General features: G+C 34.8%; 6 protein-coding genes across 7 annotated transcripts; 1 reads left to right on the top strand and 5 right to left on the bottom strand.

Moving 5' to 3' along the window:
- Positions 1-14,025: 14,025 nt before the first annotated feature.
- On the bottom strand, positions 14,026-15,592 carry LOC109017840 (3-oxo-Delta(4,5)-steroid 5-beta-reductase-like). Its single transcript, XM_019000022.2, has 2 exons — positions 15,425-15,592; positions 14,026-15,287 (listed from the first exon to the last, which is right to left on the bottom strand). Exons 1-2 carry the CDS (start codon positions 15,461-15,463, stop codon positions 14,154-14,156), a joined length of 1,173 nt encoding a protein of 390 aa, XP_018855567.1. The 5' UTR covers positions 15,464-15,592; the 3' UTR covers positions 14,026-14,153.
- Positions 15,593-22,186: 6,594 nt separating this feature from the next.
- On the bottom strand, positions 22,187-25,291 carry LOC109014723. The gene is made up of 3 exons (XM_018997218.2): positions 24,447-25,291; positions 23,483-23,830; positions 22,187-23,368 (listed from the first exon to the last, which is right to left on the bottom strand). Exons 1-3 carry the CDS (start codon positions 24,882-24,884, stop codon positions 22,748-22,750), a joined length of 1,407 nt encoding a protein of 468 aa, XP_018852763.1. The 5' UTR covers positions 24,885-25,291; the 3' UTR covers positions 22,187-22,747.
- A 14,102-nt stretch (positions 25,292-39,393) lies between these two features.
- Positions 39,394-40,258, top strand: LOC109019577 (peamaclein-like). The gene is made up of 2 exons (XM_019001896.2): positions 39,394-39,583; positions 39,755-40,258. Exons 1-2 carry the CDS (start codon positions 39,499-39,501, stop codon positions 39,937-39,939), a joined length of 270 nt encoding a protein of 89 aa, XP_018857441.1. The 5' UTR covers positions 39,394-39,498; the 3' UTR covers positions 39,940-40,258.
- Positions 40,259-42,234: 1,976 nt separating this feature from the next.
- LOC109019579 (aspartic proteinase-like protein 2) lies at positions 42,235-50,405 on the bottom strand. 2 transcript variants are annotated; one of them, XM_019001898.1, is made up of 12 exons: positions 50,048-50,405; positions 49,818-49,938; positions 48,860-49,287; positions 48,607-48,763; positions 47,470-47,552; positions 47,241-47,337; positions 47,018-47,090; positions 46,574-46,807; positions 46,068-46,195; positions 45,434-45,535; positions 45,243-45,340; positions 42,235-42,834 (listed from the first exon to the last, which is right to left on the bottom strand). In XM_019001898.1, the coding sequence occupies exons 1-12, from the start codon at positions 50,290-50,292 to the stop codon at positions 42,618-42,620; spliced, it is 1,983 nt and encodes a 660-aa protein (XP_018857443.1). In that variant the 5' UTR covers positions 50,293-50,405; the 3' UTR covers positions 42,235-42,617. The 2 variants fall into 2 exon arrangements, with proteins under 2 accessions (XP_018857443.1, XP_018857444.1); XM_019001899.1 differs by having other exon boundaries at positions 46,068-46,192.
- Positions 50,406-51,640: 1,235 nt separating this feature from the next.
- LOC109019580 (thylakoid lumenal 29 kDa protein, chloroplastic) lies at positions 51,641-56,558 on the bottom strand. Its single transcript, XM_019001900.2, has 11 exons — positions 56,324-56,558; positions 56,032-56,142; positions 55,373-55,457; positions 55,265-55,299; positions 55,062-55,127; positions 54,901-54,941; positions 54,304-54,434; positions 54,033-54,139; positions 52,890-53,027; positions 52,260-52,394; positions 51,641-52,082 (listed from the first exon to the last, which is right to left on the bottom strand). The coding sequence occupies exons 1-11, from the start codon at positions 56,432-56,434 to the stop codon at positions 51,972-51,974; spliced, it is 1,071 nt and encodes a 356-aa protein (XP_018857445.1). The 5' UTR covers positions 56,435-56,558; the 3' UTR covers positions 51,641-51,971.
- Positions 56,559-58,365: 1,807 nt separating this feature from the next.
- LOC109019581 (O-fucosyltransferase 7-like) lies at positions 58,366-64,226 on the bottom strand. Its single transcript, XM_019001901.2, has 12 exons — positions 63,729-64,226; positions 63,196-63,294; positions 62,624-62,723; positions 62,470-62,537; positions 61,836-61,924; positions 61,525-61,705; positions 61,263-61,391; positions 61,031-61,164; positions 60,689-60,902; positions 59,357-59,541; positions 59,148-59,243; positions 58,366-58,926 (listed from the first exon to the last, which is right to left on the bottom strand). The coding sequence occupies exons 1-12, from the start codon at positions 63,885-63,887 to the stop codon at positions 58,773-58,775; spliced, it is 1,608 nt and encodes a 535-aa protein (XP_018857446.2). The 5' UTR covers positions 63,888-64,226; the 3' UTR covers positions 58,366-58,772.
- Between the last annotated feature and the right edge of the window lie 599 nt (positions 64,227-64,825).

The raw sequence follows: 64,825 nt of genomic DNA, 5'->3' as shown, positions 1-64,825 counted from the left end.
CAGAGACCATCGATCCAATGGCTGATGGAACACGGTCCAAGCACCAGCAAGAACTTCTGCAGCAACAGGTAGACACCCACGAAGAGCAGCTCCAGGACATTCGGGACCAACTTGCTCAAATGGCCGATATGATGAGGACTGTTGTGGCCAACCAGACTCATCACCGAGAGCAGTATCATGAACGTGACCTGGAACTTCATGAAGGACGGAGGAACTCTCACAGGGGCGTCCGCATGGAATTTCCAAATTTTGAAGGTGGGAATCCTGCAGCATGGGTATTTAAAGCACATCATTATTTTGAATATCACCAAACACCACCAGCACAACGACTATTGATGGCATCCTATCACATGAATGGTGAGGCACTCATTTGGTATCAAGATGCACTTGAGAGTGCTCTTTTTAATAACTGGGAAACTTTCACTAGGGCACTACAGATACGCTTTGGTCCCACAGCGTATGACGACCCCATGGAAGCGTTAACACGCTTAAAACAAACCACCACAGTAGCAGCTTATAAGGCTCAATTTGAGTCTTTGTCGAATAGGCTAAGAGGCCTTCCTGAACATCACAAATTAAGCTGTTTTCTAAGCGGCTTAAAGGATGAAATCCGCCTCCCTATTCGGATGCTTAGTCCGATTAACTTGAATGCAGCCTTTGGACTAGCAAAAATCCAGGAGGAATACTTATTGAGCACTAGAAGACCATGGAGACCATCGGGTGATTCACATCAGTTTGTTCAAAAGGAAGGGGGTCATTTTCATGGACAGCATAGTGGTAATTCTAAAGCCTTAGTTCCTTATGCACCAACAAAGAAAGTCTCATCGATGCAAATGGATGAGAAACGCCGAAAAGGCTTATGTTACCATTGTGACGAGAAATGGAACCCTACTCATGTTTGTAAGCAACCTAAACTCTATTTACTTCAAGGAGAAGAAGAGACTACGGATGACAAGATAGAAGAAGAATTTTATGATTCTAAAGACAGCAATGATAAGGGAGATCCTACTTCAGATGGGGCCCCTGCAATTTCACTCTATGCAATAGCGGGAACCCCAAATGCGAACACCATGCGTTTGGCTGGGCGGATTAAGGGCATTTCAGTGGTGATATTGGTTGATTCCGGGAGTACTCATAACTTCCTAGAACCCTCCATTGCCAAACAAGCTAAACTTCAAGTGGAAGGTTCGACCCAACTTTCAGTTCGCATAGCTAATGGGGAAACTATGAACAGCACGGGTCGATGCAGCAACTTGGACTTGTCAGTGCAAGGTAACACGTTCTCATCATCATTTTTTCTATTATCATTGGGTGGTTGTGATGTTGTAATGGGAGTACAATGGCTTAAAACTTTGGGCCTGATTATGTGGGATTTCTCAAAATTGTCCATGAAATTTTTTTATGATGGCAAGAACGTTTGCCTATGGGGTATTCCACTTAGCACCTTGTCATTTGAAGGTAGTTCTAAATGGTTGAAAACTGAAGTGACTAAGGGCAGGGGGTTATTCTTGCAATTACTTTCTGAAGCTAGTGAGAATTCTCAAGATACACTAAGAGGAGACTTACAGGCAGTGTTGGACAGATTTGCTACAGTATTTGCCGAGCCTAAAGGTCTTCCACCTTCACGGCTCCAAGATCATAAAATAATTTTAAAAGAAGGTACCCCACCAATTTCTACTCGACCCTACCGTTACCCCCATTACCAAAAGTCAGAAATTGAAAATATAGTGAAGGATCTTTTGAATTCAGGAGTCATACGGCCGAGTTCCAGCCCCTTTTCTTCACCTGTTTTGTTAGTCCGCAAGGCGGATGGGAGTTGGAGATTGTGTATTGACTATAGGGCTTTAAACCAGCACACGGTAAAGGATAAATTTCCAATACCTGTCATAGATGAACTGCTGGATGAGTTGTTTGGTGCTGTGGTGTTTTCAAAATTAGATTTACGATCCGGTTATCACCAGATTCGTGTAGTACCAGAAGATGTTGAAAAAACAGCGTTTCGCACGCACGAAGGACATTACGAGTTCTTAGTAATGCCTTTCGGACTAACCAATGCCCCCGCCACTTTTCAAGGCTTGATGAACGAGGTTTTTCGCCCATTTTTGAGGCGGTTTGTCCTGGTATTTTTTGACGATATACTCATTTACAGCAGGACGTGGGAAGATCATTTAATCCACTTGCAGCAAGTTCTTGACTTATTACAGAACAACCAGCTATTTGCCAAGCAATCAAAATGTAGTTTTGGGGTTAAGGAAGTTAATTATTTGGGCCATGTTATTTCCGCGGAAGGAGTGCAAACCGATGGGTCAAAGATTGGTTCGATGCTGAAATGGCTTATGCCAAAGAATCTGAAATCCTTAAGAGGGTTTCTTGGACTAACGGGCTACTACCGGAAGTTCATAAAAAACTATGGCATCATTGCAGCACCTCTTACTGCTCTATTAAAAAAGAACTCTTTCAGCTGGACCAATGAGGCAACCCAAGCTTTTAACCACCTAAAAGAGGCAGTTTCATATCCCCCTGTTTTAACACTTCCTGATTTTTCTAAGCCTTTTACAATTGAATGTGATGCTTGTGGAGTGGGTATGGGTGCTGTTTTAATGCAGGAACGAAGACCGGTGGCTTATATGAGTAAGGCATTAAAAGGGAAAGCGCTGTTGCTGTCCACATATGAAAAAGAACTATTAGCCTTAGTCACGGCAGTGCAACGATGGATGCCTTACTTGTTGGGTCAATCTTTCATTATTAAGACTGACCAACAAGCTTTGAAGTTTCTACTTGAGCAGAAAATAGGCACGGCAGCCCAGCAAAAATGGCTTACAAAGCTCATGGGCTATGATTTCTCCATCGAATACAAAAAAGGCAAGGAGAATAAAGTCGCGGATGCCCTTTCAAGAAGGGATGAAGATATGGAACAAGAGGAGGGGTGTTTAGCCATGGTATCATTTCCCACACCGGATTGGCTAACGGAACTAAAGCGGAGTTATTCTTCCTCAGCCGCGATGGTGGCCTTGCTGGACAAGTTGCAGAACAAGTTAGAGGTGCCTAAGGGATACTCTATTCAACAAGGTATTATTTTAAAGCGAGGTCGTATTGTGGTGGTACATGACTCGGATTTCAAACATAAAGTCCTCCACTATATTCATGAAAATCCTCATGCGGGCCATACGGGGTACCTCAAGACATACCAAAGGGCAAAAAGGGATTTTTTCTGGCAAGGAATGAAGAGAGACATAAAGCAGATGATTCGAGAATGCGATATTTGCCAAGTCAACAAGACCGAAACCGTGCCTGTTCCCGGGCTATTGCAACCTCTTCCCATACCGAGCCAAGCTTGGTCAGACATTGCCCTAGACTTTATTGAAGGGTTACCCCTATCTAATGGTTTCAGTGTTATCTTGGTGGTAGTGGATCGCTACACCAAATATGGACATTTTTTTGCCCTAGCACATCCCTATACTGCACAACAGGTGGCTCAAATCTTCCTAGATGGGGTATTTAAACTCCATGGTCTCCCTAAAACGATTGTTTCAGATCGGGACACAATATTCTTAAGTTCCTTTTGGCGGACTTTATTTACACTACAAGGGACCACACTGAGTTTTAGCTCAGCTTACCATCCTCAGTCGGATGGTCAGACAGAAGCACTCAACAAGTGTCTTGAGACTTATTTAAGGTGCTATACTGGCACTAAACAAAAGAACTGGAGTCAGTGGTTATCTATGGCCGAATGGAGTTACAACAGTTCATATCACACAGCAACCAAGCTCTCACCTTTCGAAGCATTATACGGGTATTGTCCTCCCCGACTCTTATCGTACATTCCAGGAACCTCCTCCACCGATGCTGTTGATCAACTCCTGAAGTCTAGAGAAAACATTAAGGAACTGTTAAAAGAAAATTTAGAGTGGGCTCAAAATCGCATGAAGTTGTTTGCTGACCGTAAAAGAACCGAAAGAAACTTCGAAGTGGGTGATTGGGTTTACCTGCGCTTGCAACCTTATCGCCAGAAATCAGTGGCCCTCCGAAGGAATCTGAAGCTTTCGCCGAGATTTTTCGGGCCTTTCCAAGTATTGCAAAAAATCGGAACTGTAGCCTATCGTCTGGATCTACCGCCATCTTCAAGAATCCATCCGGTATTCCATGTCTCTTGCTTGAAAAAAAAGCTAGGGTTTCAGATACAACCCTTACCAACTCTTCCTCCGACTGATAAACATGGGGATCTTCAACCGGAGCCAGAACTCATACTCAATCGACGCCTTAAACGGCAAGGGAACAGGGCGCTGACCGAGGTACTGGTGAAATGGTCGGGGGCTTCATCCGAGGATAGCACGTGGGAACCGTTGTGGAAGCTTCAAGGACTTTATCCCCACCTTGTGGGCAAGGTTCTTTAAGTGGGGGAGAATGTTATAGTCCAGCTCGGGAAGGATTAGAAAGCGCAGCCAGAGGAGACGAAGGTGGACGAAGCAACATAGGTTGTCGGGCAGAACTAAGGTGTCGAAGTGAAGTCTTGAAGGATGAAGTTAAGGCTGATGCGGTGCCGTTTAATGACCAGCCATACGGTGCCGTTCTAATAAGGATAAAGCTGGGCATTTACTTTACGTTTCTTTAATTTCTGTTGTAATAAAATGTGGTCCACGTCTCTTTTAATTTACAAGTTCTAGAAGTAGTTTGTTAAGGGTCAAGTATGTCTTTACACCAAATTCTGTTAGGATGATGGCTGTAAAGGGATGCAAGGACAGAGTAGTGGGTATTCGGACAAACTTGGAGCAGTATTGTAGTGTTTCTTTGGAGGAATTGGGACCTCGAATTCTCAAGGCGTGACCATTTTCTATCATCTTCATCTTCCTTATTTCATTTCCTCATTTTTACAAACACTTCATACGCAATTCTGCCATACAACCCCAACGATTACAACTCATTATTTCCCCATCCTCATTTACATCATACAAATCCTCAACAGCACCCTAACAGCCAATCACCAGCCACACACTCTGGAAGCTTTTCGGTTGCTCATCTTCCTCGAATTTCTTCTGCAAAACGAATCAGCGACAACTTCGAGAGAATGTATGGAAGATTTGAGTTGATTTCATCTTATTAATAAAAATTTTATAAATTTTTACCACAAATATAATAAACAAAGCCCAACCCATGTACCCAAAATATCCTAAGGTCCGGTTTGGATTAAAAATTTTTCCGCCTCATCTCAATTCATCTGATCGTTATAATTTTTATATAAATTATAATAAATAATTTAATTTTTTTAAAATTTAAAATAATAATAATATTAAAAAATAATATTTTAATAATATTTTATTTAATTTTTAATTTTTAATTTTTAACTTTCATACCAACTTATCGCATCTCAACTCATGTTAAAACCAAAATAATAGTTCAGAGGCTACTCAAAGACAAGGCGATTGAGGCGCCTGCCTAAATGTTTATTCAAAAGAGCCCGGCTATACATGAGCTTGCACTCTCCACACACCTAACGTGGTGTCTTTTGATTTTTTTTTTAACTCAACACATTAAGTGTGTTACGGCTATAGTCAACAGTAGGTTGATGCAAATAATTTTTCTATTTAAAAAAGAAATTGAAAACAACCCTTATTTTGTTAAAAATCATTGAGAACGGATATTTATATTCTTTTTTAAAAAATAAAATTTACATAAAAGAGATATTAAAAACAATTTAGTATTATAATTAACACATCTCATATATTCTTTTAATTGTTTGCAATCAATTCTAAATAAATCAAAGCAACATGTCCAAAAACGGTACCTCTCATAAAATAGTAGTGTAGTTATTTTAGATACTTAAATGAGAATGGAGTAAGAAATTTGGGAACTTAAAAATTCCAAGCTTTAGATAATGATGATTTGGAAAAGATGTATTCTAATTTTGAAACTTTAACAAAAAAAAAATTGCATACTATAAAATCATAATGTCTGTTTTATTTATATTATACTTAGTTGAAGAATTTATTAAAATATTATATTAAAGTTTTTAAAAAATAATATCATTTTGACTTGTTTGCCTTAGGCCACATGAGTATGCATTGAGCCACCCATGAACCAAACTAAAAAAGATTAAAAAGAACATCATAGAAAGAAAGAGATCATATGACAAGTCAATAGTTTAATGGTAATCTATGACCCGATTTTTTAAATAGAAAATCAGGATTGGAACCCTACCTCCGTATTCAAAAAATAAAAAATCTAACCTTGGCAGCGCCAATATCTCCAGCCCACCACCAACTCATTTTCTTGATGAAGTTCGATACGAGGGAAGAGGAGAGATGATATCCAATACCTAAAGAAAAAACAAATTAAATGGGAGAGAGGAGAGGATTTGGTTACTACTTTGAACTATAGTATATATTAACAACAAATAATTATTGGCCGATGATATGACACGAGCCATGACATAAGATATAAGAAGTAATTATTGGCCGATTATCTAAAAATTATTTTTGTTATATTTATTGATATAAGATATATTTTAAAACTACTTAATTATTCACTTGAGCAATCCTCGTTCTAAAACAAATGTCCACGATGCCATTGCTTTAATTTTTTTTTTTTTTTTTGTTGGGGATATTAAAATAATTTTGTTTTGAGGCTATTTAAATCATTGACTTTAGTGCACGTTTTAATGTTTAGTGTAGCTTAGGTTGTCCTTCCGTGTTTACAATTTGAGATTGAACATTCAATATATTGGGCACTAGGTGGGTATAGTGCCATTAAAACAAAAATTGATAGAGATAGGGCTAAAAAAAATATTTAAAAATTTAATTCTAACACCGATTCCGTATCGTTGGTGCGGAGTTGGAGCTCCAAAAAAATGGTGTCCGAGTCAGAGTTGAAGGCAGTGACCTTTTTTGACTGACTCTAACCACCGACCACTGCCTTCGACTTTTTACCTCAACTTCACATCGACCTCTTGCTCCGACAATACTTCCGACTCTGAGATGTACATACATATTATAAAAATACTTATATTATATACACATATATGTGCACATATATAGGTTATAACTTATAGTATATTCAATAGTATACTAGTATAAGTGTTAATTATTATATAATAATATACTTATAGTATTTATTACTTAATATTATTAGGCTATAGTCTAGTATATGTAAGCATAACACATCATATATATATTAAGGTAGTTGACAAGTTAATATTTGAGTAAGGTACCGTGTATATTATATATATTGTAATACTAGCAATCTATTATCTAGTATAGTAGTATATAACTAGAATAAATTCTAACGGTGTATATTTGTATAAATAGAGCAATTGTTAATAGTTATAAACTATACATAATTATTAATTAGATATACTCATAGCTCAAGAGTTAATACTGGTGATTGTTAATAATTAATACTAGCTAATTGTTACTAGCTTACTACATCCTTTTATTTGTTTATTAATGTGCATCAAGTTTCTCTTTCTCTAATGTCCTTAAGGTGCGAAAACAGGAGAAGATTCTAGTCCCACTAACACTAGAGGGTAGTGAAGTCGCTGACCATGTGAGTGGTGTAGTGGAGGAGGATGGAGGATCTGGAAGGGATTTGGGAGAAGTTGAGTCTAAACGAAGAAGAACACTCAGCCATTAACATTAAGCTCGGTAACTCTGAGAAAATTAAGAACATGGAGAATGCAGTCTGATTGGGAAGGTGTGCTTGAATCAGGCGAAGGGAAATGAGGTAGTCCGATCAACCATGGTCAAAACTTGGAAAGTAAGTAAATCTCATACTTTCACAGAAATTCATTTGAATACTTTTATTATCACTTTCTCCAATCTGGGAGGTAAGTTTAGAGTCTTGGAAGGTTGCTATTGTTTATTTGATAATCAAATGTTTGTACTGAAACCATTTGATGGTGTGACTCAACCAAATCACATAAACTACTATGCATCATTGTGGGTGCAAATGCACAATCTATCGTTAGCTTGCATGACATATTAGACGAGGGTACATATTGGAAGCTCACTGGGTAAGGTTCTAGAAGTTGACACCCATGAGAATGATGTTAGTTGGGAAAATTACTTGCAGGTTAAAATTGAGATGGATATAAGGAAAGCGATAGTTAGAGGGAGAACGATAACGCCGGATGAGCAGGAATTGTGGGTACCATTTACCTATGAGAAGTTACCTAAGATGTGCTTCAAGTGTGGATGCACTATTCATGGAGAGCAGGGATGTGTTGAAGCAGGCATGAAACATGATCACAGTGGTGAGAGGGATAGTCAATTTGGTCCTTAGTTGAGAGCTAATGTGTGTTATCGGAGGTATTATATGGGAGTACGAAGGGAAGGGAAGATAGTAACACAGGTGTGGGGAATGGAGAGTGGCAACATGGTGATGTGGAAGTGAGGAGTGATAAGGGGGATGAGAGAAGGGTGGGAAAAGAAAAAAAGGATGATAAGAGTAAGAAGTAGGAGAATGAAAGGGATAAGGAGGGGTGAAAGGGAGAAAGGGGAGTAGGTCCTGAAGAAGGTATACTGATTGAAGAGGATGAAGGAACTGTGGGACAACTCATGGTTGTATCTAGGGGTGGCGAGATGGGATTAACAAGTGATGATATGAGAAAACAAAATATGAAGGGAAGATGGAAGAAAAGGGCCCGAGAAAAAAAGGAAGAAGAGGTGAGTGATCCCAATCATTGCTTAAAAAAAAATGTAAAGGATACATATGAGTAGAAAATCTAGGATGAAAAAAAAAAAAAGTTGAACAGTTTGAAAAGGTTGGGAGAGAGTGAGTTTGTCAATGTAGAGGCGGAGGCTGTTAGGCAGCCCCGCCTAACCCAATGATTATCATGAGTGCTGGGAGAGAGTGAGTTTAGTCATGTTGTGCAAGAAAGATGTGGTTGTGGAAATACAAAATTACTCTTTATGGCATGTTAATGCTTGGGATGTGGAAGAAGATACTAAATAGAAGTGGCTTTTCACAGGGTTTCATGGACACCCTGAGACTGAAAAAAGAAGACTATCGCGGGATCTCTTGGGAAGGTTGAACCTATTAGAACAAGTTTCTTGGTGTGTAGCAAGGGATTTTAATGAAATCTTATGCCAATCAGAGAAATTTGGAGGTAAGCAAAGTGGGGAGAATCAAATGTGTTATTTCAGAGAAGCCATGAAAATAAATGGTTGGTCTGATTTGGTATATAGAGGAGATAGATTCACATGGTGTAATGAACACTTTTACAAAAAAGAGGTTGGACAGATGTCTAGCAAACAATAGCTGGAGAGATGTTTTTAAGGAGGTTTGGGTGGAAGTATTACTTGCAAGATGCTCAGACCATAAGCCTCTTATGCTAAATATGCATATAACTCAAACTAGGTGTGAGGGTAGAAGGAAGCTGTTCAGATTTGAAGCCTATTGGATCAAACACAAGGATTGTGAGGAGGTTGTATCGAAGGAATGGGTCAATGTTAGGGGAAGAAGTGACCTTATGGAGAAAATTCAGAGTTCATTGAGAAATTGTGGTGCTGCACTAACTGGGTGGAGTAGACAGAAGACCAAAGACTATGATAGTGAGTTAAGAAGGAAGACTGATAGACTAAAAAAGTTGCAGGAAGCAGAGGAAGGGCTGAATAGTGAGGAAGTGAAGGAGTCAAAATGGGAGTTGCGTCTTTTGTTGGAGCAAGAAGATTTAAAATGGAGGCAGAAAGTAACTGGTTTCTGCACGAAGATCGAAACACTAAGTATTTCCATACTTGTACAGATCAGAGGAGAAGGAAGAGCATGATTGGTCAAGTTGCTGATTCGCAAGGCAGAATTATGAAGGAACAAAGAGATATAGAAAGAGCTTTCAGATTGCACTTTGAAGAGGTTCTATCATCGAGCACACCTTCAGGGGAAGTGGTTAGAGTATGTCTAAAGTTTGTGGACTCGAGGGTTACTAGGGAGATGAATGAGAATCTAACTAAAGACTTCACTAGGGGTGAAATTAAGAATGCACTACGTCAGATGGCTCCTTTTAGGTAACTTGGGTCTGATGGTTTTGGAGTTTGTTTCTTCCAAAAGTATTGGCATATAGTTGGTGAGAAGGCTTGGGATGCAGTACTAAACTTGTGATGTGGTATTAGATGATTGGAGATTATTTGTTATATTTTACTTATGACCCTATCATCTAATGCCGTATCATGGGATGATGAGAAAATTGATGATGAATATATTTTTTTCAAAACACCTAACCCTTTCCCACCCAACCTTGGCTTCTTTAGAGTATTCACAATGGCTAACGTAAAATACATTTTTCTATAAAATATAAAGAAAGTTGATTGAAAGACCATTCCAATAGATTTTGTATTTTTATCTTTATTTTACATTTTGCTACAGTAATCCTCTAAATGTAGATAATACTGTTCATAACTCTAAAATATTTTTAGTTATTTTCTCTCTCATTTGGACATTTTACTTTGCTACTTTTTTCTACCATTGCTTTTGTTTACACCTTTTCTCACCCTAGTTTCATATTGGGAAGGATCCACCTTTTCATCCCTTTCTCCTTATCTCTAAAACATATGCTTATAAAAAATACATATATGAAATATGACATAATTATATAACATAATTATATAATAAATTTGGATTAATCTAAAATATGACATAATTATATAACATTGCATATGAAGAGATATTGCAAATTGTTTAGTTAGAAGAAATATTTGAAATGAATAAAAAATATTAAAAAAATAATATTTAAATGATATAAAGAAAAAATAGATAAACTAATATATTACATATTGTAAAAATCAATACATAAAATAGAAAAAATGAATTTTAGTGATATATTTTGAAGGATTGGATAAAGGAACCATTGGAATGCTCTAACAAAAGGCTTTACATTTTTTGAAAAAAATTGCGCATATTTTGCACACTCACAAGTTATTTATAATATGATTCATTTTATTTCCAATACTATTATTATAATTGACATAAACATAAGGGTTAATTACAAAATTAGTATCGAGTTCGTACATTTTTGGCATATCTCTCAGTCAAAGGTTTATAGCTTGATTAACATAATCTTTAATTTCTAGAATGGAGGTATGAAGTTCGAAACCTCCATCTCTCGAATGCATCAAAAAATTACAAAATTAATACGAAATTCTCACATTTTTGCAATTTGAGACTCGAACTTCAAAAAACATTCAAATAATATTTCCTTTAATTTCCCGTTAGAAAAGTTCGATACGTCACATATCAATCATTGATTGGCGGACTTTAGGCATCAATATCCAAATTAGCCAATTAGAGACTGACAAATGGCATACTGGATGCCACGTGTCAATACGTCGTTGGTTGTTTAATAGTAAAATTAACGGAGGCACTAAATTATTTAGTTTTCTTAAAATTAATATATTAATTTTACAAAAGTTAAAAATTGAAGTTTCCAATCGTAAAAACGTAAAAGTTAGGCAATTAATTTTGCATTTAACTCTAAATATTATATTAAAATACGTGTTTTGTGTTCGGAAATGTTCATTTTTTATTTTGCACGTGTATTTATCCAACTAACAACTAGTTAGGTTTTGTTGGAATAGAAAGATGGTTTCAATTCATTTAATCTAATTATTGTATGTTTTTAAAATTTTCATACAAAATATAGTAAACAATTCAATTTTTTTAAATTTTTAAATAATTATAATATTAAAAAATAATATTCTTATAATATTTTAATCAATTTTTAACTTTTATCTCAACTCATTTCATCTGAACTCAAAATCCAAATCTCACCTTCGTGTACCCTATTTTTTCTCAACAGAACACTATCTTTTAGCCCTAATTTGAATAAATAATAATTTGTCCGTTAGTTTAAGATCTTATTGTTTTTTTTTTTTTTTTTGATAATAAAGGATTACATTCCATTTATAAAAAAAGACATACAACTTTGACTTAAAAAGCCAGTTACAAACGTTAGTAGCACCTCAGCACACTTTCGTGGCTGACATGGTCTAACCCAGACGACAGAACTCTAAAGACCGAAGTCTAAGAGATTCATCGTACACATCTCTGTCCCCGACAGAGTAAACAAACCCCATACCCCGACTACGTGAGGTAGGGTACACCAATCCCATACACCGCCAAAGCGGAGATGGGGACATACCACCAGTTCGGACCACGGTCCGCGGGGACTAAATTTTTGATTTTTTTTTTTTTTATATAAAACAGAACACAAGAAAATACATTGGAACACAACTAAAACCAACAGCAGAAAAAAGGCTCCGAACGGCTGCGGAGGCGCGTGCAGAACACGCGCCACCCTGGGAGAAAACCGTCGACCGATCTTGGAAGTTCCGGGCTCACAGACCCCAGCGGCGCCGCGCGTCGCGACGGTAGAGGGCCTCTCGGCGTCGCGAGAAGGCCACTCGCCGAACGCCTACGAGTTTCTTATTGTTAAAACTATACATTAATGCCTTATAGATTTAGTTTTCATTCGTCTTGACTGCTACATAACAACAGTTATTATATTTTTAAGTTGGTGTATAAAATACATTATTTAAGTTATTTAAATAATAAAATTTAATTTATAAGACTTAAATTTAAAAATCTAAAAATTATACTATATAAATATTTTACTATAGAGGTATCATATCGACTTATAAATAATATTTTTTGCCACGTACTAATGTAGAGTTAAAGTACGATCTATCTTTCAAATTGACTTTAATAATTTGAAGATTCTGTCACAAATGAATTGATATCTCGAAACTGTACGTATGCGTGTACGTCTGTATGTTTTTATTTCTTATCTCCCGTATGCAAAAGGGATAGTTTATTCATTTTGCGTACAAATGCAAAATGACTTCACCATCCCAAATGCAAAATGGCTTTGCCACCAAAATGAAGTGTAAAAATTAGATGTTAAAGTATTATTTTTTTTTCTTGAGTAGTGCTAAGTTGCCGTCCAGTATTGATTGTTGGGCATGTCGCCTAGCACAAATTTATTTATTTTTTCAATTTTTTTATTTACAATTTTTTTTTTTTAAATATCAATAGACTTATAATTACTTCCTTAATTATTAAGTAAAAAAAAATTAAAATATAGAAAGTGTCAAAATGAGATGTCAAAATTAGATATCAAAGTAGCATTTTTCTCCCAATAATCACATGTTTTTTGTTTAATGCAAAATGATTAATTTAAATGTATTTTTTTTCTTATTATAACTAATGACGTTGATCATGTACCATATATTAGTTTATCTATATATATATTTTTTATATTATTTAGATAGATTTTTTTATATTTTTTAAATATTTTTTTTAACTACTAACGAACTTGCAATATCCCAATAGAAAGAATTGTATAGAAAGATGTTGGTAAACTTACTAAGACCAGAGCATATATTCATTTATATATATGATTACAACTTTAATAATCGTATACTCTGTACAAAGAAAGAAGACTTAACAATCAGGAAGGAAAGAAAAATCAAAGGAGATGCGGCAGACTATAAACAAAGCTGTAATCACGCGGTCACTCTCGCCGCTTCTTCTAATCTGGCAAGTTGATTATGATTGTTCTTAATACTGATATCTTAGTATTTAAAAAAATTAAATTATTTATTAAATTTTATGTAAATTTAAATTGTGTAAATTTTAAAAAAATTTGTAACAATTAAATGTAATGATTAAAAAAATTATTATATTTTGTTTCTTTTGTATAGAAACAGTACAGCCCACTTGCCAAGCAGTGTTACTGTTAACTAATGCTGACTTGGTCATATTATCTGAGATCTGTATACTTTCAACTATTATTATTATTTCTTGGGAAAGTGGCTAAAAATGCCTTATATTCAGATAATGATAACGTTCAAGGGCTAGTGATGAGCTTTCAAAAAAAAAAAAATTTGATAATTTTTACAGTTTTTTTCTCTGGGCAAGATTGCGGGCTAAGTCGGGTCCGGCGAAAATAGTTCTTTGTATATATATATTATTTTCTTAATCAATAAACTTGCCGTCCAAGGATAACCTTAGGAGCTTATTAATCAATCTTGCTCCATGAAATGCAATAAGATACAGTTTTCGTTCATGCTTTCATTATTAAAGAACATGAGCAGCAGAACATTCAATTCGCGACAAAGATGAAACAGATAACTCTAGAAACATTGGCCTATTCATGACTTCACTTGATCTCAAGGCACAATCTTGTAGCTTTTCAACTTATCTATCCAGGAAATGAAGGAATTCTTGGAGTTCCTGAACCCCAAGAATCCATGCTCCTTGCTTTTGTTCATACAATCCACCGGAGATTCCCCTCCAAACAAGAGGTCCACCAAAACCCACATCCCAACTTCCTCTAACTTTCGAGGTCGCAGTTGATTTTCCCTTATAATCTCCTCCCAGACAGCATCCTTGTCTTTCATCATCTCCACCAAGCTTACTACTTTCTCACCCTCGTCCAACCCATAATCATCAATCCCAAATTGCTCAGCCAACACCTTCCATAAGTGTTTCCACCGGAACACGTCCCCGTTGTTGCAGTTAAATGCTTCGTTCCTCGCATTTGGATCCACTGACGCCCATATCTGCTGCTCGGCAATAAGATCGGCGTCGGAAGACACCCAGTAACCGTCCCACGCCGCTTTCGTGCCGGGGAATTTCAAGGGAACCCGCTCGTGCTTGCATATAGCGGCGTACACGCAAAACATGCCGATGATGTTCGCCAAGCTATACGGCGAGAATCCAAATATGGAGTTGGGTCTGTGAACGGACCATGTCAAGCCCTCTTTTTTGTCGGCCTCCTCGAACAGAACATCTTCGAGAGTGTAATAGAAATTCGGGGCGTCCAAACGAGGCAAGTCTTCCGTGAAAGGAGGATCGTGCGTTTGAAACTTGCGGAACGACTCGAAGGGTCCGAGGTATTGTTTGGTTCCCGTCTGAAGGCAGACGTGGCGGAGACTCGGCGCGTTCGGAATCACCGTAAGGAGCACGTTGCGGAACATGGCCTTGTTGGCCTCGCAGTTCTCGGCCTCGGTCGGTCGGGTGGTCCAGGTGACGTAGAAGATGTGGGTGACATCGGTCAAGGGAGAAAGCTTGGCTTGGGTATCCTCCGGGTCCGAGACGTCGCACTGGATGTACTCAATCGGGTGGTCGGCGTTCCAGTCGGGACGAGGACGGCGCGCCACGCCGTAGACCTTCCATGGCCCACCTGGGGTGTCACAGAGAGGGAGAATTTCGGCTAGGCTGTTGCCCACAATGCCAGTCACGCCAATCACCAGTCCCACACTCTGAAAGCTTCTCGGCTGCTCATCTTCCTCGAGTTTCTTCTGCAAAATGAATCACAGAAACAATAACATCAACAAACTGAAAACCAGAAAAAGACTTATTAATAAGTATAGAAAGAAACTAAGAAAGAGATCATGATCATTTTGTGGGTTGCATGTGTTGATTGGATGTATCTTGCCTTGGCAGCGCCAATAGCTCTAGCCCACCACCAGCTCATTTTCTTGGTAAAGATCGATGGAGAAGATCAGTGACACCAAAGGGAAATTGGAAGTGGTATAGTGAAGGAGAAATGGATAAGTAAGCGTTGGTTAAGCTTCGTTTGGTGGCGGCGCTCAGCTCTAATTTTCAACTGAGTATAATGTTTAATTCTTAAATTTATCTCAACACAAAATTTTTTTATGTATAAAATTATAATTTTTTTAATTTAACATATTTTTATATGTAAAATTTATAACTTTTTTTAAATTTTTATAAAAAATATTAAATTCATCTTAATATTTAAATATATTTTAAATTCAATTTAAATAAATCTCTCATAATTTTTTTCACTATTTAATTCACAATTATTTATAAAAAATTAAATTTAATTGAAATCAGCTCAATATCCAAACTCAACAAATATGAATTTGAAATTCATAGGTTTTGTGAATCTTATACAAGGTTTCGATCTTGCGTTGCATTTTTTTTTGTTTGATTTGAGATGTAGCATCTATTTAATTAAGAATAATTTTACATATAATTATAAAATATATAAATACTATATAATCATTTTTTTAATAAAATTTATTATTAAAATTTTTTTTACTTGGATCTCATGTTTTAATTTTTTTTTTAAAACGATTACGTAGTAGCTGAACAATTCATAATTGTAAATTTTTTTTTCTTTAATTTTATATTACATATGAAATTATATTAATTTATAAATTTATTTTTATAAAATTTTTAAATTAATATGTTTTTAATAAAAAATAATTATATATAAGTCCTATTTAGATTTAATAATAAGTTAAGATGGGTTAATAAAATAATATTTTTAATATTATTAATATTTTAATACTTAAAAAAATTAAATTACTTATTATATTTTATGTAAAAATTAAAAAAAATAATAAATTAAATTAAATTAAAAGAAATTTTTAATTGAAATCGAGACATAATAATTGATAGTATTTTATATAAATGTTTTTTAAAAAATTAATTTATTATTAAAAAATTAATTTTTTAATATAAATTTAATATTTTTTTAAATAGTTAACGCACTGGAACACTTCAATTGAAATTAGAAGTGGCATAGTGAAGGAAAAATGGATAAGAAAGCGTTGGTTAAGCTTCGTTTGGTGGCTGCGCTCAGCTCTAATTTTCAATTGAGTATAAAATTTAAATATTTAATTTTTAAATTTATCTTAACACAAAATTTTTTTATATATAAAATTATAATTTTTTTTAATTTAACATATCTTTATATGTAAAATTTGTAATTTTTTTTAAATTTTTATAAAAAATATTAAATTCGTCTTAACCTCTAAACATACTTTAAATTTAATTTAAATGAATTTCTCATAATTTTTTTTACTACTCAACTCATAATTATTTATAAAAAATTAAACTTAACTGAATTCAACTTAATATCTAAACGCAGTAAATATGAATTTGAAATTCGCAAGTTTTGTGAATCTTATACAAGGTTTCGATCTTGCTTTGCATTTTTTTTTATTTTTGTTTGATTTGAGATGTGACATCTATTTAATTAAAAATAATTTTATATATAATTATAAAATATATAATTATTAAATAATTATTTTTTAAAATAAAATTTATTATTAAAAAATTAACTTTTTTACTTAAATTTTATATTTTAATTTTTTTAAAAAGCGATTACGTAATAGTTAAACAATTTATAGTTGTAAATTTCTTTTTTTTTTAATTTTATATTACATATTAATTTATAAATTTATTTATATAAAATTTTTAAATTAATATTTTTTTAATAAAAGAATAATTATATATAAACCCTATTTAGATTTAATAATAAGTTAAGATGAGTTAATAAAATAATATTTTTAATATTAATAATATTTAATATTTAAAAAAATAATAAATTAAATTAAATTAAATTAAAATAAATTTTTAATTGAAATCGAGACATAATAATTGATAGTATTTTATATAATTGTTTTTAAAAAAATTAATTTATTATTAAAAAATTAATTTATTATTAAAAAATTAATTTTTTAATAAAAATTTAATATTTTTTTAAATAATTATACAACATTAACGCAGTGGACACTTCAAATATCATTCAAAATACGTAATTGAGTTGACGCTTGGCGGCTACTTTTGTGAAACCGTGCCCAAGAAAATCTTGAGAGATCGTTTGTCAAGCATGTGCCTTCCCTCCTAGATATTGATGGCTAATTTAAAATGGTCATAGAAAGTCGGCAATAAAAAGGGAAAATGAAAATGGTCATAGCGTTACTTTTCAAATAAATCTCATACAAATGATGAGTTTTCCATTATTAACAGTAGTACGACTTCTGCAAAGAAGTTCCCAAATGAATTTCCATGACGCCAGAATCTATACATAACCTAAATTTGTCCATTAAAAGAAACCTAGACGGATATAACGACCTTGATTTAATTTGTGAGCATAGACCATACATCACATACAAAGTTCAAACCACCAATTCAATCAATTAATATTCAATCGATTAATACAAAGCCAACTGCAAATAGACTGAAAAAGAACTTCATTTACAATCTTGTCTGATTAATAGTTTCGGAGTAATATTATATACAGTCGTAGAATGCACAAATATCGTGCAGTCGCTTTGGAAAATAGTAGAATCTATTATTAAAAAATTAATTTCTTTTCATGTGGGTCTCATATTTATTTACTTTTTTTCAAAGCGATTGCACGACGCTTGCACACTCACGACTACAAGTATCATTTCTCATAGTTTCATTTATTTTTATATATGAGATGAAAGTTGAAAATTAAATAAATATTGTTAGAATATATTTTTTAATATTATTTTTGTTTTAAAATTTGAAAATTTTTTATTTTATTTTATGTAAAAATAAATTTAAAAAAATTATAATAATTAAATAAAATTATATCAATTGATAAATTTTGTAAAAACAAAAGAAGCTCCCTTTCTAGAGTACCAAACGAACTGTTAACACACATACAACAGACACACATGCATTCACAAAATCTTTAGTAGACCAAAGCCAATAATCTGTAGCAAATAACATTAGAGATAAAAATAAAAAATAAAAATAAAAAAAGAAGATATTTTTAGTCCACAGATGTGCAAGCCCCCACATACTCCCTTTACAAAAAGTTGTTAAATTTATTATCTCTAAAAAAAAAAAAAAAAAAAAAAACCTGGGATTCCATTATTTTTCCTCAGGTAGTAGGACTTGGATACAATAGGACTGAATTTAGCATTAAAAAAAAAAAGAGAGAGAGAGAGAGAGAGAGATTAACAGTAAGGGTGCTGGGAGGCTTTGCAAGGTATATGGCAAAGAGTTCAAATGACAATAAGGAAGACCAAGAGAGAGATTCTTTGATCAAAGTGCAAAGATAAATAATTTAGACATAAATAAATTTTACGAAAGTAAATTTATAAATTAAAGTGATTTGATAAAGTATTTTAGATTGTAAAATTATTTTTATTAAAAAATATATGTAATATATCATATGAAGTCATGTTAATTTGTGAATTTATTTTTATGAAATCTTTTTAAAATTATAGCACTAAATGTAAATACTCTCAAGCACCATGTAGTGAACACAAAGCTGACAAGAAGTTATCTCAAGATCAACATGAAGAAACCTAGTCATGAAATGGACCTAAGAAAGGAAATATTTAAGGGAAGAGAGGATTCAAGAAAAAGAAAAGTATACAAGTGCCTATTTATCACATATTTTTTAGAGTTTTATTATACATCAGTTACTATTTATCTGCACGCTCCATATTTGACAATTTTTTTTTTCATAAAATGTGGGATATTTTTTATAGGATATAATGTGTGGAGTAATGAATAGTAATTAATAAAAAAATTATTACTAACCATGAAAAAATACACAACGATCTGTATTGCTACTAAACACATACAAAGATCATATTTTATAGAATCGACATTAGTGCACAGTATAGAGCGGAAAGTTTTAAAATCTAAAGCAACATGAGCACAAAAACAAGCATCATGAGTTGCAGCATTACGATGCCTTGTGTTCATATGACCATGAGTTGAGAAAAAAGAACCAGCGTTGTTGGTATAAAAGCATGGATATATTTGATTCTAAGCATTACCACGATAAATAATTAGATTCAGAATTTAGAATTAGGTTATGTTTAGATTGTAAGTTGAGATTAAATGAGTTGAAATGAAAATTAAAAGTTAAATAAAATATTGTTAGAATATTAATTTTTAATATTATCATTATTTTGTGATTTGAGAAAATTGAATTGTTTATAATTTTATTATATTTTATGTGAAAATTTATAAAAAAAATATTGAAATAATGAGATAAAATAAAATAAGTTAAAAATCTCTCAATCTAAACCAGGATGTTTATAATAAGCATAGAAGGAAAAAAGGGGAAGATGTGATAGACCTTTTTATGAACTTTCCAATTAAAAATTAAAAATAAAAATAAAAATTGCAGGTGTGCTACTCATGTGGATCTCAAACCATCCAAATTAGAATATTTAGGACTGTAAAAATAAATTAGAAAATTGGAGAACCGGCCCGAATCGGACCAAATCAGTTGGTTCGATCCGAGATCGGTTTTGCCATTTTAAAAATTGGTCTGGTTTCATTTTTAAGTTTTCCGACACCAAATCAGACAAGATAAGACCGGTTCGTATATATGTATAATTAATTTTTTATATTATATATAATTTATATATATAATATATAATTATATATGAAATAATATTATATTATAATTTATAACATAAAATTTTAATCTTAAATATGAACATATGTTTTAAATATAAAGTATATATATTAATTATATTTTATGACCTAATATATTCTCAACATATTTCTTTTGATAAATATATATATATATTTTAGTATGTATAAATTTTAGTATGTATACAGTATATATAAGTATGTATATATAGTGTATTAAATATGTATATATTTATATAAGTATATGTATAAAAAAAAAAGAGCCCAGGGGGCCCAAAAGGCCCAAAACCCAGGGCCAGAAAGCTCAGTGGAATTAAAAAGCCCAGTTGCCCAAAACACTTAAAAGACACCTTTTTTAGTGAACACCCAATAAAAGAGAAGACTCAGCTAATTGAATGGTGTCGTTTTTAGGTTAATAAACGACGATGTTTCAACGTTTTGAGGGTAAAAAGTGTTTCGGCCTTTTACGCTTCAGCCTCAGTCTGTCCCTCACGCTAAGAGTATTGGCATTGGATTAGTCAAATGTCTTTTCATTTTCAAATTTAACAAATATTATCTATATTTACTCCACGTTAAATTAGTTAAATTGTTTTCATATAAACTATAAACTACAGTAAATCTATTATTCTTTTCAAATTTGAAAAGAACTATAGCAAGTCAAAGTATTTTTTGAGATTATTATATTATAAATATGAGATTTTTATTCATATGAGATTTTATCATCTATATACATATGATATTATTATATTATAGATTGTTGGATTGTGAAAATAAAAACGAATATGATTTGTTGGAAGTTATTGAAAATTATGAAAATAAAATAAAAATTAATTAAAAAAATATAAATAATAAAAAATAATAAAATTTTATTATTATAAAGAGTGTAATGACTAATCCAATGTAGATTTCAAGTTTTGAATGATTAGCTAAAGGTGAAAAAACTACTTATTAGTCAAAATTTGAAGAATAAGATGACCAATCCAATACTAATGCTCTAACGCAGCCCTCCTCACCCGAGTCCCCTCTCTCACGCAGCCCTTCCTCTCGCACCGTCGCACACAGCCCCTCTCTCCCGCATTTCTCTCCCTCTCTTGGATGATTATTTCTGCTCTAAACACCCCCTTCTGTATTGCTTCTGAATCCCTGATTTGTTTTTTTTTTTTTGTTTTTTATGGTAACTAATTTGTTATTTGTAAATCTATGATGATTTGGCTTTGGAAATTTAGGAATATATGGTTGAAGTTTTCTGTATTCTATGGTTCATTTTTTCTGTATTCTAGGGTTTATATAGTAGCCGAAATCCAAATGTTGTGTTCTTTGTTTTACAATTGGATGATAGAACTCTGAAATATTTTTTCTTAAACTTTATGAGATTTATAGGGGTCGAACGCTATGCTCTTGATTGTTCTTGATACTTGTATCCATATTGGTTTTAGATGTGATGCAAGAAAGATTTTTTCTTTGTGGGCTGGAGAATTTGATACTGATTCAGTATTACTGAACCTGCCATCTTGCAAATTAAATGATGATGCTACAAAATGCTGTAGAAATAGGGAAATTTTAGTTAATCCTTGGCAAATTACTGAACCTGGCATTTTCTGATCATTTTGTATCCTCTAATATTATAAGCATGGCTTTCTTGAAAATAGTAATGGCAAAACCCAGGAATTAATCTTTGTTTTCCAGTTGAAGTTTAAAACTTTAAACAAAGCTTAGCCTGGGCTGGATGGGTCCTCAAATAGAGTTGATACCGATTCTTGAAAATGCAAAACCGGTGTGAACTTATTCGGTTCTAAAATTTTTTCAAAACGAGACGAAATTGAACCGGTTGCACCCTTAAGAATACCCATCATCGTAAGATGAAGGTTTACAGTGATACCGATACCCACTATATTGGTTCCTTGTAGCAAAGGTGTTCACATCTAAAAGCCACGAGAAACATGTCTCAAGTTTTTCAACTCCGACTTCATTCCCAACATAGCAAAGCAATCATTAGTTGATACACAGCTTAATATGCAGAACACAGCATATCTCCAAATTCTTGATAAAATTAAATGAGAAAATGCATTAATATGTTGTACATTAATGTCATAGTACTCAAAACATTCAGAAAGCCAATACTTCTTGGAGTGAAACTCTGATCACATGACTATGTAAAGTGTATGGTGTTACATATCTTTGAGATATTACAGGAAAACTAATTGATCTTAGTTATCACCGTTAGATTGCAATCTGAGAATATCACAAGAACCACGATTTGAAAATGATCCTCAGATGTCCAATAGAAAGTAAATGGAAAACAGACCTCTCAGTCTGCTCAAACATCCACAAAAACCAAAGCCCCACCTCCACAATCTGATTCTCCACTACCAGATTAAAAAATCACTCGGGAAACGGAGAGTACTGCCAATGATTGTGCTGTATTTACAAATTTGCAAAGGCACTGTTCCCATGCCGGCCCCAAGAATGCTCAAACAACTGAGGACCTTACCAAACTATCATCTAATCTGTTCTTCAGTTCGAACAAGACACTGAGCCTAGCTATGTGACATTTGCCGGCAAACCTTACCTGTTCCTAAACATCTGTTTTCCAAATGCTGTTTTTAACATTGTTGTCGTGAGAAATCTGAAGCGCTGCAACTTTTGCACGATGTGTTGGTGCCACAGCCGTGTTTACTGTCTGACCCCGAGGAAGTTCGCAGGCTTCACTTACAGATGCAAATCTTACTTCAGCCGGAGGAATGAAACAGTCTATTGAAAGTCCCGGAACATTGAAAGCCACTTCCTCGATTGTCCATGCTTCTTCCATCCGAGTTTTCGTGTGGCTCATTGCTGTTTCTCCAAACCTAAAAAGGGTTACAGCTGAACGCCCAGAGTGAGCAATCATGACTCCCTCCACAGGCCTGTAATCATCAAGGAATGAATTGATTGTGGTCTCCCAATACACTGCATCGCCTCCATTATTCTGAATGCGGGTCAAATGGGAATCTTCCAAGTGCACAAGAAGCCCTGTTTTCTGGCTGAAATAGCCAAACAAGACATGCCTTATGATCTCTGCCGGCCCGTCACTCCTGGCTTTCAACGTCACAGGATCTGCACAGAGCTTGAGGATGAAACATTCCTCTCCATTAATTTTCTTCTCTCCAATGCATCTTGCGTTGGTAAACATAGTTGCAGTGGTTCTGGGGTCAAGTCCCTGACATGGAAGACATATATAAATTGTCAAATCATAATGTACCAATGTGGTACATGGGGAGAAAAGGCTTCTGAGGAAACAAAAGTGTGGGGATTTAAACACAAGCTGGTTCACCTGAAGCGCTCTGCGCAACGGTCTAACAGGCCCTTTAGCAGCATGTGCACCAAGCCACGGTGTGTGCCTCCAGACTAGTTTCCCATTGCAGCCGGCATGAACCTTGCTGCCACCAAGAGCAAGCTCTACATACCACATGTCTGGATTCATCTGCCACAGAACAAACCCACCTGACTCTGCAGCTTTGGATGAATTCCGGCCCCTTGTGACCCTGTTAGCTGTCTCAAACTCAGAAGCTATCATCCTCACCTTTCCCATAGCATAAGCACTGTGAATGGTGTTTTGAAGATTTTGGCCTCCCGAAGCCGCTGTGTACTGCTGCAATATGTATTGAGCTGATGAACTTTCCTGCCAAGACATCAACAGAAAACCATGGATTTCATTAGCAGAAAAAGTTAAAAATTGCTCAGCTTTTCTCTCTCACGAGAAAGATAAGACAATGATTCTAGTCAGAAAGATGTTCAAATGGCATTCATCCCAGGGGCCTCAATTATACGAAACTATCAAATCTAAAAAACGAAATTCTTCGCATTCAATCACATGAACCAATCTCCCCAACAGAAATCGAAAAGGAAAATTTTTATTTTCAAATTGTTGAGCAAGTATCACTATAAAGTAACGGGTACAACCAAACAACAGGGGGTTGTATACATAAAAACGAAGCGAAAAAGGATGGATGGCTCTCCAAAGAACTCATCTTTTGGAAGTGCTGGTAATAAACAATTCAACAAACGTGAAAAAAAACTACAAAAGTGACCTATTTCCATTATACCATTCCTAACAACCATTAAAGAAGCTAAACATTAAAGTTCGTAAAGGAATGCAAAATAAATCATTTACAGAAGTTAATCTTCATATTCCACATGTAACATTAAAGAAACTAAACTTCACATTAAGCGCAGAGATAACGCTATTCACAGTCAACAGAACGTACAACAGTGAGAGAAAGGATTAGTGAACTAACGATAGGGGTATCTTTGATGCTAAGGTGAGGAAAAGAGTCGGCAATGCTAACATGCACGGGGGCGAGCGGCGCACCCAAGACGCCAAGCAGCAGCCTCAGATCCGAGCGTTTGTAGGCGGAGCACGAGACAGCTGGCGCCCTCGAGAGCTGGCCCTTCTTCATCCACTGTCCCCACCTCCCCTCCATTCTCGAATCCTCGCCGTCCGTCCCTTCCGGCCCCTCCTTCAACGGCGACAATGCCTCCACCGGCCTCAAGGTCCCGGATCTCGCGATCAAGTGCTCCGCCGCCGACGCGTGGCGGTCCTTCCTCCTCCGCCGTACGAAGCTCGACATGGGCGACCCACTGCTCGCTGGACTCCTCGCCATCGACCTCCCTGGAGACAACCCTCTGACCACCTCATCCTTTAGAGCCGAAAAGAACCCCTGCTTCCTCTCCATTTCACAAACTCTGCCCACCCACAAATCAATAACACTGATAAAGAACTAAGCCAGGAAGATGGAAGCGAATTAGAGTGCTCTTAAGAGCACCAGACTGAGAGAAAAGTGAGAACAAAGGTTACTGAAAAGCCAAACTGCGAGAGTGAGAGAGAGAAATGTCGTTTTGAAGAGGAAAATTGGGCAATGATACGTAGGCCAGTAGACTGTTATTCTGCGCCTTTTTCTTAATAAGTACTAATAGTATTAAATTCTATTAATATTTCTCTTCGTGGGGTTGGGTTACAAAAGAGGGCGACGAGAGCGCTGGGAAAATATTTTCTCGAGACGGAAGATGAGATGGAAAATCTTCAACTTTTTTTAAAAATAAATAAAAAAACTTTCCTCGTGATCAGTCCGATGAAACCGCAGGCGCAGATAGCTGCGGCTGTTCAGTCAGGAAAAAAAGAACAAAGAATGGTTGGTTTCTTTAAGGAAACTTTAAGTGAAGAATTCAGAGTGGATATTGATGTGTTGGGTTTTCTGTTCCACAATCAGCACTCTAAGCACGCGCCAAAAATGGCTGTTTCTTAATTTCTTTCTTTTATTTCTTTTACTTTAAATAACTTTCTATGTTTTTCTATTTGTTTTCTTTTCTTAAAAGTGTAATTATCCAATATAACTTTTTTACCGTTCTTTATTTAATCATATTTTAAATTGAGGTTATTTTTATATTGTTTTCTTTCTTAAAAGAGTAATTATCCAATACAACTTTTTTACCATTATTTATTTAATCATATTTGAAATTGAGGTTATTTTTATAAATTGATATTATTTTATAAAAATATCCCTCATTAAAAATAATATCATATAAAAAATACGAAAATAATTGTATGTATATTATTATTTTTAAATATGTTATTGTGATAGGCTAAAACAAACAAACAAACAAAAAAGCATATTTATTGAACCATTTGTATAAAAAATTTGATATTTTTTTTAGAAAAATTCTCATCAACTACTATTTACTAATTTACACCTCACACCTTATGAAAAATACATCCACATTCTATGAAAAACACTTTCTTACCCTATAAAAAAATTATAGGTGTAGGATGTGGGAAGTAATAGTGACTGATGCATATCATTTCTCTTTCTTTTACGAGTAATGCTACATACAATAGTGAAGTATGCAAGTGTCGTACAGTCATTTTGAAAAAGAGTAGAATCTACTATTAAAAAATTAATATTTTTCATATAGCTCTAGTATTTATTCACTTTTTTCAAAATGATTGCACGATATTTACGTATTTACGACTGTAACTATCATTCATCTTCTTTTATAAGTATCAAGTTCTAGGATGTGAAAATATGCATGGTTAGTTTTTTTTTTTTTCAAACATAAGTTGTAGATCGATCCACGTCAACCATGTATATATTAAGAAATTAATAATTTTTTCATAATAATTAATATGAAAAAAATTCCACATGTATCACATAGTGAGCAATGTGTTAGTGTATCAATAAAGAATTTTGTAAATAATATTTTTTTTCATATGTAAAATAGATATGATCCAATTTTGAGTAAAATAAAGAGTATATTTATACATCATGCTATTTTCTAATCTCAAAATGCTAATTGTCGAAGGAAATTAATGATCCAATCATTCTTTTTTGGTTGCCTTAAAAGATGGAAGAATAAAAATCCATTCATTAAAATAATAAAAATACGTAAAAATAGATTGTTTATTTATCCACTTACAAGCCGAACCATCCACCTCTCTTTGCTTGTTTTGCAAATATAAGCCTCATAGAAAAACTCAGCTTCTAAAACAACATCATCCATAAGATGGGGAGTCCACTTCCAACACCTTCACACGTTCTAGATGGCCAATCAACTTATAAATGCAACTCTTGTCATTCTAACAGCAAATTTAATGCCCCCAATTTCCCAATATTGTGTTGGGATTGAAGAATTTAGATCTAGATTTGAGTTTTAGTTTTAGGCTTGTTTGGAAACAAAAATCGTCTCGTCTCATCTCAAAATTTCATTACCAAACATCACTTAAATACAAACATTTTTCAATTTCAAATTTTTAATTTTTAATTTTTAATTTTTTCATTTAATCATTAATTAATTATTATAACTTTCACAAAATTCTAAATCAAATACAAAAAATGGTACAACATTTTTAAATTCTAAAATAAAAATAATATTAACAAATTTATATTCTAATAATATTTTAATTTTAGAATATTTTTATTTAGTTTTTTTCTCTCATTTCTCAAAACTCAATAAAACATCTTAATTCAAACTATTTAATTATTATTCATAAATCATTCAATTACTATTGACACATTTCTCATCTCATTTCGTTACTTAAATATTCTCTTAAATTAACCATGATCCAAATAAGGGGTTTTTATTTTATTTTTTAAAAATTCAAATTAAAATCATCCCCAAAATCCATGCATCCAAACATACCACGATGATGATGATGATGATGATGATGATGATGATGATGATGATGATGATGATGATGATGATGATGATGATGATGATGAAAAAAAACTTTGAGCTTTCTCTTCAAGCATGAAATGCAGAAATTTCTTTTTGCAATAAAAATGACATTTTTTAGACAAAGATCTTTTGTAGTTGTATAAAAAGTCTTAAAAAGGATTCTGCCTGCATTATTATTCAAGAATAATAATGTTAAATATAATTTTAGAGTGTGTAAATAATTTATATTTTATTTGAAAAAATATAAGGTCTATTATTAAAAAAAATAAAATTTTTATATAGATAAATCTATTCATCATCATAACTTCCATCATCCTATGATGTGGTATTAGATTATAGATTTATAAAAAAAATATAATAAATAATCTCTAATCATCTAATCACATATCATGAAATGATGAGAGGATGATAAAAATTAAGATAATTAACATTACTCTTTAAAATTTATCTACTTTTTAATTACTTTTCCATATAAAAGAAGAAACCTCAATCCATTAGCTATATATGACGGCGTAGGGCAAAACTTTTCAAAAATCACGTCGCTAATCACGGAAACAAAAAAGGGTCGAACTTCGTTTTCAAAAGTGCAGTGAACGGTTGAAGTTTCTATTTGGCGTAATGTTCACTGCACAGAACCAACTTTGACTTGCAAACCACTAATTGCCCTTAATTTGTTTCTGCCTTTCTGATTTTCTTTCAACTGATTAAAATATTATGAGTAATGTTAAATAAAAGTAAGATTTATTATTAAAAAAAAATAATTTTTTAACATAGATATTAAAGTCACCAACTTTTTAAAAAATAAATGAGTGATATTTAGACTCGTACACTCATTTAAAAAAAATAATAATCTATTATTAAAAAAATAATTTTTTTATTTAAAGTTCAAAGTTACTCATTTTTTTAAAAATTAAATTAGGAAAATATATACATTTTAAAATTATAAATATTATTTCTAAAATATTAAATGGAGAGGTTCACTAAAATATTAACAGAAAGTGATGGTTTTAATAGCCTTGATATTTTGAGAGAAGAAAAGTACTGACTGATATATGTGTTATGGCGTGTATCACAATTGGGTAGATTGAGCACTAATTGAAAGTGACAATTCACCCAGTTCAATACTCAGAAACAGATCTCTTCAAAAACAACAATTCAGCTGCCATTTCTTTGCTTCATCATTACACAAATAACACAATCCAGATTTTACTAAAAATAATATTTGCAAATTGAGGATACAAATAATTTATATATATATATATGTATGTAAACTTATAAATTAATATGCCTTAATGTCAAATGTCAGATTGTAAATATAAAATTTTAAAATATATAAATTCCGTACAATTTATTTAAAAAAATAAAAATACATTTAAGATTTGCCTAAAAAATTCATCTTTTTTAATAAATTGTATTTGAGTAGTGAGATATTTTCAATTATTTTATGAATAATAGTAAAAAAAATAAAAAAATAATAAAAAATAATAAATAATAGTATCGTATTCTTAAAATAGCTTACCAAAATCCAAACTAATTAAATTACTCATACAATAAGATATCTCGTGAGCTTCCGATACTATTGGTTGGGATAAATCTGTCTGGATGACGATGCAGATGGTGAACAGTCATCAATTTCACTCGCGAGGAGTTACAGACAAGAGACACGATGACGAGACATGCTTTGGGTCTTTCTTTAGCTGCCTTTTTATTGCTGCTGTTATATTTCTGGATCCTTCTCTTTCGCAAATGGTGGGGTCATTGAGTCTTAATTGTCTACGGTGACAGGACAAAGCAACGAAGCCTAACCGCTAATTTGTTCAGCAGTTTCTATCGCATATATATGATCCTCAATCCCCCGTCTCGATCGTTACTTCATACACACATACATATACATACATATATATATATATATATAAATATATATATTCTCGATCATTAATTGCTAAAGAATTTAAGAGCTTGCAACTGTTGGTTCAGGTCGTGAGGATTGCCATTTCATGAAGCTAAAACTTGAGCCGCTGCTACAGGTGGAGCTTGGGGTGTACAGGAGAATTGAAAAAGGAAGTAAAATATCACTTTGTATTTCTTATCAACGTGAACAACAAGCAAAGGTTACAAGCTGTATTTAAACAGAAAGCCTATGACAGAGTTGACATTATACACTAGGAAGGAAGGAGAGTATCATGGACAATTAATAATAAACGGTAGGTGCTGGGATATAAAAGGAAACTTTATAACAGGAAACTTTGAATATTTCCCTTGATTTCAGACATAGATCTTCATACTGAGATTGAGTCCGTGAGCTGTACTGCCTGACATCCGAAAATGTCTCCATGGATTTGAGCTGATCGTGAGGTTTCCTTTATTACTCTGCGTGCTCTGTTTGAGCTGGCTGATGTGCCTTAATATCCTCCCGCAAACTTGGCCGAGGTTGGAGGCAAAGTTTGATTCGAAATTTTGCAAGGGAGGCTTTAGACATAGGTTTGGTGAAGAGATCTGCCACCTGTTGGGTAGTCGATATATGTCGAGTAACAAGGAGACCGAGAGCAACCCTTTCACGCACAAAATGATAGTCTAACTCGATGTGTTTGCTACGAGCATGGAAGACTGGGTTGATTGTCAGATGGAGAGCACTGATGTTGTCACAGAATAAAACTGGGGGGTTAGTTTGAGGAACACCAAGGTCTTTGAGAATGAATGTTAACCATGTAAGTTCTGCGGTAGTATGAGCCATGGCCCTATATTCAGCCTCCGTGCTTGAACGAGAGACAGTGTTTTGCTTCTTTGCACACCAGGAGATGGGATTGTGACCAAGAAAAGTGACATATCCAGTCGTTGAGCGGCGAGTAGTAGAACATCCTGCCCAATCGGAGTCAGAAAAAGCACAGAGATCAAGTGTAGTGTGAGAAGTTAAATCAAGACCAAGATGAATAGTGCCTTTGATGTAGCGCAAGATCCGTCGAACCATTTTAAGATGTGAAATAGTAGGTGCATGCATGAATTGGGAGACAAAATTAACACTATATGAGATGTCGGGTCGAGTGAGTGTTAAATATTGTAGAGCTCCAACAATCCCTCGATATAAGCTGGGATCATCAAGTGGTACATCACTGTCAAGGCCCTTAGTTTTTGCTTCTAGAGGCGTGCTCATGGGCTTGCAATCAACCATTTGTGTTTTCTCAAGAATGGTGAGCGCATAGTGAGCTTGTGAGAGATGTAATCCTGCAGATGTGGATGCAATTTGTATGCCAAGAAAATGATGGACAGGACCAAGATCCTTCATAGCAAACTCAGAATGTAAAAGATGAATAAAATTATGGAGAAGCTGTGAGTTAGAACCTGTAAGAAGCATGTCATCAACGTATAATAAAAGAATTAAAGTGCCTTGATTAGAATGCATTGTAAATAGAGAAGGATCAGCAAGGCTGCAAAAGAAACCATGTTTGAGAAGAAATGCACTGAAGCGGTCAAACCAAGCACGAGGTGCTTGTTTCAAGCCGTAGAGTGCTCGTTGAAGCTTGCACACGTGATTAGGAAACATAGGATTGGCCATGCCTGGTGGTTGTGCCATATAGATATCTTCAGAAATAAAGCCGTGGAGGAAAGCATTTTTAACGTCTAGTTGTCGGATATCCCAATGTCGAACTAAGGCAAAACTAAGAACAAGTCGGATTGTACCGGGTTTGATTACAGGAGAGAACGTGTCAATGTAGTCGATGCCATCCAATTGATGAAAGCCCTTGGCAACGACACGAGCTTTAAGACGATCAAGGGAGCCATCGGGATTGAGTTTTGGCTTGAGAACCCATTTCGAGCCAATAACATGCATGGTGGGTTCACGAGGAACAAGCTGCCAGGTGTTGTTATGATGAAGAGCATCCATTTCCTCTTGCATGGCTGCCCTCCAACCATCATGACTGAGAGCAGCTTTAACTGAATGAGGTATCCTTGGAATATCTTGACTATCAACAATGAGAGCATATTTCGGATTTGGTTTGTGAATGCCATGTTGAGAGCGAGTCATCATATGTTGAGTTTGAGTTTCAGGGGGGTGAGATAATTCAGAAGGCTGGAGAAGCTCATGAGAAGCCTCAGTTTGAGACTCTGCGTGCTCTGTGAGAGGTGATATTGGTGCTGTGCTGGTGTCCTGATCCTGAGAAAAAGGAGAAGAGTTAGTAAGATGAGAAGTATCAGAAACGTGTTGAGATGTGTTATTTATCAATGCTGAAGAGGCTGGTGTGTGAGGAGGCTGGGGCAGATCAGAAGGTGGAAGGGGTAAATCATTGGAATCTGTAGGCAAAGTAGAAGGATTAGTTTGAGAAATAGGGAGAACAGTCCATGAGTCAAAAATACTTATCCATTGACCAGAAGAAATAGCAGGAGTATGGCCTCGAGATTTCTTGAAGGGAAAACTAGTCTCATCAAACACTACATGTCGAGAGATAAACATTTTTTTTGTAGATGGATGGAAGCATTTGTACCCTTTGTGCTGATCACTATATCCCAGAAAAACGCAAGGTACTGTCTTGGGTTCAAATTTGTGTTTCCTAGTGTCCCAAGTATAAGGAAAACACTTTGATCCAAATACCCGTAAAAAGGAGTAATTAGGATGCACACCATGCAATTTAAAATAAGGAGTATCTAGATTAATGTCAGTGGATGGTAAACGGTTAAGAAGAAAAACAGCAGTTGCAAATGCTTCAACCCATAAATAGAGAGGAACACCACTATGAAATAACATGGCCATACCTAGTTCACGAATTATTCTATGTCGACGTTCAACCATACTTGCTTGTTCAGGAGTGTGAGGGCAAGAAATTTGGTGAATGATGCCCTGTGATTGGAAGTGTGAGGTGAGCCTTGAATTAACGAATTCTCCTCCACCATCAGAGTGAAAGATTTTAATTTTTTTCTCAAACTGTCTCGCAACATATTGCTCAAAAACCAAGTAAGCATTAACAAATTCAGATTTTGTTTTGAGAGGAATAAGCCAAGTATACCGAGAGAAGTCATCAACTAAACAAGCATAATAACGATATTTTCCAAGAGACAAAACAGGTGATGGACCCCATAAATCACAGTGAATTTTATTGAAAATAGAAGTACTAGAATTGTTAGAACAAGAGAATGGCAATTTACTAATTTTGCCTAATTGACAGCTATCACAAATGGATTGCAACTTATTGGAACCGACAACATTAATTAATCCTTTGTTCTGAAGTAGTGTTAGAGTAGATGCTTGAGGATGTCCTAATCTTTGATGCCATACTTCTGCAGTGCCAGATTTGAACCTATGTGAAAAATGTAATTCATGAGGGCTGGAAATAACATATAAATCACCCTTGCGCCGGCCTGTCAACACCTTGTGACCTGTCTCCCGTTCCTTAACACAGAAATCACTATTAGAGAATTCACAATTCAATGGATAGTGATCAGTAAGCTGACGTACAGACAATAAATTTCTTTTTAGATGAGGAACATGCAGGACATTATTAAGGGGTAGGACTTGAGTACCATTGGTAAGAGTGGCATCACCAACAGATTTAATTGCTAGTGATGTACCATCTCCAATCAAGACGGAGTCAGTGCCAAGATAAGGACGTATATTTTTTAACATACCAGCGTTACCTGTCATGTGGTTTGAAGCCCCTGTGTCTGATGTCCATTCAGCATCAAAGACAGTGTTGTCAAGAGTGAGAGCAGCCAGAGCCTGTGGCACTTCATCTTGTTTGAGAGATGTTTTTGTCAAATGCCAACAGATCTTTGCAATGTGACCCATGACACCGCAAATTTGACAAGAATCATTACGATACATTTCACGTTCAGCTGGTGTCATTCGTCGTTGTCCTGGAGGAGGTGGTCTCCGAGACATATAGCCTTGTTTGTTGTTGTCATGACCCGTCTGCTTGGGGGAGTTGACATGTCCCTGATTGTTGAAGTTCTGATTGTGCGCTTGGAAACCACGACCATTTGAATTGAATTGATTTTGTGAGCCTCGATTGGTGGGATTATATTGGTGGGAACGTTGCTTTTGACCATAAAAGGCCAACTGGTGAGTGGATGTATTAGTAGTGAACCAGTTTTGACGTTGTTCATAACCTTGCAGTAAGGACACCAGTTCAGTGTATGTTGGACGTGGTGGCTTTAACATGGTGGTGGTGAAGGACTCATACTTTGGTCCTAAACTTGTGAGGAGAGAAAAAACTTTGATTTTTTCAGTGACAGGGCTTCCTATAGCTGCTAGATTATCGCAGATGCCCTTGAAATTGCGAATATGTTCAGCAATGGTTATGTTGTCGTCTTTGCACAGATAGGTCATTTGCTGTCGAAGAGTGAACTCTCTCTCCTGAGAGTCTTGTGCATATGCTTCTTTGAGAGCATCCTAGACAGATTGGGCTGTGTCTAGGCCAATAACAAGGCCAAGTGCTTCTTCTGCAAGTGTGCCAATTAGCCATCCGCGAAGAAGTCGATCTGATTTCCGCCATGCAATGATTGCATCTGTGGACTGATCTGTAGAGTTGTCTGTGGCTGGTATGGTGGGCATGGTTGGTTTGGGTGTTTCTCCTGTGAGATGACCAACCATGTCTTGGCTTTCAGCAAGAGCCAGAGCTTGTTCTCGCCATAGAGGGTAGTTGTCTTGTTTTAATTTGAGAGTGATGAAATTGCTGACGTTGTGAGAAAGAGAGGCCATTGGGAGAGAAAAAAAAAATAAGAACTTGTTGCTCACACTGGCTGTGATACCAAGAAGAGAATTGAAAAAGGAAGTAAAATATCACTTTGTATTTCTTATCAACGTGAACAACAAGCAAAGGTTACAAGCTGTATTTAAACAGAAAGCCTATGACAGAGTTGACATTATACACTAGGAAGGAAGGAGAGTATCATGGACAATTAATAATAAACGGTAGGTGCTGGGATATAAAAGGAAACTTTATAACAGGAAACTTTGAATATTTCCCTTAATTTCAGACATAGATCTTCATACTGAGATTGAGTCCGTGAGCTGTACTGCCTGACATCCGAAAATGTCTCCATGGATTTGAGCTGATCGTGAGGTTTCCTTTATTACTCTGCGTGCTCTGTTTGAGCTGGCTGATGTGCCTTAATATGTACGTGGTGCTTTTACAGTGGAGAAGTATTGTAACCATAAATAAATTTTATAAAAATAAATTTATAAATTGAAGTGATTTAATATGACACACATGTCTAATTTACTTTACAATAAAAAATAATTTACCATCATGATATGTTAGTTTATAAATTTATTTATTTGAAACTCGATAAAATATTTCTTTTTATGTAAAAAGTCAATATATACATTAAGTTTCTTTTTTAGAAGAGTTGTGGTCACATATATAAGAGTGATCCATTTCTATATTTTATTAAGAAGAAATCATCACTTACTAATATAAAAAATAAATCCCCTGATAATAATGAGCCCATAGATAAAAACCCAAAAAGAACCGACAAAAAACTCTCAAACCAATACATCATCCTCTTCGAAGATACGGAATGTCAAGTTTGTCCAAACGAATAATTCTCCAAATATGACCTTCTATGGAAGTATCATCTCCAAGCTAAAAATTAGCCCCATGTTCCTCTGCTTAGTTAAAAAATCAGTCACCAAATTAACCATGACCATTGGTGGATAACATATACATCAAGCTAATCTGGAAGTGCACGGCAAATTATAATTAACTCATTGGTGGATAATTTTATTTTATTTTAATAAAGGTCTGGTACCTCTCATATAGGATTAGCTCTGTTATTATAGGCTTATAGCTCTAACAATTGCCTACCCAAAAGGAATTTGACCTATCATATAATTAGAATGGAGCTTCATGAATTTTCAATTTCTCACAATAGATTAATTCAAAAGAAAAAAGGGAAAATTAAATATATTTTTTCTAAAGAAAAAATGAGTTCTTTCTCTGTTGGCTAAGGCCTCATTTATAGTCGTAATCCATTTTAACTTATCTCAATTCATTTTATTTTATTATTACAAATTTTTTAAATTCCTACATAAAATATAATAAACAATTCAATTTTTTTAAATTTTAAAATAATTTTCTTCAATTTTCATACAAAATATAATAAATAATTCAACTTTTATTCTACTATTCACAAAACATCTCAACTCATCTCTGAATCCAAACCACTCCTTAGAGTTTGTATATTATACGTTCCAATGTTTATTGATATACATTGGAACGTGTTAACCTATAAAACGACGACATATCATTGACAATCGAAAGTAAGTTTTATATATGCGAACGTACCTCAAATAATTTTTCCAATTTTAGTGTCGGTCTACTTAAAGTACCATCACTAAATACTATCTTTGGTGATGGTTTTAGGACCGTCACAGATTCTAAAACGATACAAAAACTCAAATATTTTGTAGTGTATGAAAAGAGAAATGTTTTAGTCACAAAGAAATTTTATAAAATTAAATTTATATACCGAGGTAGTTTGATGTGCTATATCAGATTGTAAAAATATTTTTACCGTAAAGTAGATTTAACGTATATATATATATGTCATATGAAACTATATCAATTTATAAATTTATTTTGATAAGATCTCTTTGTAGATGATGTAACACTAGTACTTTTTATAAAAATACATAAACATAAGAGTGGTGAACATAATAGGCCCAGTACTCCATCGAATGTTCTAATTAAGAAGAATTCACGACATCGATCGACCATGCATGAAATTATTAAAGTAGCTGAAGCTGTTTTGTCCTTTTTTTTTTCCCTCTTTCTTTCGTATAATTTCCCCTTGCAGGTCGCAAGGACAGTGTAGTCATGATGATCGTTTGAAGATTTTTCTAGTTCTAGGTCGTGAAAATTGTGGACCAATAACAATATGATTCATCAAGCTGCGAGAAGACATGGCTCCCAGCAAATACATGGCAGAAGTAAAATCCATTCCTTGGTTGGAAATTCGGCTTTTGCGAGACTGAGCCTAGATCTGTTGCTAAATCGGGCCCATGAAGAGATAGTACTGTCCAGTCCATATATACGTTGGCCCACTTCATGATCCTCTAATTTGTCTTGATATTCTCGTTCTAGTGTGTTGTCTCTTGGTATTCCAGACATGCAATTTTGTTGGAAGATCAGGAGGTATATAAACTGTATACATATATATATATATATATATATATATATATATATATACATACTTCTGCTATATGAAAAGGGGGAGCTTTAATTAATTAATTCAGCATTTCGATAAGCAGCAGTTTTTTCTCTGTTAATGAAAATTGTTTGAAGTCAAATCGATGGGAGCATGGTAGGTGAAACTCATGGAATTCGAATCCAAGACTCATTGATTTCTGTGCTGTCTTAGGTAGAGATCGATTTCCTGGAGAGTGTGTTTTGGTTAGTTAATGACTTTTTCCTTTGTTTTTTTGGGTAAAAGCGATCGAAGGTCCCCTACAACGACGTTAGTATATACGTGCATGCCACTTGACTTCATCAACGTTGAATTAATAGTGAATGGTGAGTCAGATTACTGTAATGAAATGAAACATACATGCATGATGCTTCCAGCTTTGAGGTCGAGAAACCTAAAAGAAGCAAGATTCCCTCCAAATTTCCCACCAAAAACACATGACCTGGCTTGCTTGCTCTTACCAACTAATCGTCCCTACGGTAGTACTGCAAGTTGGCAGATATTGGATTTTCAATTCTTTCCTATTTTTTTTTTAATGGTGCATTTGACCATTAATGGATCAAGTTGCAAGTTATAAAAAGCTGGAACGCAAGATTCCGGTTTTGGAAGAGCGTTTTCTAGCTAGCTAGCTTCCAGCTTCACAATATAATTGCCTGCAAGTTGCAACTCATTAAGATTCATAAGTGACTGAGGATGGTCTTACTTGCATAAATTATTGCATATATATATATATATATATATTATAAGCAGTAAACGCCTACAATATATTGATTAAACCATAATTTATTGAAAGGTTTTTTGTCCCTTAATTAGTTACAAAAAAAAAAAAAAAACGGATTTTTGTGACTATTTAATTGCGACGAAAATACTATTTATGATCAAAACAGACTCATTTTAACTGTAAATAATTATTTTGCTGGAATTAACTGACCTCAAATAAACAATTTTCTTGTAGAAATTCCTTTGATGTCCCATTCTTAATTTGCTCCATGTGCTAGCTGTTAATTACCGAGTAATTAGCGCACACGTGATGTTGCTATCCATTAGGTAGGAGCCAACACCTCAAGCAAGTTCGATCTATACAAGCAAGTTAATTTCTAGTCATTTATAAAATGGTCCTACGTTTGGCCTGACGATACTTCCAATATTCATCACGATCTCAAGTATGCATGCATGCACGCACGGGACGGTGCTGGAAATCAAGACGTCAACTCCTCCTAATTTATAACCAATATAATTAAATATCCTTAAAAAAATAAAATTTATGGATCTAACTCATATCATAAAACCAGTTCTACAAGAGATGATTTTTCATTTCTTATAAATATATTCTAGATCTTATCCACAAACAATATAAGATTATTACTCAACATTAAACATGACTCCCAGCCGGCAAACCCCTCTATCGGTAAAGTGGAAGTTAGCAATACTTGCTGCTGTCATCCATGCCCAGTTTGGAATTAATAGCATCATGCTTGAAGGAGACAGCTGATGATCTCTCAATGTCACCACCTAATTAATTTGCACTCTAGCTCTCACAAAGGATTTCATCACTCTTTCACGAGATGACTTCTCCTCTAGTTGAGCTTCAACTCACATGCAAATTTATAAGTACCCAAAAGTGTCAGCTATTCAAACACTTCCCACACAGTTTTCAACCTAGCTCTCTTCGAACATTTCACGTGCACTCCCTTAATCTCAAAGTAAAAAAGACAAAAATAAAGAAAGGAATCAGTGCCAACACAAGACCGATTCATCTTTTTAAAAGGGTTGGGGTATATCGAGGCCGAGAGTTAACAGAGGCCATGCCAGGAAGGTGCTTTGCACCACAACAGGAGAGATGGCCTTTATTATTTTTTTAAGCACCCTTAGTATATCTATATATATTGGAGGACAGGTCATGTGAACCGGCACGTACACTTTATTCGGTAAAACGACAGATTAACGTCACAGCTATATTCATGCAAAAGCTGTATAGCCTGGCCTCCTTTCTTGTCTTCCTTAAGTGAATTCCAGATCATTCTAAATGAATCCAACGAACTACCAACTCAACAAAGGCCCCCATGCCTACTTAATTACGAACAGCTACCTAGCAATCAGCCCTAAGGCCGGTGGTCATGAGTGTAGACTGTGTAGTGGTCTTGGAGTCATGAGTAGTAAAAATTAGATCGACGTACTTGATTCGAAATTTTGCATTCGCATTTTTGGATCATGATAATTTTTATTAAATCTGAAGTGAAAATCTTTACCTAGAACATGATATGGGCTCCTGAAATTAGTCGAGAGTTTCGATACTCTATAAAGAAATTTATAGACTTAATCCATCTCATAAAATCAATTTTATAAAAAATGAGTGTTTATTCCTTATAAACATACTTAAGATTTTATCAATGGCAATATAAGATTATTTTTCAATATCCTCTCTCACATGAATGTTAATATTTTTTCTAATCCTTATCACGAGATAAGTAGTGTGAGTCCCATTTATCCTGTAGTATATTATGATATTATGAAGAAATTCATAGAATTAACTTATCTCGTGTAAAATCAATTTTATGAGAGAAGATTGTTCATTCTTTATAAACATATTAAAAAATTTATCTTTAGATAATGTGAGATTATTTAAAAAAAAAAAAAAAAAAAAACAACTAGCAATTGCTGTCGGAGTTTACCAAATGTCATTGCTAAAAGATGCATGTCTAGGTGCGGATTGTGAAACCGAGTGTAATCCAGAAGAAGGTGATATTTTTTTTATTTAGCTTTCCGAATAACACCCTCCTAACAATTCACCTAGTACTCCTAGTTTTTCCACTATAAATACCCCCAACACTCCCAACTCTCTCCACCATCCTTGTAAACACTCTCTTGCTAAACTATCTTTCCAGACATCTCTCTCCTCCCTTTTGTTTCTGTACATTGTCCTAAAACCGTCAGAAAATGAAGCTCGTCTTTGCAACCTTCCTGCTTGTGTGTTTTGCCCTCATCAGCTCCTCTTTCTTTCAGACCACAGAAGCTGGTTCAAGTAAGAAGCCATGATCATGAACTTCTTATCCACGTTTTCTTTCTTTTGCAGCACTCTTTCTTCCAAAAACAAAAAAAAACAAAATTTTCTATAAAATTTGCTGGGTATAGTTTGATAATGTGCTATGCTAACTGATAATATTTTTTTTATCATTCTTCTTAAAAATAAAAGGCTTCTGTGACTCAAAGTGCGGGGATCGGTGCGCAAAGGCAGGAGTGCCGGATCGGTGCTTGAAGTACTGCGGGATTTGCTGTGAGAAGTGCCAGTGCGTGCCATCTGGGACATATGGCAACAAGCATGAGTGCGCTTGCTACAGGGACCTCAAGAACTCCAAGGGCAAGTCCAAGTGCCCTTGAAATCGATCGGTCTCTCTGCATGCACCACCAGCTATATAGCTTGATTATTAATGTTTATTTCTTGGAGGGATTTTGAGTGATGGAACCGTTCGTTCAAACCATTATTAATCACTGTTAATATCCAGAGCCAGAGGGAGAGAAAAATGCAGTACTGTTTTTACAGAGATTTAGGTCATAGAAATTGGAATAATATGGAAGGAATTAAATAAATATAGGGTCCCATGCATGCAGCTGGATCATTTGTGTCTTTGTTAATTAACGTGATTTCACTGATTTGTCCCATTATGCTTGTTGGAATATTATCATGTATTTTGTGCTACTTTTCCCATTAGATTTTTAATATAAATAAATTGATTTCAATTTACTAAAAATAGTCAGCAATTACCATATATTTTATATATATACAGATATATGATCTCTGCTAGAATATATATAAATATAATAGGAAAGAAAAGGAGAGGAAAGATAGACAATTTGAGGATTACATTTTTATTATTCTCAAATACTGTTGTCGAATGCAAGGTCACGTAGATTTCTATTTATAGGCCGAAAATTACATTGATAAGATGGGATAAGATAAATATTTTATTATGAAAATCAAATCACTTAAAGTGATTTGATAGTTGTGAAAATCAAATTCTTGATTGGATATCATAATCTCATGTTGAGAAGTTTCACACAGCTTAGGAATAAACTAATATCGAGTTTTATAAGGAGTTATCTCACTTCTCATATTAGGTTTTTTATGGAGAGAAATGAGTGTTTTTATATGATATTAAAGCAGGTTAACCTATGACCGATGATGCGCTCCTACAACTTATCCACGATGATGATACTGGAAATACCGACTCACACATGAGGGAGTATATTGAGAAGTTCTACACGATTTAGAAACAAACTCATCCTAGGCTTTATAAGGAGTTACCCCACTCTTCCTATTAGGTCTTTTATGGAAAAAAAAATTATGTTTTTATATCTCCAACAATTTGAAGTGAGCCATCATGTAAACCTTATAATTATTTACATGTACATTATCAATACCTTCAAAAGTGATCAATTTTTACGTACCTGCTACATACATTAATTCAATAAATCTTGCGATAAACTTTATAAAAAAAATAAAGGTTTTTAATTGCAACTTAGCCAAGGCCCTTTAGATCAATTGGTAACATCTTGATTTTTCAATAATAAAATTAATGATCGAATCCCCTTCCTTCATGTATAAAAAAAATAAAATAAAAAAATAACATTAATTAAGGTGAATCCATGGCTGGCTGGCTGGCTACCCCCAGGGCAAAGTTAAGAGAGACATTTTTTGCCAAGGTTTTAAGCAAGCGGAATTAATTGCGTTTCATTCATCAGGGTACGTACAAGCTGGTAGCTAGCTAGTCTACTGCCAGTCTTAAATATTTTTCATCAATTCATGTAGGTGGGAAGAGTTATATATGGAGTTGACAATTATCAGAGCGGTAATTAACAATAGAGTAATGTTAGCCAGGTCACAAATAGATAAGATTTATACAAAAATGTGAGTCTTATTAATAAAAAATAAATATTTACACTTTTTTAAATAGAGTCTATTTTTTTATAAGAGTTTGTATAAGATTTATCTATTTAAAATTTATATAAATCATCTCTTAATAATATATAAGGGAGCCCAACTTATTATAATATTATTTCTTTTATAAAAATTAGGTCTCAAATTATTATTCTCATGACAAATTATATTTGCAATCTGTAAAGCTCGCACATCCTTTTTAAAAAAGTAAATAAATATGAAATCGAAATAAAAAATTAAATTTTTAAAATTAAACTCCACTCTTTTTAAAAAATAATATATAAGATCACTTACATACTCTAAGACTGTATCTAATGCTACTTTATTATCATTGTTATAGTTTATCCATCATTAAAATTTAACCGTTAAAATGAATTTTAAAAAATGGATGACTTGACATGGAGCACTATATATGTCTGTGATCTTAACATTTAATTAATTGTAAAAGACTTGAGAGTTGGGTCTTTTCCCCAGTTTTTTAGGTTCTATTTAGTTTAAATTCAATAAAATAAGCAGCATGCCTAAAATATTAGAACCTAAATTTAATTAATTAATTAGAGTAGTGATACCTTCGTACAAATCATGATGTCCCTGAACTTGGAAGGGAACATAATATAAAGTTCTGCATCGATTGTTTGTTTTGTCACAAGGGGAAATGACAAAATACTAACTAATCATTATAACTTGTAAGAGCCCCTCACGGCCAGCTTCGAATCATTCAACCACAAAATAAAAAGTTAGCTTGAAATCATCATGATTACAATCTCATTCAGAATGTGTGGAATGTATCACATGCATGCAGCAAATGAGTTTGAGGTTGGTGCTTGACCTCAGCAGATAAAGAGGAGATAGTAACTATCACATGGCAAAGATGCATGGGAAGGCTCAATAGTTACCATATGTTGTAATGTTTTGGCCGATGAAAATGTAGCTTTCTACGTACATTGATATCTAAAACTATGGGTATTCCATACACTTTCTACATTTTCTTTCTGCTTTTTCGTTTTTCATTTTCGTTGTACAAGGACGGAGGGATTACAGATTTCATCCTCTCAAAATCATTAGGCTGAAGGGTGATTATTCAGATTTGAAGTTACATACCACACGATTTCCTCGTAAATCAACTAAAATTTAAGAAAACTTTATGCTCGTCAGGCCCCGGTGAAGTTTGAAGTGGTTGAAGCTCTTGCTCTGGAACAACAGCACCAACAGGTCCATATGATACATTCTCTTGTCTAGATCTCCAAATCAACCATGCCCCAGAAATTGATAGTCCAAGAACTAGGGTAGCCAAAACTCCAACAGCCACTACCCAATAATTTTGTTTCCACCATGTTCTGCAATGCTCCAAAGGATTCCAATTGTGAATATGAAAGGAAAATGCAGGAAAGATTTATTAAAACGCAAACTCGTCAAAAGAAAGGGGAACGAATATAGTATTCCAGAAGGAATGTCAATATAATTGCAGATATCGATAAGTAAATAGAAGACTAGTTACCAAAAGGTTGATTAAACAAATTAGTATATACTTAAAAAAATATAAAACTACTCAAGAAATACACATCAACATACAACAAGTTAAGCTAGATCAGGGTGCTTGGCCTGGAGAGGTACTTCCACATTTTAAGTATATGACAACCACAGACAGATTTTTTTATTGATAAAGTGTCATTCACATATAGACATTTGCAGAGAAGAACAATGTTTGTGTGGGTGGCCAGGGTGGGTGCATGCGTGTGTGAAGCAGAAGGAAATCTAGAAGATTTGTGAAGCCAGCATTGGGGTAGAATACCAAAGGAAAAAACATATATTTTACGGATAGCACTCACAACCCTGGACAGCACCTTAGAGAAGGCAATCTTGAAGATATGTGACACAACATTGAGGAAGGAGCCAAAATTTGGGTAGCAACCTAAAGAACACAAAATTACAATTCAACAAATAGTACTCAACCATGGAGAGCACCTAAGAATCTTGCTTCCATCATTATTTCAATCAATACAGCCTCTGATCCAAGTAACCGGTTTCAGTCCCCACCTATATTGGGAACCTATGCTGCTTCCCCATCTTCAAAGTTCAAGGACTGACCAATATCACTCTCTCTCCCTCCCTTCTCTTCTCTTCTACCACAAACCCAAAGGCTATTTCCTTTGTTTCTACATAAACCCGCATTATAGTTTACAATTTGGCCTCATCAACTTCATTTAGGCTACAAAGTCCCAATCTTCAAGTTCAAGGACTGACCAATATCACTCTCTCTATCGCTCCCTTCTCCTCTTCTCTTCTACCACAAACCCAAAGGCTACTTCCTTTGTTTCTACATAAATCATTAAAGTTTACTTCTTGGCCTCATCAACTTTGTTCAAGCTACAAAACTTTCAATGATGATAGTACTACAAAATTAAAAGAAACTAGATGAGGAAAAAGAAAAGGCAAATAACACGAGCCATCTGTATTCCTTTCTCGGTATTGACTTTCCTAGGACAGGTCATGGAATGGGAATGAATGGGAGAATGTCATAAGGGTCTAAATTGTTCTCAGAGGATTTATAATTTCCCTGAAAGTTCTCTTGGATTTCAACTTGATAGGATAAAGCTGCAAATAACTTACCCAAAAAAGGAAAAGGGTGAAGTGGGAAATCTAGGAGGAGCCTTAAATCCCTTCCATACGGATTGTTATTCATGGCTTGAACAATAAAGTGGCTGATATTGAATATGCTTTTTATACAGATGGAAGTACTTGAAGGACTTCAATTCAATGTTTTGAATACCGTACCGGACATCGTACCGGTCAAGGCACTGGAACGAAATATTTCGGTACCAATACCGTTTCGGAATAGCGTTTCGGAATAACGTTTCGGGATAATCGATATATAAATAAATTATATATATAAATATATATATAAATTATATTTCAAAATAATAGTCTATATATAAATAAATTATATATAAATACATATATATATAAATTATAAATAGTCTAAGCTGAATTAGGGGTTAAAAAATAAGTTTGTAGTTTGAAAAAACGAAAAAAAAAAAAAACACACACACACAGGCCGAAATATCGGCCGGTACCGGCCGAAATATAGGCCGGTACAGGCCGAAATTTAGTCCGAAATGGCCGGTACCGGCCGGTACGGCCGGTATTTTAGCCGGTACGAGACAGATATAGTACCTGTACCGGCCGGACGGCCGAAACGAAAAATTTCGGCCGTACCGGCCGGTACGGTACGAAATTTAAAACACTGCTTCAATTTACTTTGCTCGACTGTCAAGAGGTGTTCCTAGAAAAATGAGAGCCATAATAATACAAGAATCTTGAGGGACTTTTGATTTAATTTGCTTGAATGTTAGAGGCATTACTAGAAAGATAAGAGGCATAATAACATGCACACACAAACTCAGTGTGATTTAGGTTCATTCGCCAAATGATTTTCTCAGGGAAGACACACACACACAGTGCCATTTCAGGTTAACTCACATAATGATTTTCTCAGAGGAAAAGCTTCTATCTTTTTTCAATGTCGCTCCATCTTACCTAAGAAGTATATATCTTCACATTTTGTTAACAATTGATTTAAGCATTTTTAAGTTGTGACTAGTCAAAATCCGAACTCCACATGTTAATAATGACACAGAAATTCCTACTTGACTACATATGAATCAGGGGTCCAGCAGAGTGTGAAAAAAACCCATGTATACAAGTCAAGAGAAAATAATACGTAGAGAGAAGGAAAAGAACATACAACTTCACTGGAGGCTTGACATTGAACTTAACTAACTGATAACTTCCAAATTTCTCAGGAAGCTGCAGACGATGATCTCTTAAACGATGAATTATGCTCTGCACAAAAGCAAATAATTATTAGGTCAAGCAAAATATTAATTGATGGAATGGCTCCAGTATAACATACTTCAGCATCATGAATAGCATTACCGTTGCCATGGTATTAGAAATGTAATCAGCAGATTCATCTGGAAAGATTGCCCATTTGATAAGGGAAGCATTTGCTGTATAACTGAAGTTCAAGAAATGAACCTGAAATTAAACGGTCAAGCATTACTAATTGATCAATTTATTTGACTTAATAACTGCCAACGCAGTGAAACATCAACTGATACTGACACACTGCATTAGTGGCTTTAGAAGCACAAATGGTGAAACTGAGGTAGCAATAGGTTTGGTTAGATCAGGTTGAGCACCTATTTTAATGCTATCACCCCAGATCCATTGCTTTTATTATTATTATTTATTAGTAGATCCAGAGCATTTATTAAGAATAAAAGCTGTAAACCACAGAAAATCAATACTAAATACATTCCCAACAAACCAGGCCTGTATTTTCCTAGCACATTCAATTGATTTTCCTTCTGCAAGTATAACATATATACAGATTTTTAACTTGCAAATCATTCATATATTCTCCATAAAATATTTACAACAACTTAATGATGGCATAGATACAAACTTATACTTGAGGGTCTGTTAAGCTAAGTGTCACCAACTGCTAACCTAAACTGAGGTACCGGTAAAATCTTAAACCATTAAAGCAAAAATAGCTCAACCATACCTGAGAAACTTTAACATCCAGCGCATGAGCAATAAACTCTGTAAGCTCAGTGAAATTGGGCTTCATAGAAGAGTTGTTGATGATAAGCATCATGTCAAATGTTATTAGTCCAATCTGAAATTCACCTACTACAATATATGGTAAACATAACATCAGAGATAACAGTCCAAGCAGCAACACAATCGACTGCATAATAACAGCAAGAATTTCAAAAACACATTCAACAAACCAAAAGGAAATTCTTGCTCAAAATTTTTTGATAAGTGATTCTTGCTCATAATAACAGAAGAGAAGTACTAACATACATGCAGAAGAATCTTCTCTTCAACATTCTAAAAATAAATCTGTCAGTCTAGTTTTATATTGCAAAAATAGACGATCAACACATTGCAAATCATAACAGACAGTTATATCTCCAGCAAGAAAGCAGAGAAAAGTAATTGAGGATGACATCGAATTTGAAAATACAGCATAAAAGGAATGTATTCTCTTGAAACTCATTCTACCTGGAAAATCAGAGTGAGGCAATCCAACTGGGGCCATGGTAGGAGGCAATCCACCTGGAGCTATGGTAGGAGGAATTCCTACACTTGTATTTTGGCTATGTAAATCCAAAGGAGGCGGGGCAGCGGGACTAGGGTAATGCAAGCCCTTCCATAGTTCAGAACAATTAGTTTTCCAGAAGCCTATCTTATCCTTCTCCCGATCATAAGTCACAAGGGTATTACGAACAATAATCCCTGTAACATATGATGAAAAATTAACTGAGACATCCCTTGTGTGCTGATGCACATGCATGCCAGATGTTTGGGGAGAGAAGGGAATTATTTCTTAGACTTCATACTGACATGCACAAGGCAGGCTTGAGCATAATGCAGCTTTTGGTCAGAACAAATGCAAGAACTGACTACAGAGTAAGCATGGCAAATCCCATAAACAATTTAGCGTACCTCCTAAAAGAGTAGTTGGATCATCTGCATTTTGAAAAATTCCCAGGCAATATGCACCACTAACCTTCGTATGCTTTAAGAAAGAACAGAACGAGTAAATATACAACACTGTGTGCTTAACACCATCGAAACAAAAATAGATTATGAAAAAATTCCATATTCTCCATTTAGGAGCCAAAAAAATAAAAATAAAAAACTCAAGAAGAGTAACTTGTCAACTTACCCGGAACAAGTAGTTCTCTGGAGACAGTGACAATTTTTGTCCATTACTGAATACCATATCAACCTGAGGAAAAACTGCTGATAGTTGGGAAACATTCCTATGCAAAATACAAGCAAAGACAATCAGATGTAACTTCAAGACAACCAATCAGGCAATGGGTGCTTAAATTCAGCTTATAACCATCTGGTTAGCCAAAAAAAAATTCATGTCGGTGTGGTTTAGCCAGTACCTTCCAGCACCAGAAAAACAAATATCATGAAAATTTGGGTCTGGACCATGGATTTGCTTGAGTGAACGAATTTTATTGATCACCTACATATCACATATAATTCCCATAAACTGAGTTCAATACAGCAGAATAAAAAAAGTAAAGATAAATTTTTTCTTTATAGGTAAACAAAATTTCATAGAAAACATGAATAGGAAAGAGCCCAAGTACATGGGACATACACAAGAGCATCAGCTATGCATGAAAATCTAGTGATACAATAAACTCATGATTGGTCACCTGTGTGATTGCTTGACCTTAAGAAAGCCCAAGCCACATCTAGACTTATACTCAAAAAATGTCAAGGTTACAAGTGGAGCTTGTTAAAATCATACTCATTCACCTCTATTTTTCTTAACCCACTGAATCTGGGAAATAATGGAGATTACACTCAGTGATGTTAAATAGCCAAACTATGTATTGAATCACCAATTGTACCAAAAGTTTAAGCTTTTGGGAAGAGGCAAGTTCAATTATTTAAATGCATATTCTAATACTTCCCCACATATATGAGCAAACTCCTGTAATAAGCAAACTTAACATGTAAGACATTTAATCGAAATTGGGTATAAATTGTGAACTTAGGGATTCAGGGGCACTACTTTGATATCATATAAATCACCAAATATCCTAAATACTTGAATTCTTGGAATTGGCAAGCTTAATTATTTAATTTACATTCTAATGCTATATTATAATGATTCCAACATTTTTTTTTTCCTGATAAGTCTATAATGATTCCTTTATTCACTATTCAAGTTATCTCAAAATCCTAAATGCTTAACAATCTTGTAGTAGTTCCACACTTGGTGGGGTTTGAACCCATGGCCTTAGCCTCCATTCCATTCTTATAGAGAGAAGTTTAATGAGAACTATAGTTCATTGGCTAAAGTAAAGAACGGAGGCAAGCATATATGTGTTTGAGCATCAAACATATAAACCAATATTCAAACGAATTAAATTAGTTAATATAACTCATTTTCAACCTGAAATTGAAACATAAAAACATTCATCCTTTTCTTTGTCATGCAAATGAATTTGACTATAAAAGTAAATGGACTATAGGAGAAGATGAAACTTAGAGGCACAAAGTCTTACAGCATTCTTGAATGCAAGAAAAGCTTCTTTTGGAAGGTACGCATATGTAGTTCCACTATCTAAGACTGTTCCGTGCCTTCCGTCAAAGATACTTGGCTTTAACTTCAATGGCTTCCCAGCAACATGTATTTCCTTCAACTCAATATTATAATATGGACTGTTGACATCCCAAGACTAAGGCATATGTGTGAGATGCACTAAATGTAGTCTTACTAAAAACCAATGCACATAAAGCATTTTAAAAGTGTTTTACCTGCGAAAAGGATCTGAATTGGTATATACCATATCAGGGGGAGAAGAAATACCACCAAGAACCATAGCACCCCCGCCTACATCCATCCCACCATAACATAACGAAAATGAGTCACTAATAGCACCCTTGTCGACAAGTTGATCCATCACACTAAGCCGACCTCGACCCAAACCAATTATGCCATCAGCATGTTGAGTGTAAAGATCACCAGTTTCCATGTCTTCACAACCAAAAACAGCACGCTGGGGAATAAGCTTGCTTTCATTGCCAAAGGAAATTATGTCCTCACCAAGCACACCACTGCTAGAGCTCATCTCAGCATATCGTCTCTCGTAAGTGCATTGAGCTCCAGCCTCATCACAGTTGCAACTAATACTGCACTTCATTGGTTGATATGTGCTAGACAATTCTGGCTGGAATCTTGGGTCCTGGATGTCATCAACATAACATTAGCTTCAATCAATCCTCTGCTAAATCTTGAGTGAGAAAAATATCATTTTTTTTATTGGCACCGGGTGTCCGAGAACAACAACTAATCCCGGGGCTATAGCTCTTCGGCAAGGAGTTTCCTGCTTGTACACCTCGGGTAATTCAAAGAGAACTATATCATTGAATCCATCATTCACCAGATATAGAAAAATAGGAATCATACAGACATCAGCGACCTTCCATTTCCCCAGTAATTAATAACAGAAACACTAAAAGTCCCAATTTTGATTTTTGTTTAGCCGACATTCTCAGCAACCAACAATCTTGATATTAAACGTTATTCTATGGTACATTAATCAGTTATAGGTATTCGTAAGCGCCTCTCAGAGTTCCTGATTTGCTAGTCTATGAAGATTAAGATACTGCTGATATGACTTAAAAAAAAGGACGATGCATTATTAATTATAGATTGCAAGCTGCCCAAACAATAATTACAAGCTCTAGAGAACAATCAAAAGCGAAGCCGAACCTGATGCTTCCCACAGTGTCCACAGTTAGAGCAGGGCACGTAGGTCACAGTACTACCTGTATCTACAATAAGCGCGAATTTCTGCGGGGGTGTCCCGATCCATAACCGCGTCGTATAGTAACTACCAGAAATCCGAAAGAACTTCAATTACGATAAAATACTTTAAAAAAAGTCATGCAAGAAAATTTAGAGAAAAAAAAAAGAGCGAAAGCGTCAGTAGGAAGAGCAACCCGTGGGAGAGGAGATCGTCGTAGAGTCTCATGCGAGCGTTTGGGGGGGCCGAATTCTGGAGATGGCGACGAAGATTACGATGACGGGAAATATTAGGGTTAGGGGAACTGAGATAAAGAGGAAGAATCATCATCGGCGGCCGGAGGGAAGGATCGGAGTCGTCGAGGGCAGAGGAGAGAGCGATTAAGGAGGAAGAAAAGATGAGGAGCGCAGAGGCTAGTAGGTGAGCCAAGGTCCGAGCCATAGGGTTTCACGGCGAAGACGAAGACGAAGAAGAAGAAGCAGCAGGTGCCTGTTGGGTGGGGTTGCAGAGAGGACCGAAAGGAAAGTCTTCCGTGCCTTTCCCAACGATTAACGGGTGAGCTTCATCTCACTTTGGTAAATACGATTGTTTTTTTTTTTTTTTTAAGTCAACGGATAATTAAATTCAACTATAATAATTTGACCCTCTTCCTCTTTTTTCTTGATTTTCCTTTGAGATATTTAAATTTTTCTTTCATAAGAATAAAAAAAATTAAAGAAAAAGAAATCATGTTTACAAAAATATTAGAGGGATTAATAAAAGAGAAAATTTAGTTATAAGCTTTATTTTTTTTTACGTACTCAAACACATTCTTGATGTGAAAGTTTTCCGGATTAATTATAATTAAAAAGTATCGGTTTTTTTTTTTAGTTATAAAGAATCTCACTATAAATTATGTGTTAAAATATCAATTTATGTGTAGCAAAACTCTTAATAATATATTATATTTTAAATAATATTTTAATAAATGAGTTTAACATGTAAAAATTCAAAACATGTAAATATTAAATCCTATAGGGCCATAATTTATTTCATTGTTATAAGAGTTCAACATGATTAAAAAGGGTATTATGAAGAGGATTGAATGGAGGAAGAAAATACATAGGTGAACAGCATTTGAGAGAGATAAAAGAGACAAATGCAAACTTCCAATGTAAAGGATAAATGCTCTAGATGCATTAGGTTTATATTCTTCCTCGTTTACAAACATCTATGCTAAGTCATAGGCATGTTAGGTTCAAAGTTAGATCGATTAATTCAAGATCACTAATTCATGAGTGATGTTGGATACAGTTTTAAAGTATGTATGTCTCATATACTCTCTTTAAAAAAAAAATAGGATCCACATTAAAAAAATATTTTTTTCACGTGAGTTTTAAATTTTTTCTACTTTTTTAAAAGGAAGTGCGCAGAACTTGCACAACTTAGAACTATAAATATCATTTCTCTATAAATTAAATATTATCGAGTCAACAAAATGAATAACGTGTTCTCCGTATTGATTTGCAAATATAAATATTTTTCCTATATATTACCTTTACAAATTAACATAAGTTATCTACTGCATTGGGGCTTTGATTTTCTAAATGGCTTGCTTAAGACTTGATAGGGATAGATTGTTGATAAATCCCAGCCTCCATATTTATAGATAACTTTTAAAGAGAATATGAGAAATGAAAGAGTTTTGATCAACATCTTGTCAAGTTCTTGAGAGCTTTAGGTGGACAGAGAAACACGTGAAGTAGATCTTACAATATTTATTGATATTCGTGTTTAAGTACTCAATCAATATCGTAAAACCAACTTCGTAATCTATTTCTCTCGTATTTAAGATGCTAAAATTCATGCAAGAACTTGAGAGATCGTTTTCTGAGAAGTTTTGGCAAAAGTCAGAACAGGGAAGAGAATATAAACTGCAATGTTGGGGATTGAACAAGAAGAAAATTCGATACACTGAAGTTCCTAAGTTTCATTGATCTTAGAAGCAAACCACTCTGCAGAAGTCCTCACAAAAACTGAAAGCAAGCGCATGTTTCAGTGAAATATCGTTCGAAGAAATAAGTCTCGATGCAGCAGTTGAGGCTGCTGCTTTGCCATGCAAAGGCTATTCTTCGCTTCCTCTACAATTTGAGTTTGCTCAGATCAACTTTTTGGATAGGATAAGTATATGCCTCATAATTGATTTGCTGACCCAAAGTACTTAGTTTTGTGAGAGCCGTTATCAGATCTACCTGAAAAAGAATCAAGAACCCATGTTAAAATCCTTCTTATTTTCCTCCTGCAAAAGTATGTAAGAAAAATGTGAAAAAAATTCCCTCAAGTTCTTGCCCCAACTTGAGTCTTGAGAGGGAGAGAAATAGACACGACTTGAGGCCCTCAAGTTCTTGATCCAAGGAAATGACTCTGACCTCATAATCCGTCTGAGATACTGTTTCTCGGCTACGTTGATATTTCTGAACCCATGGAGAAACATCTGGATCAGTGGCCAATAAGGTCTCAGTTGCAGCCTGATCTGGCCCCAAAAAGGCAGACATCACAGCTAGCTGGCCAAACAAGCAAATAAACATCAGCAACTATGATCAAAATGAATACTCCCTCAAGCTAGCTTTAACTTGAATGTTACAATACCCTTCAATTTTACTCTTATTATTTCCTTCATTTTTAGTCCTTCCGGTATCATTTGAATTGTTTATTGAATGGAAAACTTAAACCAATATGAACTGTTCACGTATAAGGAAAGTATAATGCATCCAAGATGCGACTCTAGCATGGAACCTATAATACCGAGAGGCAAGAAGTTCAAGTATGAAGAACTCCTACAAGTTGCAGGTCAGGATATACAACATAACTTACACCATGATTTCAATAATGAAAGAACCTTTTTCACTTTATTTGATTGTTTCACATTTCACTGAGGGCTGCTTCTCTGAGGATCTTTGTTTTGGGTCACAGATTATAAATAGACACATTATTGGATAAAGAAAAAAGACCTGAAGTACACTCAGCAGCAGCAAAGGCATTATTGTTTCATATAATACCTGGCGGGGACCAAGGCCAATAGCTGAGAACTTGTCCTTCATTTCCTTAACACTTGCTTTGTCCCATTGGGGAATCCTCCCCTCTGGATCTGGCTCTTGGGTATCTGCCCTTCCAAACTCCCTGTCGAACAAGCCCCACTGTACCCAATAACAGTTGTATGAAAAAACTATCAATTTACATTCCAGCTCTGTCTATTGCATATCCAGTTGCTTGATGTTTCACCAAAGATTATAATGGCAGAAAACAGCATCGATTGAACTCTATGAGATCACTTAACTGACGGGTTGTAGGTTGATCTAGCTTTGGGGATAGTAACATGATTCATCCAAATTAAACTATGAGACAAGATTGCACAAGTATTCAGTGATAAATTAAAGCGATTGCAACAAGAATTACACGTACATTCAGTAACTTATGAGTATTATACATCTTTTAAATTCTCATGATCTAAAACTATGCATGCAAGAATCGAACTCAAAGACGCACTTGAAGATAAGCAGAATTGGAACTTCAATGAGGAACACCAGGGATTTGCAAAGCTTCCGTGTACTTTTGGTTTCACTATTCAATATTTGCCTCAAAGAAGTTGAGGCAGATGCTTAGTTTCTCTTTCAAACCTTCACGCCAACTTAAGTAAAATTGCTCTCATTGTAAACTACATGAGTATAAAAGCAAAACAGAAAAAGAGAGAGAGAGGGAGGGAGTTAGCTTGTTATGTAAGAAAATGTGGTGAATCAATTAGTGAAGAAATCCCTTGGCTGGCGTAGCTGCAGACTTCCTGTTATGCTTTGCAGACAAATTCTTCTATTCCAAGGCCTATCTCTGCATAAACAGAGAGTTAAGTCTAGAATCCCTAGGAAAATACAGGTTTTTCTACTAGCACAAATTGAAAAGATAAACATTTTTTTCCGCAGTATCACCATCATATTAACAGCTACTCAAGGGTAAATATTGGCCACGAATACGAAATCTCCAGTTTATGCTTCACCAAGTGGCATTTAGAAATTTAATGAATCATAAAGTTGATAATGGTAAAATAAAGTAACTGAATATCATGAATTGCCCCTTTAAGCAATATGTAGCACGTAAATTATTAATGACATTGAGTATGACAGCAATGACACAAGTAGTAAGTAACAAACCTGCCCATTTGAACCATATGCAGAATACATTAAGCTCCCTTTCTCTTCATTCCCACCGCATTTGCGAATGGCAGAAGCTAGAAATGTAGCCTTAGTGGCACTTTGGGCTGCATGGAATGAAGGTATCTTAGTCAGGGGCAGAAGCAAGAGATATAATGAAAAGAATGTTTAGGAACCTATTTTATTGGCCATTGCACTGGGCCACACTACGAGCATGATGGTCATGTATATAGTTCATAGTTTGAACTTGGTGATATTTAAAATGTTGAACCTGCGTATTGGATGAGATCTGCATATGAAATAGGTCCACCCTTGGAAAATGAATCTATCTCTTTCTTTGCTTCCTCTAATAAATTTAATGCAGCAGAAAGCCCCTTGTTTTCAGGCCTGCTTAACTCTGAACTTCAAGCAAGAAAAAAGACAGAAAAGAAAATTAAGATGAGTTTTCAAGAAGAAAAATTAAGAATGCTTTAAAGTGAAGCAAAAGAAGAGGGATGAATCTTAAAGTGACAATATCTAACATAACTAAATAAGACATTTAACAACTTGGAATTATATGCACATTACTCTTCCCATCCATGTCAGGCCCCAACCACTAAAATCCTAGACACTTCAGTAACCACGTAAAAGAGACCCAAACTGGAAAGAGCAAGCATTCTAAACATCTTATATTTTCAGCTGACAGGTAGGCTCAGAAAGAGCATATATTTCTGACTTTTAAGCAGGTAATCACACTTGGACTGATTTAAACTTGAATATAGGAACTCATGGCCCCAAAATTTTAAATTAAGATTTCAGGAGGCAGAACTCAGAAGTCTTAAGGTTTATGCTTTTACTTAAAAGGAGTAATGTCATAAGTGACATGTACCTGAACCGTATGGATCCATTTGGCCCCCCGGATTTTGTAGCCTACAAAGTTAATCCAGACCCAAATCAGCACTGTCCTTTCCTTTTCTCGTTTAACAGTTTAACAAAGCAAACAACTTATCCAGAATTCGTAAATTTCAACAATTAGGGATTTTGTCTGACCTTATCATAAGTCAGGGCATCATTCAGTGCCAAAGTTAATAGGGGTGAGATAAGGTCTAGATTTCCCTGAAACAATACATGGAAAGGTGATAAGATCTAATAAGAAAGCATGAAAGCATCATATTCAAGCTTTAAATACAACATAATTGTGAAGTACACCAAGACTATTCAACATAATAGGAGTGCATGTTGACAGGATTTACCTTTATACGGGTATAAAGGGTTCCCTTGATACTTGCTGTAAAGAAGGAGATGTGAATATGGATCAATAGCTCATTCCAGGATAAAAAAGTAGTGTTTGAAGAACTCACATTGAAACTCAGAACGCTGTCTCCGTTGTATCAAATCAGCAGCACTAGCATTTTTGACAAATGATCCTGAGCTTGCCATCAATTCCTAAAAAGAGATCACAACTGGTAAAAACTAATCAAAACATCATTTTAGGTCAAAGCATTGTGTATCCCTCTCAACATGTGTTTCTTGTATACCTACACATCATTGATTCATCTAAGAAAAGAGTATCTAATTCAGATTTTTTTAGAGCTATTAGAGTCATCATTGTTTTTGGCAATTCTATTTTTTAAACTGCAATTCACTGAGTAAGATTTATGGTGTTCAACTAAATTTCTGGAAAATCATAGAAACGGCTATACTGGCTTCCTTAGCAAAGTGAGTATTTGTTAGAGCTTAATAAGTAGATGTGAAGGTAAAGTGGTCTCAGACCCAGATTTATGGAATAATGGTCAGTATAACAATTCTGGCAAGTTAGCATGCATAAATCATACAATTCACAATCCACAAAAATATATCATAAATAATTCTCATTCTTTCCAAAGATCTCGTTCGAATAGACTGCTAAGTTCAAAAGTTTCTATTTCAAGGATTGAGACTACTTAAGGCCAAGAATCTCGAAAGAATCAAAAAGTAAATTGATTAAAAAAAATTTATAAGTAGAGGAAGGGTCTCTAACCATGCCAATGGTAACACCAACACACTTAAGAATGTCTCTTCGACGGAACTGATCATCATCCTCAGCGGCAACATCAGTTTCCATTTTATTACAACGAATTACAACCTGAGGCTGGACAAGCAAATGGTAGTTGTCAGACAATCTGATTCAAACATAGCTACGAACCAAGAATCATGTTTAAGTGATTTAACTGTATCCCATTTCTCAATTCTCACAAGAATGAAAACGCTGCATTCCCATTTCTTTTCTCTTTGTTAAACGCTCAAGTCCCAGATAGGTATGGCAAACTTACTGCATGAGAGGGGTATCTGGGGGCAACAGGAGCAGTGCTGGTTGTGGTTAGAGATGGGGCAGGAACAATTGGAAGCAGACCGGGGAAAGTGGAGAGGAAGGAGAACCCCATTGCCTGATCAGCTTATCTCTCTTTGTTCTACTCTTCTGACAGAATTGTTGGAACAGTTTAATGGTGCGTCTTTGGAGTCGGATAGTGTTGTGTGGATCGGAGAGCGCGAGTTCATGGCATGCTTTATCCTCCCTATCTTTTGTTGTCCAACTAAGCTGGCCATGCTAGCTGGATCCGGATCCTTCTACGTTCGTGACTCCCCGTTCTCCTCTGACTGAGCTAACCCGACCCGTGTGCTACCGCAACCAATCCAATACTACACAACACACATGATTTTCTATTTTCTATTTTTTTATTTTTATTTTTTTGTTTTTTTCTTATTAAACTAAAAAAATTCTTTTACTCATCATCCATACATGACACATTTAAAAAAAAAATTATATATAATATGTAGCGTAAAAATTATGAGTAGAATTTTTCCGAATAACCAATAAAAAGTAGAAAAATTTTATTTGCAACTGAGTTTGGACTCGGTAGGACACACCATGTGTACCGATAACGTAGTAAAATTTTATTTGTAAAATTTAAAATCTAAAATTTCTCAATTTTTTTGAATAGAATTTTTCTATTTTTCATTTTTAATTTTATAAATCATATCTTATTATGTCAACGTTTTAGATGGTGTGCTCTCTACACTAATTTACAAATAGAAGCTGACAGAAAGTATTGGGGAGCTGGACAATCCAAATATTACTTTTATACAATGTGTGATTTTCTAAGAAAATTGGAAAATAAATGAAAAATCAAAACCAGTATATGGGTTAATTATATTTTGTCCTCTTGAACTTTTACTCAATTTACAATGTACTTCCGAAACTAGTAATTATATCAAAATGAACCTTCGAACTTTCAAAACTTCTCAATCTCTAATTCCGTCTACCAACAGCATCAAATCTAATAGAAATTTACTGTAAAGATGTAATTTTTATTTAATTTATTATCATTGACTATATAAAATATAAAATAATATATGCTAACAATTAATAATAAATCATTAATCATTAATCATATATAAAATTATTTTATACCTAAGTTGCAAGCAAGTATGAATAATTTATATACACAATGAAATTGTTTAATATTCATTAACTATATATAAATTAATAAAAAAATATTTAATGATTTATGATTTATTATTAATTGATAGCATATATTATTTTATATTTTATATGGTCAATGATAATAAATTAGATAAAAATTACATCTTTACAGTGAATATTATACACATGAGCAGCACGTGTAGTGAATTTCGTTAGATTTAACGCTGCTGGTAGACGGAATGGGAGGATTGGGAAGTTTTGAAAGTTCGAGGGTTCACTTTGATACAATTATTAATTTCGAAGGCACATTATGCATTGATTGAAAGTTTGAAGGGACAAAGTGTAACTAACTCCCAATATATTGATCTAGTCGCATGATATCTTTACAAAAATTTCTTCTCATCAGCTATTATTCACTATCACACATCCTATAAAAAACACTCTTATACTCTGAAAAAAAAATTAAGCATGGAGTGTAAAAATAAATAATAGTTGATACATAAAATTCTTCTATCCTCACTTCATGGGTAAGATAAATATTTACAAGCTCGCTTATTATCGTATCAAATACATTGCTAATGTATAAGCCTACAACATCACTAAAATAAATAATATATATATATATATAGATTTATATTTTGAGTTTTTTATAATAGTAATCGGCCGTAGGAAGGATCACACAAAAGGTTATATATGTTGGTAGGCCACTTCTCTCTCAAACGAAACCCTTTGTCTTTCTGGGGTTAAGGAATATATGGTAGGATGAAACTATAGGTGAAGATCAGAAGAGGGTCATGTCCTGTCCTACTCTAATCCCTCATTTTTCCCATCACCTGAACAAAGGGTCAAAGATACCTGAGTGCCAGGCAATAAGAAAACAAATGTGGGCAGTGAAACAAAAAAATGTAGTTCTTTTTGACTTTTATTGCATTCGATCACCATGAGTGAAATACAACATATATGGAAGTTGTCAACTATTCAAAACATTGTATCCCTGATAAACTCCCTATGCAGCTCTTTCAAACCAGGCTAACTCCTCCAAGGGGAAAACAAATGTACATTGGAGGCCTGTCTTTGGTGATCTCAATTCTGCCGTGCACCCTAATGCAGTTGTCTTTTTCCATCCGAACTTTCCTATATCGGCCCCGGCTTTCTTCAGGGTCAGAATATACACACTGCATCCCATGGCAGCAGAACACCAGCTTGTATTGCTTCAACAACTTGAATGGAATGCAATGCACCACCAACCCACCGGCACAGGAACCGTTTTCAAGAGCAATTGCTCAGTATCATCTGATCTACCAAGTTATGAAAGAGGAGTTCATATTTGGTGATTCCCTCTGACATAAACAATCCGGTAAAGGGTTTACGTAAAAGGCTTCTTCTGAGCGAAACCTATCCATGCCCTTTGTTCCTGAAATGGGGCCTTTTCTCTTCCTTGGAGACCCTTGCCTGTGCATCCAATGTAACAATCAAAAACCAAATCAATTCTCCACCATCAGAAGAAGAAGAGAGGGAGGGAGGGAGAAGAACAAAAGACTTTAATTGTGAAACGTGTGTGCTGCACGGTCAGGAAATTTTGCCCCAGCAGGAGACCAAAACAACAATTTGTAAAATGTCCAACGTGTAGCTACTACTAGCTGCAAACGCTACAACTCATCACTTTCACATACCGTCTCCGATGTATTTCAATAATTCGATTTGATAAATTTTTGCCTTCTTTCAGAGTTCCACGCTCAATTTTGTCAAACAGACGAACAAGAGCTTTCCTGATGGACAGAGAAGCACAAACTACATTAATATCGGCAATTGATGGGAGCATGCGTGATCGAGAGAATAGTCATTTAATCCAAGATTAACTATCAACAAGAAATTGTCTTGCCTGTCAGGAGCTATAGTTTTCCTATGTCCAAGAAAACGGCGATGGCCTTCAACTGCCCTTGCCATGTTCCCAGAGTACGATGGAATAAATACATCACTTTCGACAGAAACAATGTAGTCAAGTGCAGCAAGTTGAGAGGCATGATCAATAAAAGGCTCCAGCTCCTCCACAGAAGCCAATTTTTCCTGCCAGGCGATCACAAGAAGCAAATTAATTTTATATATTTCTTCTGTTGTTCGTGTTTCTGGTCCTTAGCATACCTCCCTCTCCCCAAAATAACAATACATGAATATAAAATGGAAGCTGAAATGGTATACATTTTAAAAACACTTAACACAGAGAGAGAGAGAGAGAGAGAGAGAAATTGAGCATGATTTTCAACTTCAATTTCTCACAAGTTGAGTTTAATTCATTAGTGATTCAAGTAAGCTAGATTAGGTCTCTCCATAATGCTTAGTAGTAAGTATCTAATTTCTATGCGTCTTTTTATATTTAGGAATTTGAGCTTGTTTTGCTTTTGGTTTTTTCCCTTGCAGCATCTTTCATGCATTTAAGTCACCCAAATTGCTTCTGTCGTGAGAAATTCATCCAATTATCACTTCCTTGCTTTTCTCTTCTTAGGGAAAAATACACTTTGCACCCTCTAACTACTATACATTTTACACTTTGTATCCCAGACACTAGTTAATTTGATCAGATGATGCTACCTAACACTAGTGTTTTTAACTATACATTTTATGTAATTATTAAAATTCAAACATCAGATATAGCTAGAGCTAACTATCCAACCAAATTAAGATCCAACTCTAGTTAAAAACAAAACATAAAATGCATTCTGTAGGTCATATGCTTGCCTTTAATACATACGTCCAAAATTTTTATTTCTAAGCAGACACCCAGCTTCAATTATCTTGAAGTCATAGATTTGCTGATGAAACCAGACCTAGACACATTACACATAAATGTAGAATCAGGCTAAAACCACTTGACCTCCTGAGCCCAAGTCCAATGGATTCAGCAATTTAAAAGTCATATACAGGGTACAAGAGCGTGCACTGGGAGAAGGCTCACAAGAGCCTGGAGGTTTCCATTTGCATCATCTATCACTATAACAATAAACTTTTGTTAACGTTTCCAATCTGTAAAGCATAACTCGTGAAATCCCATGATGTTGTTCAAAATTGGAGGTCGGGCTAATAAAGAGGGTTATTCAGCATCTCTACGAGTACTTTGAAAAGACAATAGAATTTGATAAACCTGTATGGCTTCTTTAATTACCCCATTTGATCTCCTTAAGATGAGATAATCAAACAAAAGAATCCAGTTTCATACCTTGCTCATTAATATGGGATAGCGGGATCGCAGATCAGCCATATGAGAATCACCTCCATATATCTCTCCAGCAGCGATGTATATAGGAGTGTTTGATGGGTATCCAAGAGCAGAAAGAAAAATTCCAACTTCTTTAGGAGTTAAGGGGCAGTAACCTTTGGATCTCTGTTGCCCAGAATCAATGTCCTTTATTTTCCAGTGGGCAGTGTTCTCCCTAAAAGTTCAGAATAAAATTAATACGTATAAAAGATGTTGGTATCACAGATGAACTGTTCTACAAATGAATTCAGGAAAATTAACTTATTATCCAGGTTAACAACAATAACTATAAGTATTTCGTACCTGATCATCTCTAGTTCATCAGCTTCAGCTGGAGACAGATCATGCGTGCAACCACTAAAGGCAAGCATGTCCTTCTCATAGCGTAAATGCAGAGCAATGTAATGACCAAAGTACCTCATCCGATCGACCAACAACTACAACATTAATGAAAAAAGTTAATACTAGTCATTGCACGGGACACAAGGGAGATAAAGCCACTCCAGATAGCAGATGAGCATTTAGGTCAGATTACTTTTCCCATTGCTTCAATTCTAGGTGAGAAACGGAGGGCTTCGTAACAAGCACGGCAGCGCAATTTCTGAATGTTTGGAGGTAGATTATTATTTGCTAAGCGAGAATCAGATTTGGCAGCACGAATAACCTGAGAATAAATATTATATAATAAGATTGCATCGAAAGGCAAAAGTAACCTGACAAGATAGGTGAATAATAAGAGGATTGAATTGAAAAAAAAGTCCAATTTCCAGGGACATGAAGCATTTAAATAAACAAACCTGATAATCTTCATACATGCTAGCTATCTCCTCCTGGTAGTAATCCATGCCAGACCAACTCCTAAAATGCTTGACTGCTTTAGTAGCAGTAGCCAGTTCCTTAGGCAGCTTTTTTACAACTTTCACATCACTAGCCAGAGCATTCATAAAATGATCTTCATCAAAAACATCTGAGAAGTTGCTGCAGATTGAGCAAAGAAATGTAATTATCACATCATTTTAGTAACTAGTCAGAATATATTTTTTTTTCCTTTTTTTTTTTTTTTTTTTGGTTTTGGGGGGAGGGGGGGGATTAGAGTCAAGATTTCTACCTAGAGTCCTGCCAAAATGACTGCTTATCGAGTTCTGGAATTACAAGAGTGGCATCTATGATGCGGGCTACAGCTACCATGTCGCATATCTGCAATTTAATGAGAAACCTAACTGAGATATAAAAAGTAGCCATAAACATTATTCACCAAAACCTAATTTAGCAAGAAACAAATTTGAGGCCAATACTCATGGAAATTAGCAACCAATAATCAAGGTTGCTTAAAATGTTGGAAGTGGACCTCCATTTTCAGTTCGGTGTCATTGCACAAAGCTTTTGGGACTAATTTCATGTACTATTTAATCAATCATACTCTCAGAAGGAGTCTGTTCAAACAGTTCAAAAGGATTCCATGCACCATCATTCCATAGCTTGCAAAAGATGTAAAAGTGTATGGTTGCTTGGAGCGACATTATAAAAAAATTAGTTGGGACTGGTTGTATTCTAAGTCTTCCACTTTGCAACAATCATAGATAGAACTGTAAGTAGACTAGGATGTATGCAATTCAAAAATAATGTAAAATCATAAATGTAATATATCTATATATATATATATATATATATATATGGCTGTATACAACTATCAAGCTTATTGCATGAAACTAAAAAAGGGATAGTGGGAGTGTGGTACAAACCCCAGCACGCATCTGGTTGAGCCCACCATTCGTATGGACTAGAAGGTAACCTCGAGACTCAACAGGAGCTGAATAAACAAAAACGAATCAAGAAGTAAGTGAAAAAGGGATTTCATTAATGCCAAAACAGTTAAGAGACCAGCCACTTCCTTACCTGTATAATTAGCGCTAGGCTTTATGCAGGGCACAAAATCACGATTTGACGGAGGCTTCCATAGCTTGTACAACTCCAATGTCTCACTAGCACCAGCCAACTGTCAAATCTAAGGGAGTGAAAACATGAAAGATGCATGACTACTTCGTATCAATATGCACACCTAAATCTAAGAGACTCAAACCACTGGTAACCACAGGCACGAAGCAACTCAAAGAACGTCAAACCCACATATTAGAAAGGAATATTAAAACCTTTTCCTCTTTCATGGCAAAAAAAAAAAAAAAAATCAATAGAACCATTTTAGTTTAGTCGACTAAAAAGTTGACATTTTGAGTGTTAAGTTTTACATTGAATTTGCCTTCTTGATAAAATCTTCGTTCAACTCTAAACCAAATTATTTATCAATAACAATAACTTCAATTTCGTTTTGATAAGTAAGAAGAGAGTTATTACTAACAATAACTTAAAAATTAACAATTGCAATTTCTTTTATTAGCCGAATCCCATCATCAACCAAACATAGTAAATAAAAAAAATTAAATCATGGGATGAATGGGAGAAACAGAAACCTGGAGAGAAGATTGAGGCGCTTTGGATAAATGGGGCGGAGCAAGTTCTCGCGTCCAGCTTCGCTCGGTGCCAAATCTCTGATGTTTGAATTCATGTTGCTACAAATAATTCACAAGATATTACCTTAGATCAGTGAAACCCCTATTCCACAAACCCAATACAAATTCAAAAATAATAACAATGATGATGATGATGATGACAGTATAACAAATATTAAACCACATGTAAAAACTTTCCACATTGGAAGACGATACAGTGATGTTCACAAGTCAATGAATAGGCATAATCAATCTCAACAATGGACAAAAGAATATCTACCAAAAACAAGAACTTTGAAAAAATAATAACAATACAAGTTTTCGCACACGGGGACCGAACGATTGGAGATCACGAAGGTTTCTAGAAAAAAAGCGAAAACCCACGATCAGAAATGGAAAGCCCTAGAATCTTTTTTTTTTTTTTTTTTTTGGCAACAAAGAGACGATATGGCAGGCTATAAGACAGAGTGGATTGGAGGGGAGGGAGTTGTTACCGTTGGAAGCTTGTAGGGATCAGGGAATAAGTTTGGAACTTTGGATGAAGAGAAAACGTGGACGTGAAAAGAGAGGAGAGCCACAAGCCCAATTGCACAAATGGCGAAAGTTAGCATCTTCCGAAGTAGAAACAAAGGTCTCAATCTGCGCCTCTGCATCGTTTTCTTCCTTCCCTTCTTTCTAGAACTCTCTCCTGAGACTCTTCTTCTCTATGTCTTTTATCTCACTCTCGATGACTAAAACAAACAATGGGAAACATCCATTTGCACCATCGAATTGCTCTGTGATTCGTTCGGCACCTGTCGCTCTCTCCGTCGCCGCTGACTCAGACCCAGTCTCTGGTGCTGAGACTCGATAGTTATTGAGCAAAGCGGCTAAGCTGGTTTTGGTTTTTGGGTTCCTAAACTTGCTGTCATTGTTGATGTTGTTGTATGCTCCCCCCACAATGCCCTTGGATGGTATCAAAAGATTCTCTCAGTCGGCATTAAAAAACAAAGTGCTTGAATTCTCGTTGCTATATTTTTATTATATAATAAACCAAATCTGAAAACATAGGTTGATGTCTCTATCAACAGAATGTATCCAAGCTTTTCTAAAAAGAAAAAAACAGAATGTATCCAAAATATATACCTTATTATTAAGGTGGTGGGTTTGTGTACGTGAGAGAGAGTAAAATATAGGAGTTATTATGTTGTTATCAAGTTGGCGTGGATAGTATACTATTTACATCATTTAAATAATAATATTTGATTTGTAAGATTTAAATTTTAAAATCTATCTTTTAGATCAAATTATGTCATATATGTACTTTATTAAGTGTGCTCTATCAAGTCACTACAAAGGTCTGGTCTGGTTTCACAAATTTTTCAAACAATCCAATCTCATATCTTCTCAATATTCAAGTATTATTTAAATATAAAGTTTTTTCAATTTTAAATTTTAAACTTTAAACTTTTTTATATAATCATTATAAATTCTGTAAACTTCCAAATAAAACATAAAAAATAATTAAATTTTTTCAAATTCAAAAATAAAAATTATATTCTAATCCTATTTTAACTTTACAATTTTTTTATTCAACTTTTTCTCTCACATT

This window comes from Juglans regia, chromosome 15 (assembly GCF_001411555.2).
Source record: "Juglans regia cultivar Chandler chromosome 15, Walnut 2.0, whole genome shotgun sequence".
NCBI classification, from domain to species: Eukaryota; Viridiplantae; Streptophyta; class Magnoliopsida; order Fagales; family Juglandaceae; genus Juglans; species Juglans regia.
The sequence above is the reverse complement of the archived record's forward strand: the minus strand, read 5'-3'. Positions and strand labels throughout refer to the sequence as shown.

Coding starts and splice junctions, on each gene's coding strand:
- LOC109017840 (XM_019000022.2), bottom strand. CDS start 15,463: ATGAGCTGGTGGTGGGCTAGAGCTATTGGCGCTGCCAAG. Junction 15,288..15,424: donor GAGCTATTGGCGCTGCCAAG/GCAAGATACATC, acceptor TTCATTTTGCAG/AAGAAACTCGAGGAAGATGA.
- LOC109014723 (XM_018997218.2), bottom strand. CDS start 24,884: ATGGAGAGGAAGCAGGGGTTCTTTTCGGCTCTAAAGGATGAGGTGGTC. Junction 23,831..24,446: donor GCATCAAAGATACCCCTATC/GTTAGTTCACTA, acceptor ATGTCTTGGCAG/GAAAGTTCATCAGCTCAATA. Junction 23,369..23,482: donor CGTTGCGCAGAGCGCTTCAG/GTGAACCAGCTT, acceptor CTTCCATGTCAG/GGACTTGACCCCAGAACCAC.
- LOC109019577 (XM_019001896.2), top strand. CDS start 39,499: ATGAAGCTCGTCTTTGCAACCTTCCTGCTTGTGTGTTTTGCCCTCATC. Junction 39,584..39,754: donor GACCACAGAAGCTGGTTCAA/GTAAGAAGCCAT, acceptor TAAAAATAAAAG/GCTTCTGTGACTCAAAGTGC.
- LOC109019579 (XM_019001898.1), bottom strand. CDS start 50,292: ATGGCTCGGACCTTGGCTCACCTACTAGCCTCTGCGCTCCTCATCTTT. Junction 49,939..50,047: donor GACGATCTCCTCTCCCACGG/GTTGCTCTTCCT, acceptor GATTTCTGGTAG/TTACTATACGACGCGGTTAT. Junction 46,808..47,017: donor TCCAACTACTCTTTTAGGAG/GTACGCTAAATT, acceptor CATATGTTACAG/GGATTATTGTTCGTAATACC.
- LOC109019580 (XM_019001900.2), bottom strand. CDS start 56,434: ATGGGGTTCTCCTTCCTCTCCACTTTCCCCGGTCTGCTTCCAATTGTT. Junction 55,128..55,264: donor CCCTTTATACCCGTATAAAG/GTAAATCCTGTC, acceptor GTATTGTTTCAG/GGAAATCTAGACCTTATCTC. Junction 54,435..54,900: donor AATGGATCCATACGGTTCAG/GTACATGTCACT, acceptor TCTTGCTTGAAG/TTCAGAGTTAAGCAGGCCTG.
- LOC109019581 (XM_019001901.2), bottom strand. CDS start 63,887: ATGCAGAGGCGCAGATTGAGACCTTTGTTTCTACTTCGGAAGATGCTA. Junction 63,295..63,728: donor ATCCCTACAAGCTTCCAACG/GTAACAACTCCC, acceptor AATTATTTGTAG/CAACATGAATTCAAACATCA. Junction 58,927..59,147: donor ATTGAAATACATCGGAGACG/GTATGTGAAAGT, acceptor TTGGATGCACAG/GCAAGGGTCTCCAAGGAAGA.